Here is a 72,089-nt window from a genome sequence, read left to right on the forward strand (position 1 = left end):
GAGAGAGAAGGACGGGGCAATGCTAGTTGTTGTAATCAATACCAAATGTTTCATGCTAATTTCCCTCTACAAACATCCTTGGCTGCGTAGTTTTAGACTGTATAATATTTTTTGTCAAATAAATCAAACGTTTTGTTATTTATTGTTTTCCTGCAGGAGTTTGTGCTCTTTCTGCACTACATTTATTATGTTTGTGCGATTTATATTGTACGCGTAGTATCCTACATCATTGAAGGTTGATTTAAGTGGTCGCAGCGCCCTCTGTGATGCGCGCTGCCGCTCCGGGCCTGCAGAGGGAGGCGTTGAGTTATACCTGTGATCGGACCACACGGCGAGGAAAACACTTCATGCCGAACACATCAATGAAATATCCTGCTCATTCAGCAACATTTCAGTGATTTAAAACGAAGATGCCTATGTAAACATTAACACATGTGTTTTAATGCGTACGACAATTTGTACTAGTGTAGCACTGGAAAGATTTTTGTTTTTAAACTTTCGGGTGGCATTACGACACACAGTTTCTTGCTTTTCTATTAAATATGTGACATCGACGATGGCAAATCTGTGTAAAATAGTTGTGGACCTCGAAAAATACATTGTGAAAGAGGTAAACACTTAAGTTTATGTAAAGTAATGCTGTCACATTTCTATATATTGTATGTTTAAACACATTTTGTTATTTAATTGTACACACAGACACACACAGTATGACATGTTGTGGGTGAAATGTTTTCTTTGTAGGCTCCTCCGACTGTTTACTATATTCCTGATTTTATATCGGAGGCTGAAGAGGAGTTTTTGCTTCAGCAGGTAGGAGGCTCAAACTACCTGTAATCCTGGTATCTACACTTGCATAACATGCTATCTGTTTACTTTTATACTTCATGTCCAGTGTTTGTTTATTTGTTTGTTTAAGGTGTACAGAGCTCCAAAGCCCAAGTGGACACAGTTGTCAGGGAGAAGGCTACAGAACTGGGGTCAGTAAAATGCTGTGTTTTGACCACTGCAGTTCATGAATCTAACATTGTATTTATATGAAAAATCTATTTTTTTTAATGGAATTTGGAATGGAATGGAAAATGGAATGTTGTTTAAAAACCTAATGTTTTTAATCTGTAATATGTAAAAATGAGCAATTAATAAACTTTTGTACCATACTTGATGCATCAGGTGTTATGGGCCTGTATAGCATATTATTTAGTCATATTTTTCACATTTGTAAATGAATGAAAAAAGTGTGTCTAAATTTCATCTAGAGAATAAAAATAACATTGGCATATTTACTCTACCTGACAAAAGTCTTGTCATCAATAACAGTTGTAAGACCAACAAATTATAACTTGACTTCTAGGAGATCATTTGGAAAAGTGGCAGAAGGTAGATTTTAAACTGCATCCCAATCATCAGTATTACTGCAGGAGACCTATTGGAACCTGCATGAACCCAAAATTCTTGCTGAAATCGGTCAAGTTTGGTGAAGGAAAAATTAGGTTTGGGGTTACATTAAATATGGGGCTGTGTGAGTGATCTGTAGACTGAATGGCAATATCAACAGCCTGAGATATTAAGACATTTGTGCTGCCCATTACATTACAAACAACAAGAGACGGCAAAATATCAGCAGGATAGCGCTCCTTCTCATACTTTAGCCTCCACATCAAAGTTCCTGAAAGCAAAGAAAGTCGAGATGCTCCAGGATTGGCCTGCCCAGTCGCCAGGCATGAACATTATTGAGCATGTCTGGGGTAAGATGAAGGAGGAGAAGCCATTAAAGATTAATCCAAAAAGTCTAGATGAACTCTGGGTGTCCTGCAAGATTGCTTTCTTTGCCATTCCAGATGACTTTATTAATAAGTTATTTGAGTCATTGCAGAGATTTATGGATGCAGTCCTCCAAGCTCATGGAAGTCAGACACAATATGAATTATTTTTCTACTGCACCATGACTATATATTCTATACTGCAAATTATTTCTGTTAAGTAACAAGACTTTTGTCTAAGCAAAGTCAGACCTTACTCTCCTAATTAAATAATTAAAAATCAAGGCATGATCATATTTTGTAAAATAAGCGTAATCTACAGGCATTTCCCTTTCATTTGAGCCATGTCTGAGACCTAAAGATCAACTAGAAGTCAAGTTATTATTTGTTGTTTCTAAAAGTTGGATAGGCGTCAGGTAGTGCAAGTCCTCTGCATATTTAAAGGGAAAATAATTGGATGACTTAATTCACTTTAACTTGCACAGAAAAAAAGACCAATTACTTTGGTCAAGTAGCGTTCCTGACACCACTATTTGAGTTTTTGTGTCCAGATGATAATGTATGGACAAAAGAACAACCATTTATTTTTGATGCCTCTTAAAGGGTTAAGGGTCACAGTGCTGCCTCAAAATACTAATACTTTTTATTTAAAATCTTTATAATTTGTCACAATCAAATTTAGTTTGATCTTATTTTTTTATTAAATTTATCTGTGGCCATGTTTAAGAATATTGTATAAATATACGCATCTCATATGCTAAATGATGACAGAACATTATTTCTACATTATTTACACTACCGGTCAAAAGTTTGGGATCGATTTTTTTTTTTTGTGTGTGTTTTTTGTAAGAAAATTATTCTGTTCATCAAGGCAGCATTCAATAAATGTAAAACTGAGCAATATAAAAACCAACAACAACTATAAAGACAGAAAAGTATTTATTTTTTTAAAAAAACATTGATACATCAGTTCCTACAGTTTTATACATAGGTTTACAATGTTACACATATTTCTAGGCAAGTGGGCACAGGCAATATGGTGACCGGGTCATACCTCTAAACCAGTGGTCACCAAACTTGTTCCTCGAGGGCCGGTGTCATGCACATTTTAGCTCCAATCCTAATCAAACACACCTGAACAAGCTAATCAAGGTCTTACTAGGTATACTTGAAATATCCAGGCACGTGTGTTGAGGCAAGTTGGAGCTAAACCCTGCAGGGACACCGGCCCTCCAGGACCGAGATTAGTGACCCCTGCTCTAAACTGTTATCCTTGACTAGTGATTTCTGAAGGATCATGTGACTGAAGATTGGAGTAATAAATTATTAAATTAAATGACCGGAATAAATGATTAAATTAAATGATAAACTACTTTTGAACAGTTATTTTAAAGTAAACTAACATTTCACAATTGTACAATTTGTACTGTGTTTTTCATTAAATAAATGCAGCCTTGGTAAGCAGGAGAAGCTTATTTTAAAACATTTAAAAATCCTACTGACCCCAAATGTTTGACCGGTAGTGTATATTTACATTTAGTCATTTAGCAGACGCTTTTGTCCAAAGTGACTTTACAATTAAGGACACATTAAGCAGTTCAACAAGAGGTGGCTATACACACAAGAAGTGTTAATTATACAACTGAAATGTTTGTGCTCAGAGAATTTATTCTATATTTACCTTTTAAAAAAAATTCTATATTTAACTTTTTATTTAATAAATAACTGAATTAAGGCCTTGGAACTTCATGTATCAAACATGATAACAGAGGCTAAATTAAGCTCCTCTAAAAGTCTAATCTAGTCTGCTTCTTCATGTAATTGAGAAATATTATTTTAGAAATGTTGAAGGCCTGTGTAGTTGTAGCTCTTGATACAGATTGACATGTCACTACTTCACACCTTAAGAGCATTTCACTGTATGTTGCAGAGCTGGAGGGAATATATTAAAAATGATTGATGGATTTCTTTTTCCAGGTGGATTGCCAAATCCCAAAGGAATGCTTGCTGAGAAACTCCCTGATTGGCTGCTAAAGTACACAGAGAAGATATCAGCTCTTGGAGCTTTTGCAGGAAAGACGGCTAATCACGTGCTTGTAAATGAATACAAGCCAGGGGAAGGAATTATGGTAAGGAAAGTGTTTTCCATTTAATTTCCCCCAGTTATCGTATTTTAACCCATTTTCTCTTTCTCACTTTCCTAGCCTCATGAGGATGGACCATTGTATCACCCCACTGTAACCACTATCACTGTGGGTTCTCATACACTTCTGGATTTCTACAGGCCTGTTTGTCAAGCCGAGGTAGTGGCAGACAAACTCACACAATTAATCAGACAATCAAAGCTAACATTCTGCTCCTAACGTTCTCCCCCTCTGCCTGTAGCCTGACGCTCCGCAAACAGAAGAAAGCCGCTACATGCTTTCACTCTTGGTGCAACGAAAAAGTCTGCTGATTCTCCAGGACGATATGTACAAGTGTTATTTGCATGGTATTCGAGGAGTCTGTGAGGATGTGCTGTCTGAGCATGTGGTGAATATTTCGTCAACGGGGGCTCAGGTGGGCGACACGCTTCCCCGGAGCACCAGAGTGTCTCTTACCATTCGTCATGTTCCCAAAATCATCCGAGCTAATCTCTTTCTTGGGAAGAAGTGAGGCGTTCAAAGACCTGCCTGAACTTTGAACTAGACAAACAGGCGCTACATGTTCGCACCCGCAGACCAAACTGTGTAAATGCAGTACACAAACTCATCTACAATATATTATTGTATGTGCAATTCATTAGTGTCTCTAAGAAAATCTTACAGGGTGGTGTGGCAGCTGAAAACACTACATGCCTGGATAGAGGTAAAGTTGGTTTTATATTCGCACATTCAGACTTTCCCCTTAAATAATATAATTTTATTAAAGTATTATTTTTGAACTCTAAATAGTGAAATCGCATAGCTGCAAATAGTACAACATTGTTCACAGTCAAATAAACAGTGTTAATGTTGTTTTCAAGCCACACTTGCATGCTAATTCTGATCAAATATTCAAAGTAACATGTTAAACAATTTAGAGACTTCTAAATGAACGAATGTGTGAATATAAAACCAACTTTACCTCTATCATGCCTGGCTTATCCTGTACAAACACATTTACATTTTCTATATGAGTGAAAAGAAACAAATGTTGTTTTTGGAGCCTCAGAAATAAAGTGTGTAGCTGTATTTGTGAATTGTTGCAGTGCTTCTGTACTGATTTTGTATAATAATATGCAAGCTAGAACCGATCATTCAGGTGTTGCATCTTCCCCTCCTTAAATTCTTGGAAATGTGGGCTTGTCCTGCTCTGCGTTTTAGAATGTGGATTGGTGGTTTCTATCTAGCTTTACGCTGCTTGCGTAAAGTACTTTAGAATCTGCGTATCCTGTCAGATGCGCATTGTACGTCGGCTGACGACGGTTTACAGTATCCACTGCTCTTTACTGGTGAGTTTAATCTGTCTGCGTGTTAAACAACGAGTTGAAAAGATATTTACAAGTGTCGTAACAAATATATATTGTGTGGTAAATTGTATAACCTGCAGTTTTTACTTGATTTAATGCGGTCATCTTGGGTAGCTTGTTTAGCGTGTTAGCATGTTTTACTCGCATCCAATTTTAGTTGAGCTTCCAAAAACGCTCATATTTAGCTCACTAATTTCTTTGTTTTACTTACCAAGCATTTTAAATAAGGATGATCAAACACTATTATCGGAAAATGTCAGCTGACAGCAAAAGCAGCAAGATAGGTCGACTGTTTACTGTGATTGCGCTTGCAAAACATCCAAAACACGCCAGATTTCTAACATTCAATCAGTTGCTACAAGTAGCGTTAGTTCTGGAGTATTACACGCCGTTCAATGCAAGCTTCGCGTTGAAAAAGTATGCTGTTTTTCTTGTGGTTTAATCGTGGGTGGTGTTGTATAATGGATGGGAAACATAGTTACAGTGGGTGTGTCCACATTCTGTCAACGTTAAAGTGACACAACCCCCCTGTGTCTATATCCTTAGTTCTGTCTTAAATCCTTCAAGTTTCAACAAACCTGTTTGTCTCCCTCTAACTGCCGTGTGTGTATTCTATAGCAGTTTACAGACATTACTCTTTCTGTCTTTTTCCTCTTAGGAGTGAACCACTTGTGCCAAAAGATGTTCTTGCTCAAGAAAGCCATTGGGGGTGTTATTGATGTGATCGGGTAAGGCAATATTTCACCACAAGCTCAATTTGTTTCTTCTGTGCATAAGCAAAATTTTGTGTCAGGCATCTGTTTTATTGTTGTGCTTCAATTTACATTAAGCTGTACTTCAACCGAGACAAACGTATAAAACAGGGGTGTCAAACTCAATTCCTGGAGGGCCGAAGCACTGCACAGTTTAGTTCCAACCCTGCTCCAACACACCTGTAAGTTTCAAACAAGCCTGAAGGACTCCATTAGTTTGATCAGGTGTGTTTAATTAGGGTTGGAACTAAACTGTGCAGAGCCTTTTGGAATTGAGTTTGACACCTGTGGTATAAGAGATTTAAACAAGTCAATTTAACAAATAAATACTGAAACTGTGTATGGGGCAAATATGGTAAACAGAGTACAAAGCTATGGTAATTATAGGTATCCTGATAACACTAAATATTTCCCATGCCTTTTAAAAGCTACACAGTAAGCACAATTTTTGTACTAAATGAATGAAAATTAAAGGTTTGTTGTTGGATTGTAGTTAATTTCTTCATTAGTGGCACAGTCTTGTGCTGCAACTTTTTTTTTTTTTTGATATCTCCAGTGCTGATTTTGCTTTAATTGAATAACATTTTAGTTAGTAATTTTGCTTTAGTTATATGGGAATGTTGACAAAGAAATTGCCATAACTAAAATCTGAATTAAAATGAGAAAAAAATAGACATGAAAAGATAAACAGTACAAAAAATACACAAAAATGATAAATATTAAGATCATTTTAAGGATTAATCGAACTGATGATAACTACAATAATGACTAAATGTTACTAAAACAACACTGGTTTCAATCAAAGGTTGTGTTTAGATTAGTCTCAGAGCTTGTTGCATTGGTCCATTTTTTTCTGAATATGTTCATACTGTGATTCTTGGAAAATGCTATCCTAGGTTCTTTAAAATACAAAATGTTACTATTGTACAAAGCTGCATTTTGAGTTTAAATTTTCTGAAATGTTATCATGTATTATTAACTCTAAAAATCTTAACTTAGATATTAATTTGTTTGTTATTTTTAATTGTATATTTATTATTGAAATGGCCTTGCCAAGAAAATTGCCTTTGTTACTGACATGGCATTAAATTAAGTATCTATAACATTTTTTTATTTTTTTATTTTGAGCATTATAAACTCTAGATGAGGATAACAAAGCCTAAAGTGTATTCTTTCTAAAGATACATGAACTGTGAATGTCGACCAAATTATTCAGCAACTGTTACTGTTTTATGTTAAGGTCATTTTTGAGAAAATTCCATTTCATAATTCATCAAAATTTGAAATATAAACTCAAGAGGCACTTGGCTTTCACTTGGCATATTTGTTCTAGGTCATAACATTAATGTTTTCCTGCCATGGACCATAGTAAAGCTCAAAGTGTCTTCTTTCCAATGATACCAATTTTTTTTTGTTTGTGGCTCACCTGGATCAAGAACTGTTACTATTTAAAATTAGGTAGGGGTAAATCCCCAAAAGTGAGTGCTGGCTAAATACACTGCATTACATTTAGGTTAAGTCAAAGCAAACTTTCTAAAATAAGACCAGCAATGTTGTATTTAGTATTTTAAATAAATGAATTCAGATGCAATTCATAGAGTAACTATCACTTTCCTAATTCTATTTTATTGTTAAATTAAGGGGATAGTTCATCCAAAAATGACATTTTTTTCACTCTCAAATGTTTCCAAGACTTGTTTAGTTTCTTCTTTTTAGAAGATAGATTTTAACACAAGAAGATATTTTGAAGAATGTTAGAAAGTTGCAGCCATTGACTTCCAAAATGCTATGGAAGTAAATTGTTGTGAAATTTTTCAAAATATCTGTTTAAAATGCTTGGTTTTGTTCAAGACCAGTTGGTCATGGGTAAATACATGATTGTATCTGCATGTTTGGATGAGCTAAATGCATCAACACAAGGGCAAATGAAGCACAAAATCCAAATCTAAAGCAGCATACATTTTCAAAAATGTATATATACATAAACCATTTAATGTGGCATAGCATCTTTACGCTGAATTCTAAGCAGATAAGCCACTTTAGAGCCATCTTAATCAACTGTATAAAGATTATATAAGTAAACCGATTAAGTTTGAAACAGTACATGTGTAGTACTGCTGTGTTATACTGCTGTTGTTATATTTGTCTATTCATAAGATGCAAATACTGATCTAGAGTGTACTTATACATCTGTGACATCTTGTCTATGTGCTGTTGATTTGAAAGCATAATTATGGCCTCTCATCCTGTTTCCACAGCAACATCGACCCCAACCAGTTTGTGCCTTCAGAACCTGTGAGTAACAGGAGCTCTCTGTGTGATGTTATACATAAGTGTGTCTGATGCTTGATGTCAGTCATCTCTGACCTGTTTGGAAAAAAAACAAAAGGATGGAAATTTTTTTTTATAGTGCCCATATCTCCAGCTATTTTCTAACCTTTTCATTTTAAACAAATCGAATACTAACACTCTTTTATTGGCAGTGATGTGAAGTAACTAATAACAAATACTCAAATGACTGTAATTGAGTAGTTTTTCTCAAAAATTGTAATTTAAGGAGTAGTTCTAAATATGTGTACTTTTACTTTCCCTTGATTACATTTAAAGTGCTGTATCAGTACTTTTACTCCACTACTTTCCTTCAACCGGCACTAGTCACTACTTTATTCTTGTCTATGGGGATTAGAAAAGTCAGTCCTGTGTTTCCTGTCTAATCAAATCACGCATAGAAGATAAATCACATTATAATGCACAACCTCAAAATGTAAGTGATTTATAGTTCCAGCAAACTGTTTGGAAGCCTTAAAAGTGTCCAAGAAGATGTCCAAAATCAAAGTCATCCCCCAACGTTGTGGGGACGTTGCATTTTGTTTGGAAATGAAAATCTGATTGACATCAGAACCCAGTGTCAGGCCAACGTCAGTTTCTAATGTCCAACCTAAAATCAAACAAATATTAACGTCTAATGATTTTGCAGCTTGATGGTCTGTTACGTTACCACTAGGACGTCTATCAGATATTGGATTTTTGTTGCCGTACCTGATGAGTAAATGTCAGTATTTGACATCAGTATGACGTTGATGTTGGCTCAACGTTGGATTTTGGACACTTTCTAGCACAACCTAAAAAAAACCAAATATCAATCATTTGATGTCGTTATTGGATATTAAATTAACGTTGTCTTTAGACACTGGCTAGTCATTAGTTTTGGTCATCTGACATCACAACTTAAATATAGCCTAATATTAACGTCTTATGATGTTGTGTGCCTGCTGGGCAAAAACTAAATGCGCTACGGAATGTTACGTTTACACACATCCACAATTAGATTTTATATTTAAAAGGATAGTTTTAAAAATTGAGAAATCACTTTCCCAACTTTCAGTCCATTCAAGATGTAGGTGACCATTTTTAGCAATTCTGAATTGTTAGTCGATTCATAAAATGTACTTCATTGGCTGTAAGCATGTTAAGACTCAGCATGGTTTTGCCTGTGATTTTTTTTATTTTATCTATTTTTGTACTTTTAATGTGCTAGAAGCTATTGGTTTTGCAGTTGATGAATCTATTAGGGCCTAAATCAAGGGTGTCCAAACTTGGCCCTGGAGGGCTGGTGTCCGACATATTTTAGTTCCAACCCCAATTTAACACACCTGAACCAGCTAATCAAGCTCTTTCTAGGTCAGGGGTGCCCAAACTCTGTCCTGGAGGGCCAGTGTCCTACAAAGTTTAGTTCCAACCCCAATCAGACACACCTGGGCTAGCTAATCAAGCTCTTACTAGGCTTTCTAGAAACATTCCTGCAGGTGTGTTGAGGCAAGTTGGAGCTAAAATCGGCAGCATACCGGCTGTCCAGGACCAAGTTTGGACACCCCTGTTCTAGGTATACTTTAAACTTCCAGGCAGGTGTGTTTAAGGATGTTGGAGGTAAGCTTTGCAGGACACCGGCCCTCCAGGACCGAGTTTAGACACCCCTAGCCTAATTGCTAAAAAAACCCTGTTTAAATGATCTACTGAAGAAAAGTCACCTCTATACCTTGTGTTAGATCACACTCTTTATGACAGATAAATAAGATCTAGCCCCTGATGCCAGTTTCTGTCAGCAAATGTCTGCAATTTTAATCCAGCAAGTGTTATTGTACCACAACCAACAGCAATGGAAAATTGCTGCTTCACTATATTGTCACTGGGCTATGTAGACTTTAAAATGGAGACATTCTCTTATTCATGAAAACAAGTGTTGCTTGAACCACACAGTCATAAGATTATAACAATATAATGGAAACATTAAATAATAATAATAATAAAGCAATAATTATAGGAAAATAGTAATAATAAAATATGAAAACATAATAAAATAATAATAAAATCATTAACTGATGATCAATAAAATGATATAATGATAACTGTATAAATGACTAACAATCACAAGATTAAATAAAATAATTTAATTAAGAATAAATTTATTAATTCATTCATTTTTATTTCTGCTTGGTCCCTTTATTAATCTGAGGTCGCTACAACGGAATGAACCACCAACTTATCCAGTATAAATTTTACACAGCGGATGCCCTTCCAGCTGCAACCCAACACTGGGAAACACCCATACACTCTTGAATTCACACACATACACCACAGACAATTTAGCTTATTCAATTTACCGATACTATATGTTTGGACTGTGAGGGAAACCAGAGCACCTGGAGGAAACCCACGCCAACATGGGGAGAACATGCAAACTCCACACAGAAATGCCAACTGACCCAGCCAAGGCTCGAACCAGTGACCTTCTTGCTGTGAGGCAATTGTGCTACCCACAGTGATGCCCCTTAAGAATAAATTAACATAAACAAATGAAAATCAAACACATCACAAATTTATGGTTGCTTTCTTAAAACAACACACACAAAAGTTTCCAACAAGGATTTTTAGATCCTTGGTTATATTCTTCACTTGTATGTCCTGAGGTTGATGGGAAAATAATGAAGTTTTAGTGAACTGTCCCTTTAAATCAAACAAAATGATAAAGTATTGACTATATAATAAAGACAATGTACAGTAAAGCACAGTCTGTTCATTATATCAGCTAGAGTGACTGATAGCTTGGTTAAAACATGAATGATTGAGAGTTTTTACAGCACAAGGCATTTTTGAATTCGAGATGTGCTTAAAAAGCCAGTGGAATTTTTTATGTCTGCATTTATATGCTAATAATACTATTGACATGTCTCTCCAGCCTCCACCCCGCAGACCACTAGCTTATGCTGCGTCCAATGAGTCTGCAGAAGAGCAGCAGTTCCGCAAGGTCTTCAATCAGCTCGCTGGCGATGTTAGTATCACACTAACAAGTACTCAAAAACACATCTTTGCGTAAAATACACACTAGATATCATAAACATGCTCTATGGTTTCAGGATATGGAAGTAAGCCCCACTGAGCTGATGGACATCCTCAACAAAATCATCTCCAAACGTGAGTAGTGTTTGTGCAGCCCCACGTCTGCCCCTGTATATGCATACGCTTATCCTCTCTGCCTTGTTTCTTATTGCAGATGGTGATCTGAAGACAGATGGCTTTACCATCGAGTCATGTAGAAGTATGGTGGCTGTCATGGATGTATCCTGCCTCATTTGAACTGAACAGTTGCTCTCATATAAACCAACTAGATTTCAGTGGAAAATTTATTATAGTGAGTTTTGTCAATGCTAATGAGACAGTAACTAATTCTAGGTATTGTGAATTGCAATAGTTTCCATAAATAAAACATAAAATCAAGGGAATTTTCTAAATGTTAGCAATTGTAGTGTGTATATATACATTTTTATCTTCTCAAATAATTTTAAAAAGTATTTCTGATGGTTTGATGGTCATTTGTTGAATGGTGTTTGATCTTGACACTGGGCTCCAGAGTGACAGCACAGGTAAACTGGGCTTCCATGAGTTTAAACACCTCTGGAACAACATCAAGAAATGGCAGGTGAGTAACTGATGTTACATCGCAGCTCAAAGATTTATGGATAGTTAAACATTTAAACTGAAGTTTTGATTCAAGAAAAATGCATTTGTTTGTTTTTGATATATTTGTGTTTTATTAAGACATCAGAAACTCTGCAGTAAAAGTAAATGGATTTACAGCTGAATCTGCTTAAATATAGCATTAAAATAACCCAGTTAACAAAATGAACTTCTTGTTGTCTCATAGGGGATTTATAAGACTTATGACAGGGATCATTCAGGAACTATTGGAGCAGACGAGCTTCCAGCTGCCTTCAGAGCTGCAGGTAAATGCCCTCTGTTCATCAATTTACTATATTTTCATAAGAACTACAGGTTTGATGTGGTATTAACAACACCAAGCACCAAAGAAAGACCAAGCATAATCACAATGTACATCCTATTCTACTGTTAATTTATAACCATTTCTTCCAATGAAATTGTCATGACAAATTAAGAAAATAACTACAGTATATAAATTAATTGTATATAAAATCTAATATATATATATATGTATAACCTTTACATTTAGATTGTGTTATATTTGACACTGAGTAGGGGTGTGAGCCTACACTGGTCTCATGTTCGGTTTAGTTATGATTAAATTATATTTTACTTCACAGCACAAAAATTCCTGTATTAAACTGTAAAATGCATAAATATATTTAGATATTATTTGTAATAGAAGTTTGTCTTTTAATACAAGCAGTCAGATATATGAACTGTACCTTTAATTTTACCTGCTCAATTTTGTGCTTTATTCAAATCGCAATTTCAGTTTAAAAAAAAAAACAGTAATCCTGCAGACCTAAACACAACACACCCATATTTAATGATAACAGGGTTCCACTTTATATTAAGTGGCCTTAACTAATATGTACTTTCACAGGAATAGTTTGTTACAATGTACTTATTGTGTAAATACGTGTACTTACTGTATGATTGATTAAATACATATATGGTATTACATCTGTGATTAACTTTTGTAATTACATTTTAACTACACTGACCATCCCTTACACCTTAACCCACCCGTAAACCTACCCATGCCACCAAACCTGTCCATAACCCAACCTCTATCCTAACTCAAAAGCACCACAAGTGTTCTCAAATACATTATAAACACAGTAAGTACATTGTATTTATTTTTTGATGTAAGTACATAGTAGTTAAGGAAACTTAATATAAAGTGGGGCCGATAACGGTCATAAATTCCTTTTTATTGGGGTGTAAGTTATTGATGACAAGGCCATATTTAAGACTTCTTGGCAGTTGTATGTCTCATGATGATTTTTAACCATACTAGTCCTAATCTAGTTTGTCTAATGAAACTAGTCTAATTAGGATTTTAATCAAACTTGTCTATCTATGCAATAGAAACCATTTTCTAATAGGTCCAAAATGACTAGACAAAACTAAATTCATGCATTTCTTTTCAGCTTAGTCTCTTTATTAATCCGGGGTCGCCACAGCGGAATGAACCAAAAACTTATCTTTAAAAAAAAAGACAATTTTGCCACCTATAATCTATTGGAATCAATCTAATGATGGGCAGGCGGGTGGTGATACAAAAAATTGGAGATATGATCTATTGCTTTAACAAAGCCCAGGAACTAGCCAGAAGATTTGGGCACACTGTTCATTTACATACACCCCTACCATTGTAGCCATTCAAAGCCAGTTGAAGTTTAGCATACTTGTTATAGATGGACTTCCAATATACAGTTGAAATCAGAATTATTAGCTCCCTTGAATTATTAGCCCCGCTGTTTATTTCTGTTTAACAGAAATATTTTTTCAACAAGTGTCTAAACATAACAGTTTTAATAACTCATTTCTAATAACTCATTTATTTTATCTTTGCCATGATGACAGTAAATAATATTTGACTAGATATTTTTCAAGACATTTCTATACAGCTTAAAGTTAAATTTAAAGGCTTAATTTGGGTAATTAGGTTATCTTGGCAGGTTAGGGTAATTAGGCAAGTTATTGTATAACGATGGTTTGTTCTATACAAACAAATTAGCTTAAAGGGGCTTATAATTTTGACCTAAATGTTTCTCAAAAAAATTAAAACTGTTTTTATTCTAGCCAAAATAAAACCAACAGGACTTTCTCCAGAAGAAAAAATATTATTAGACATACTGTAAAAAATGTCCTTGCTCTGTTAAACATCATTTGGGAAACATTAAAAAATATATAATAAATCAGAGAGGGGCTAATAATTCTGACTTCAACTGTATATGCACACTGGTGATCATATTTTCAACTGCATGTTTTTCCTTAATTTTTTTCCTCGACAGGTTTCCCGCTAACAGATCAACTCTTTCAGATGATTATTCGAAGATATAGCGATGAAAGTGGAAACATGGACTTTGACAATTACATCGGGTGCCTTGTCAGACTTGACGCCATGTGCCGTGAGTAGAGTCCTGAAAATGTTAATGAAGAAAAAACAACAACTTTGTTTTAAGTAAATATCTGATTGGTTTAATAAAGTATGTTGATGTTTTCATACTAATGATTATAAAGCAAAGGTGTTTTGTTGAATTGTAGTTAATTTCTTCATAAAATGAGCGCAAAGTTAAAGAGCTCCATGAGCACAGAGTTGAGTAAATAAAGGAAATGACAAGGGAGGAACAGGATTTGGAAATGTAAACACTGATTTATCTTGTTCAATGGTCTGTTTAGTATCAGTTTTAATACAATGGAAGCCACAGTGGCTACTCCATATCGAGTCTATGTATATTCCTGTAATATATTTAGGTTTTGTGCCTTGAAGTTCACGTCTGCTGTCATGTGGAGGAACTGGATGATGAGTCAGATTCCACACACTATAAATGCTTGTCCAATAAAATGTATTGTAGTTTTGCACCTCCCCCAAATACCACATGCATCTGAATAGCAAGAGTGTGAATGGGGTGTACCCTAAAGACTGCTGGAACTGTCAGCAGCACAAGAAAGGAAGAGATTATTGCTTGTCCATTTTATCCAAACTTAATAAGCAACTGTAGTGAGATTAATGTGTTTAATTCTGATCTACTCAGTTTGGTTACTTGTTGCTCCCCCTGCAGGCTTTGAGAAAATTCAGTGATATTGATTTTGCACTGTATTAGGAGATGTTTAGACCGTTTTAGACTAAGTTGTGATTTATTTCAGCTTCAGCAAACGTTTTTTTGACTGGATCTGAAAGTTACTGTGTGTTTTTTTGTGTAGTATCACTGCAGCATTTTAAAATGGAGATAAATGAAGTAGTCTATTTACTAATACATTAAAGATATTGATTGATGCCATCCTGTGTTGACTCCAGATGCCTTCAAGACTCTTGACAAAGACAATGACGGTACAATCAAGGTCAATGTTCAGGAGGTAAGAGAATTTTGACATTTTAATAACTCAACTTGCATTCCCTTAAAAATAAAATCAGATTTACTGAGGATAAAATGTTGTCTTCTGTCTCTTCACAGTGGCTGCAGCTGACCATGTACTCCTGAGTGATGTGAAGGCCTGCATGATGTTGATAAAGCAACTTATGATATATGCAAGAATGACTCTGCTTTACACAGCACCCTTTTTTATTTTACACACTGTATCCAGCATATAGCAGCCATTTTAAAGAGACACCAGCATTGAACTGGTTATTCACTGGGACGGTTTCTCACTACGGTTTTACTCCAGTTTTAGTGCTTTTAGTTCATTGTTAGAACTGTCCAATAGAAAACTAACCAAAGAATGAGAAATTATGAGAGATGTCAAATTATTTTAACAAATTATGCACTTAGGAAGCATCTATCCGAAGTCACAATTAGGTAAAGAAACTGTATTACATGTCAATGTTGTCGGTTTTGGTGCCATACTTGCATTGAGCCAATGGGTGATGTTGGGGATACAGATATCGCCACAAATGTATCAGGATCTGGTGTCAAGTGCAATTTTATATTGAATAAAAATGCTGAAAGTAATAACCTCTTGTGTTTTATTGTTAGTTTGATTATGAATTAATTGGTTTGTTTGATTTGTCAAAGTCAGCTCTATTGTCAATTCAACCACATGTACAGGCAGGGGCAGATTCTGTTATTGGGGCGAAGCAATTCCAGCCGTTTTTTTTCTGATATCACTCAATCCCCTTTTCTATATTTTGTCTTGATGCAAAACAATAATAACAACATGTAAAGCATCTTGTAAAACATTTTAAATTATTTGTTTTCTTAAAATGAATTCACAACTAAAATGATGTCTAAGCTTTTTTAATAGTTTTAATTTTTTAATTTTGTTTTAATAACTAAATCTACCTAATTTGACAGCTGGACTGCTCTATGATGGAAGGTGGGGGACACATTTGCGCAGAAGTAATAAAAATTAAACATTTGTCTAGACCCTCGTCATACAAAATATGATGGAAAATTATGTTCTACTTAATTTATAGCTATAATTTATTCTTCTAGGTATTTATCTGGGGCCCTCCAGATTTGCTGGGGCCCTAAGCGGCTGCTTACCTTGCTTATTTGTTTAATTCCGCCCCTGTGTACAGGACATACAGAGAATTGTAGTTGTGTTACTCTCAGACCCTAGGTGCCTAACATATAATTTTAATACAAAAAGGAGAATTTTAAAAATAATTTTTACAATAAATACAATTACACATATAATCTAAAATAATATTAGTAATAATATTTTTAAACAATACAGTTGTACCTAAGTGCATGTGGTTCACCATGGATGTATAGTTTAAACAGTAATATTTTGTCTGTGTTTCAATATCAAATATATCTGCCATACATGCTAACTGTAATTGCTATAAATAAAATCAATAAACGTATTCGCAAAAACGCGAAGATTAGAGCTAATGAGCCCCTACCGTCATCTTTGGTAAAGCGTGTGTGTGCTGAAACTGTAGTGGTAAAGCGAGCACCAGCGCCACTCATACTGTAGCGGCAGCACATGATAACTACATCCACCATCTACGCCACGGAAAACAGAAGAACACGTGCGCATGCGCTGCGCATACGCTGCTTTCTACGAAGTTTCTGGGGCGCAACGCAAAATATTGATTACATTTTGAGCAATCTGAGGTATTTATTTCACGCTTTAACCTCTCAAAGTACCTAATTGTGCCTGCGGCGTTTTAAGAGTTTGTTAACTGTTCCGTAAAGTGACTATAATCACCCGTATCGTGTGAAATAGCAAGCTAGCTTAAATAGCTAGACAGTAGTGTAGGTTGTAGGAAAATGAGGGCGAAATGTCCTTCCGCATTCGAGCGGTTTGGTTTGTTGCGATTAAAAATAACGTTATATATTTTGTGTGGAGAAGCGTAGGTTATCTTAGCCGAACTACAATTGTGCTGTGCTTGGGGATGTTTGTTTGTGGTTTAATTCAGTTGTTTCATCGCGACGGCGTTTCCTCGCGGCACAAAGAGAGATCTCGTGACCGTGAATCCGCCGTATGCAGTTCAGCTCGGCGGAGACCAGTGAGAGAATGAATGAAGAGACGGTGGTGGTTTAGCTGATCATTCTTCCGGTACATCGAAGTTGGAAATCAATTGAGTTTTAATCTGAGCTGTTGATGTGGAATATTTCACACGCAATGAGACGCTGATGACTAACTTTAATGCGCGCTCATCTTTTAGAGATACAAGTCTAACGTTATTAACTTCAACTTGATTAAAGTTAGAGATTTTTAAACACTCGCTAATTTTTGAAACATGTCGCACCATTGCCTGGCATTTCCTTTAAAAATGACAATATTTCCAAATTGAGATTAAGAGATGATTACAAGAAGCATGAACATAAACAATTTATCAGAAAATAGGTATTATTCCTAAAACTATAACATCTGTCTTCAAAACGTAGGGCAGCACTTAATGTTAGATTAACAAATAAGTTATGAAATTAAGATAAAAGCATGCATCTTTTAAAGAAACATGTTTCCTTAAGGTGTCTGATATGTTCAATTTGTTCATGTATGCATCTATATTCGTATATATTTAAACATTTTAGGGTATATTTTTAGGTTTTGAAATAACCTATAATAAATTGTCACATAAGAATATCAACATTGTGTATAAGACAAAATGTGTATAAGTATAAGTAATCCTGTATTATTTTTTTTAACTTTGTGCAATATAAATATGAATGAATAAAATGATCAAAAATATAAATAAACAAATAATTCAATTAATAAAAATAAAATAAAACACTTAATTTTCTGAGAGTTATGACGGTAGCTTTTATTCATGTAAAGGATTGCTCCATTTTTGTTAATAATTTTTTTGTTTGTTTCTGATGGTGTTAACTCAGATTGAGTGTTACTAAAGTACACATTTAACGAGAAAATGTAAGATATTGCACACAAACCTCTGTTTAAACAGAATATTTAAGTTCTTAAACATTGATGCAGTTCAGTTTATTAAATTAAAACTAAGTGACAGGGTTTGAAATCTGCTAGTGATTCAGATCAACCAGTTGTTTAATAAGTTAATTGTCATTCCTGCACTGTCCACAGACTCCCCCTAGCTGCTGAGAGAGTGATCTTCTGCTGTGAAGATGTCTGTGTCCTCGCTCTACCTCAAACAAGACAACATGGTGCGCTTCAAGAGGAGAAAAGCACGTTTCTCCTTCAGTGAAGTGCACATCCTGCTGGACGAAGTGCGGAAGAACCGACACATTGTTGTGGGTGAGTTTTACCTGCGTTCAATAATATTCAGCTGCGACCCACACATTTTTCAGCACATAAAATCCAGAACAGCACACACAACCTATGCAGGGGCAAACAATATATGGTTACGACGGATGTCATTGTTATTAACGTCTTCTCAGACCTTGTCATATATATATATATATATATATATATATATATATATATATATATATATTTCACAAATATGACGATTGAGACAGGGAAACAGGGTTCGCTATTTAACTTAATATACTCAACGTTTTTCTATCAGTCATTATTTATCTGACAGAGTCAATATAGCAAATAACTAATTAGAACTAATTAGAACTTTTTTATTACGATTTTCCTATTCTAAATACTATAGTAATTTATAGTAAGTAATGTATTGTATTTGAACTATAAAGTACTGGTAATTTGTAGTAATTATAGTTGCAGCAAATATAGTATTACAAACAAATTATCGTTAATAATATTAATAATAATAAAAAGATATATAAAATCCTAAATAAATACAATACATTAAAATATATATTAATATATATATTACTAACAGTTGCTACAGTTTAGTAAAAGATAAAGTAGTTTATCTGTTTATAACTGTAATACAAGCATGCAAATCTCTTTGCTTGCGTGCCGATTTCCTCTGTTCGTGCACAAAATTTTTAGCAAGGTCCCTCAATTATATGCTGCTCAAGTGCAAATTTTTCTTGTGTGCTCGCAAACAAACACTGCTGAAGTGAGATTTAGTGCGTTTATGTAAAAAGTATGTCTCTAACATTTATTAAATTTGCTAGGAATATTTACAAATGTCTCCAATAGACCTACAGAGTGGCATTGATGCGTCCTGAAGTAAAGTGAAACGGCTATAAACTCCAGTAAGATTAAGTCATTGTATGCAGAACCATAGACTTTTATCTGTAGAGTTTAATTATGGAAACTGTGTTTATCATACCTCAAAGCAACGTCGTGTTTGCTTGCCTCATGCATCGCACAGGCCAGGCAGTCAGTCAGCCAGCATGTCACCTTAAAGGATTAAACAAATAACGCACAGCATTACTTTGGGTACAGAAAAGTCCATGCTGTTATAATTCACTGACTTTTTATTACGTTTTGGTGTGATTATAACCCGCTATAAAAAAAAACAACTACTAAATGTTTTACATGAAATGCGGTAATGTAGCCGTGGCGGGATGAATCATTGTGTGACGCCCCGCCATGGAAGAATAATGTAGCAGAAACCTTGAACTATAGTAATTAATTTTAATATGACACATTATTGTTTATTTGTTATATTTTACTACAAAACAGTTTTAACTAAGTCTGAAAACATTAAGAATTAGTTTATTACACTTAATCCTGCAATTGGTCTGTTGTTTTCATCAAATCGTTAATCTCATAAAAAATGTTTAATCTCAGTCCTGAAAAATGTCACCTAAAGCTTGCTTTAACACACCGTCTAGAAGTTTCTGTTTTGCTTAGCAAGACCTTGATTGACTGATTCAGTTAAAATCTCCTACTATTAACAAACACCAGAATAAAATCTTCAAATAACACTCTTCTGTGTTTTTGCGCAGGTAAGTTTAACGCCGGCATTCCCTCTGACGTGAAGCGCAGGAAATGGGCCGAGATCACAGCACGTGTGAATGAGATCGGAGAGTGCGACAGAGAAATAATGGAGGTCATCAAGAAATGGTCTGACCTTAAATGTGACACGAAGCGCAAACTTGCTGCCCAGCAGACAGGTACGATGGTGTCTCAGCGACTGGCACGGTCCAATATTGAACTGTCCCCCATGGAAGTCATTGTGGAGTCCATCCTGGAACTGGACAAGAAACCGTGGGAAGCGACACAGCGGTCCAGATCTCGCAGTCACGATGATCAGGAGCCTGTGTGTGAGGATGAGGAAGAGGAGGACGGAGGTTTCGTGGGAATGGGGTCCGTTAACAGTTCTCCAGGCAGAGGGATGGAGGTGGGAGGAATGCCTGCTACTACAAGCGGAGCCGGGGGTCCAAGCGAGATGCAGTTTGATGGCGCTAAACCTGGAGGTAAACACACTAAAAACTCTTAAGGGGTTAGTTTATCCATAAATGAAGATTTACTCACTATTTGCTCTCCCTCAAGTAGTTCCAAACCTTCATGAGTTTCTTTCATCTGTCGAACACCAAAGAAGACATTTTGAAGAATGCTGATCACCTGTAACCAAAGACATCCATAGTAGGAAAACAACAAGGCTATGGAAGTCAGTGGTTACAGGTTTTTAGCTTACTTTAATGTATTTTTCCTTGGGTTCAAAAGAAACATTTTGTTTTTGTTTGAAGCAAGTAAAGGGTAAGTAAAGCATGGCAGAATTTTAATTTTTGGATGAGCTATCCCTTTAATGATGACTACAGTACATCTAATGTGTATAATTCTGTTATTTACTCACACTTATTTATTGTCAAGAGCAGAGCTGTATGTGGTAGCTTTGTTGACAGTTATGACAATGTAAGTTTTTATTTTTATGTTTTTTTAATCATACAGGTTCAGTAATGTTAAAGTAACCCCCTAAGTGCCTATAAGACCTGTAAGATTTTCACTCATGGAAGTGAAACACATTGAAAGCATGGACACCCAAAACTCTTAACACTTCAAACATTTCAGTAAAGGATAATGCACATTATAATACATAGTGAATATATTCAGTTTTTCATTCACTCATTCATTTTTCTTTAACTTAGTCCCTTATTCATCAGGGGTCGCCACAGCGGAAAGAATCTAACTTATCCAGCATAAGGTTTACACAGCGGATGCCCTTCCAGTCGCAACCCACCACTAGGGAACACCACACACACTTGCATTCACCCTCATACACTACGGCCAGTTTCTTCATTTTCTTTTCGGCTTAGTCTCGTCTCATCGCAGCAGAATAAACTGCCAACTTGTACAGCATGTCCTTTATGCAGCGAATGCCCTTCCAGCCACAACCCAACACTGGGAAACACCCATACATACTCATTGACACACTCATACACTATTAATTTAGTTTATTCAACTCACCTTTACGCATGTCTCGGGACTGAACTACACTGTTCCAGTTACTATGACCATTTATGTGAAGCGATATACAAATAAAGCTGAATTGAATTGAATTGAATTGAACTGTGGGGGAAACCAGAGCATTCGGAGGAAACCTACGCCAACATAGGGAGAACATGTAAACTCCACACAGAAACGCCAACTGACCGGTCCGGGTCTCGAACCAGCTACCTTCTTGCTATGTTGCCTTATATTCAGTTATGATCAAGATGATTCAAAGTACCTGTATTAGCCAGTGTTATTAGTTTCAGTGCTTGTTATCTGGGATATAACATAAGACATAAAACATCACTTTGAATCCTATTAACTAATGCAGTAGAACTTTTTAAGTTATAACGTATTGCAATAAAAACGTAAACAATCACATTCATAACAGTGTAGTTTAATGCTGAATACACTAGTCGAACAGAATCTGCCTTTGCCTTGATTTGCTCACCAAAGTCTCCCCATTGTTCTCTATCTGTTGGGTGACAGTATGTACATAATTAACCAAATTACAGCATTTAAATTAAAACATTTATCTTCAGTTTGCTTTTTTTGGTGCTTAAAAATAAAACAAACAAATAAAGGGCTCTTTTAATGACCTAGTATGCGCAAAGGCTAAAGCACATGGCGCAAAAGCATTAAGGGTGTGTCCATGGCGCATGGTCAAACAGGGTTGTGCTTATTCTCTTAATGAGTTATGAGGTGTTTCCCTTTAAGAGTCAGTTGCGTCGCGCAACACTTTACTAACGAGAAAACAGTTAAACAGACCATCTGGAGCGTGAGGATAAAGGATGAGCCTCCTCCAATCAGTCTTTACTTTCACCTTCTCTTTCTCTCTTGAATAAGGAAACGGTGTTGCACGCTCCACTGAAGACGTATTTAATTTCCTTTGTTAAGCACAAAGATTTGTTTCAAAACTATTTATAAATTTCATTCTAATTTCCAGCAAACTAATAAATGAAGAATAATAATGAAGTGTGGTCAAAAAACTGACTTATAATCACGCACATGTCTTATGCCCCATATGGTTCAAAACCTGACAGGTTGACTTTATTGCGGCATGTGTACTTGAAATGACAATCTCTAAACCATCCCCATCATTCTCCCTCTCTTCTCAGATTGGTTGGGCCATGGTAATCTTTGATTTGGCCAAGGAGCCCTAGTTTGGGAATCTCTGTTCTAGATGAAGAGACTTTCAGCGGAGAGACAGAAAGTTAAATGAACTTCATTTGTGTTTCAAAGATGAATAAAAACCTTATGGGTTTGCAGCCATGGGAGTGACTTATTGATGACAGAAATTTAATTGCTTGATGAATTAACCCGTTATAAATGACCACTTCATTTGACTTTGTAGTGTGGAATTGTACACGTTACCAATAATTAATTTAGTTTCATACTTTGATCTAAAAAACAAATCAACAGCTTTTCAAAAGCCACTCTGCCAGTCCAATTGTGGGATCAGTATGTTTATTTTAAATGATGTCTATAAAAATTCTGCTCACTAAGGCCTTTTGTGATAAAATGAAAAAACCTTGTAATATAAAAAACATTTTAACAGATTTTAATTTTAACTGAATTTAAGTTTTAATTCCTTTATTAATCTTTAAATGCATCTCTCTAGGCATCTAATTATACAAATCACAAACCTAAACCTAGGTTCTACTGTTTTAAAATTAAGTTTTTGCTTCTTTGATTCCAGATCGCGAATCCCACATTGACTCAGACGAAGACAACCGTGACCTCTTCCCATCATCCTCTATGGCGTCTGTCAGTAACTCTTACTCCGAGGAGGATGGAGGAGCATCCCGAGGCAGTGCAGGTCATGTCTCCTCCACAGCCACCGCTTCTACTAAAAGACCCTCATCGTTCCCTGGCGTGGAGCCAGACAGTTCCCGTGAGCAGCTAGCGCACAACGCTAACCTTAGCGTGCAGGAGCAGCATGCCACTAATGCTCTTCTGTCCACAGTCTCGCGCTCCCTGGAGCTTCTTGCAGAGTCCATGCATCAGCTCACGGAGACCCAGCAGGAGTTTGCGCGTGAATCTCTACAGCTACAGAGGGATACTGTTCGGGTTTTGCAGGAGTTTGCCTCAGGAGCGATAACAATACTACAAGAGAAAGTCAACGGCAAACCTGCGTTGTGATGTAAGGTTTGTTTATGACAAACAAACGAAGACCAACAAGCTTCACAGATTGTGACCCGTTGTTGAAACTGCATATAGATGACCTATATTGTGTGATTTGTGTGAAAAGTCCAAATACTGAGATTCTGTGCGAGGACAAAAGCGCTTTTGTAAGTTTTCAAAACTATGAAGACACTCTTTTTACCTACTCCTGGTTTATTAATAGAACACGAAATAGTGTTTTTGTTTATAGTGGAGTGCACAAATATAGTGTGAGCACTCCAAAATTGTTAGTTGAATCTGTTCAAAGGGATTTTGGTGGTGATATGGTCTTCCTAAGCATAATACCTTTTTTCCCTCCTTTTACAAAATTTAGACTCAGAGGGCCTATTTAAAACAAATTGTATATTTAGAAGTGACATTGACATTGTAATTGTGGCTAATTTAATCATCTGAATGCTGCTTGAAGAAGTGTTTTTTTCCTCGATCACATATTCATGTTTATTACCAGCCTTTGATTGACACTTCAGTGAAATCATGTGATTTTAATAAAGGGGCAGTTCACCCTAAAATAAAAATTACCGCACCGTTTACTCACAATCAAGAGGTTTTAAACTTTTATACATTTTTCTTCTGCTGAACACAAAATAAGATACTCTGAAGAACGTTGGAGAAAAGCAACAGCGTGACTTGCATAGTAGGAACAAAAAAAAATGTAAAAGTTGATGGCTGGTTTTAGTAAATGATGAGACAACATGTTCAGATAGTTATAATATAGTCGCATGAAATGATGTCTAAGGTCATCTAAACTACACAGTGTAAAACGGTTTGAGGCATGCAAATTAAATCTATCATATTTTATCTAAAAGGACACTCTTTTCCTTACAAACTTTTCTGTTTTGCTTTGAACATGAAGTGGGGCAAATGGACATCTCCAGGAACTAAATCTGACTGTTCAAACGGTCAATGCCGTCTTTTAGTCGCTAGAGGGCAGTGTGTGTGTGTTTTCATTTACTCAATAACTGTAGTGCTCAAACGATTATTTTACTGCATGGGTTTCTTCAAAATCATCGTCGTTTTTCCCCCAGCACTATAAGATTCATGTGTGTGAGAGGATGTTGTCTTCTGAATTAAATTGGCTCCTTACCTGAGCTAGATAATTCAATAAATTATATTCAAACATTTAGCATGATGTTGTTTTTGCCTTTATTGTTTACACTTATACATTTTAGTGTCTGAACATCAAGTTTCCCACTTTTTTAGGTTTTGGGCTGGAGTGAAGGATGAGTGATCAGGGCTCAAGTATTGTTCTCCACTCTCCAGGGTTCAAGAGCTCTGCTTAAACAGCTGCCGGTGTGTGTGTGTGTGTGTGTGTTTATGTGTTGATGTAGAGCTGTGGTTGGGGAATGCTGTGTGTGTGCGTAAGACGGCAGCTGGTAGCCCTATTGTGTGATTTAGGGACCTCTGTTGAAAAGAAGTACTGTATTGTGTGTGTGTGTGTGTGTGTGTGTGTGTGTGTGTGTGTGTGTGTGTGTGTGTGTGTGTCTGTCTGTGAATATGTCTGTATATTGTATCAGTCATTTATCATAAAAGCCATCACTGACAGGACAACTCACCAGATGCACAATAATGGCTTTTTTATACTTTGGGTCAGGTTATACATGTTGGTTCTTTAAAAGCTGGTTTAGTTTTCGGTTATTTTAGACAATTAAATAACTAGTAGTAAAACGAATGCATTTTAAAGAGATAGTTCCCTCAAAAATTAAACTTCACTGTTTACTCGGCATCAATTAATCAGATTTTTTTCCTGTTGAACTTGAAGATATTTTAGAGAAAATAGGAAACCTTTAGTCACCAATTTAAATAATAAGAAAACAAAAATTAGACAAGTCAATGGTTACAGGTTTTCAGCATTCTTCAAAATATCTTCTTTTGTGTTCAACAGTGTAAAGAAACTCAAACAGCTTTGTGACGAACCCGATGTGGATAAGTAAATCAATATTCAGTTTTGAGGGAACTCTTCTTTTAGGAATGAAAAAACCCGGTCAATTGTTCTTTTGTTTATTTGTGTAGTTTTCTAAAACCAAACAAAAGTATTTTCCTTTTTGTAAAGTTCCAGAAGGACACACAGATTTGATATATTTATACAGCCTCAATAATAAAGGTTCCTTATTTATTAATATTTGTTTGATAAAAAAAACCCACACATAACATCCAAAGAATATTTGCATACCACAAAATAGTCTTTAAGGTGTCAAGGTGGCTCAGTGGTCAGCACTGTCGCCTCACAGCATGAAAGTTGCTGGTTCGAGTGCAGACTGGGTTAGTTGGCATTTCTGTGTGGAGTTTGCATGTTCTTCCTGAGTTGGTGTGGGTTTCCTCCAGGTGCTCGGGTTTCCCCCACAAATCCAAACACATGTGCTGTGTGAATTGAGTAAACTGTATTCGCTGTAGTGTATCAGAGTGCATGTGAGAGTGTATGGGTGTTTCCCAGTAATGGGTTGCAGCTGGTATTCCACTGTGATGACCCCTGAAGAATAAAGCGACTAAGCTGAAGGAAATTAATATATGAATGAAATAGTCTTTATGGGGAAAAACAGACTATCCGCAGCGACCTAAAAAGTCTTAAAATGTCCTAAATGTCCAAAATGATATTTTAGGCCTTAAAAAGTTTTAAATCTACTGAGATATTGTGCTGTAGGTCTTAAATATTTTTTAACAGGTTTTAATTTTACTTTGTTGATAGCTATCCCATACAATCACCAACAATCCATCTCTTTAACACTTTTTTTAAAATAGCATTTAATTACTGTCCTTACATTAACATTTGCTTAAAAGTTCTCCATTTATTTACTGTTGAGGATACTGGCCAGACCTACATTTTTTATTATTAAATTATTATTTTTGTAGACTTAAATAATTGACCACTATGTTTTGTTTGAGAATGGATGTATTTGAAAATTATATATATATAAATAGTGGTTTTGATAGGGCAAGTGAAAATCTTTTCTAACTGTGATATTCGAAAAAAATCCTTGGCATTTAGCCCTGTATAAGTCTGACGTTTCATTCATAATAGTCTGAAAAATTTATTTAAAACTTTTACATTTAACTTGGTTAAACTGGCAGAAAGTGAAAAAATTTTTGTTTGTTTTTATAAATTTTTTAATTATTATTTTTTTTATTAAACAAAATTGACTCACCCTCAAGAAACCATTAAGCTTTTTCATTCAGAAACCTCATGTGCATATTAAAGAAATAGTTCACCCAAAAATAAACTTTCTGTCATCATTTACTCATCCTTCACTTGTTCCAAACCTGACTTTCTGTCTTCTGTTGAACACGAAAGTAGATATTTTGAAGAAAGTTGAAAGCATGTAACCATTGACTTCCATATATTTGTTTTCCTTCAATGGAAGTCAGTGGTTACAGGTTTCAGAGTTCTTTCAAATGTCTACTTTTGTGTTCAGCAGAAGAAAGAAAGTCATGCTTGGAACAAGTGAAGGATGAGTAAATGATGACAGAATGTTTATTTTGGGGTGAACTAGCCCTTTAATGTGCACAAGAGGCTTGTGAATAAAAAAGCTTAATGACTTCAAACCCTGATTTCTGTGTGTCTGAAGGTGATTTTTCGGTGATGCTGCCACACATTAGCTGCCATCTGGAACAAAAGAGGCGGAGCGTGAAGCAGCAGCGGCGGATAGATTTATCGATCCTTTTTTTTTTCAAGTACAACTCTATCTCTCCTCCCCTTCTTCTGTTGGTCCGCTGACCTCTTCACCTTTTCTTCTCTCTCTTTCACCCCTGCTGATTCTCCTGCCCTCTCTCTTTTATCCCGCATCTGTCACTCTGCGTTCACTAATAACCCAGCGCTGCCTCTGCTGTGAGGCCGTTTTCCTCCTCAGAGGTGTAGAGAGGGGCCCGCAGCCTTATTCAGGCCCATTCAACTGCATGAGCTGAGGGGCCGCGGTGTGTTCACTGCACCTGTTTCCACATCTAACCACATGTTTATATTTTTGCTGTTCAACTGTACTTCCTATATTGTTGTATTTTTGTTTTATTTTTGTTTTCTGGCTTCAACTTTTTATATTCACTTCCAGTTTTTGTCTTGTAGCAGTAATCATCAGCTTGTTATGATTCTTGCTGTCTTACCATATTATTTTACTGTGTTAATATTAAAAAAAATTACACATTGGTTTGTAATTCAACAGTTTAGTTAGCTTACTGCTGATGAATCTTATAAATCCACCAAAAACTGCTGTTAACTTCCAGCTGAAAACAAGGTGGATGTTAGATTTATGTGTATTATTGTGTTGAAATTGTAATAAGATTTGCTATTTAATGTTTTAATTGTGGCGGCTCAGTGGTTAGCACTGTCGCTCACAGCAAGAAAGTCGCTGATTTGAGTTCCGGCTGGGCCAGTTGGCATTTCTGTTTGCATGTTTTCCCTGTGTTCATGTGGGTTTCCTCCGGGTGCTCCAGTTTCCCGCACAGTCCAAAGACAAGCAGTATTGGTGAATTGGGTAAACTAGTGATGAGTGTTCATGAGAGAGAGTGTATGGGTGTTTCCCTGTACTGGGTTGCAGCCGGAAAGGTATCCGTTGTGTAAAACATGTGCTGGAATAGTTGGAAGTCCACTGTGGCGATCTCTGCTAAATAAGGGACTGAAGCTGAAGGAAAATGAATGAATGACTGTTTTAATTATTTATTATTATATGTCAACGCCTGTAATCATTATTTCAAAGTCAGCAACTATGATATGAAAAAACACCATTATCAATTCATAATAAATATTTTTTTTGCTATTCTATAAATTAGTAAATAATGAGTTTTTTATTTTATTTCTTGTTTAGTTGGAATTGACATCTAATTTTAGTAGATGCTCTTATATACTGACAAAAAACAATTATAATAATGTAATAAAACCCACATAGCAAATGGACTTGGCCCAAATGTGGCACTTCTGGCGTGTTGCCGGCACTGGCATGCATAATGTCAGCCGAATGTGGGCCATGCATGACAATGATGGCACTGCATGCATGACAGCAAACCATGCGCCAGTTGTGGATGGGAAGTGTAGCGATTATTTACATTGTTTAGGTAACATTAGGCTAGGTTATGGCTCAGTTTTTGGGGTTTCTGGTTAAAGTATTGACTTATAGCTGAGAATCAGTACCCAATAAAATACCAGTTGTTGCCTAGTTCAGGGTGATAAATTGGCTGAGATTCAGGCCGATTATGGCTCATGTGTGGCCCTTGTTTTTAATCCAGTTATGGGCCACTTCAGGACCGTCGTTCTTTGCGGTACTTGGGCTAAGGGAAAAGTTTTTGTGTGGCCCGAGGCTGGGCCATAAAACATTTGCTATGTGCATGGTATATTTTTGTTTTACAAGTTATTTAATTCTCTATAGTCTTACATTTCTCATTTATTTCAGTCTGATCATTTGAATTCCTTTATAATAAAATTCTGAACTTTATAAATCTCTCAGTAAAAACTCTCTCGACTATACTTGTTTATAAAGATATTTCTCAGTAGAAAATAAACATTCACAAGAAATATTATTGTAAGGTCCTTTACTTAATTCTGTGTTAGTTTCAAGTGTAATTCAGTGTGTTGCTTGTTTCTTTGTAATTAAATTCATTTGCCATTTTCAGTGTAAACTATTTTATTTTTTTGATGTTGTGATTGTGATAGTTGCATTAGTTCACAAGAAAATACAATTTCACTCTTTAAAAATGTCATATTTGATTAGATGTGTTGACATTTTTTTGTAATACATTTTGGAAATCACTAGTAGTTCCTATATAAGTTTGTTTTAAAGTGACTTTTCAGTTTTTGTACATCGGCATGCTTAATTTTATAGCTGTGTCTTTAAAGGGGTGGTCCACTACGATATCATATTTTAAACTTTAGTTGATTTGTAATGTAGCTGTGTGAACAGAATCAACATCTCTGAATGTAATGCGCTCAAAGTGTAATGCAAAGTGAGACACTGACTTTTACAGAGTAAGCTTAGTAAAGCCTACAGCGAACAAAGTTTGGAGACTAAAAAAAAATAAATCGGGGTTAGTGAGATCACACAGACTTCTGGTTACACGCTTTTACCAAGTGCACACCCTGCGCATTGAAGACGCATAGCCAGAGGCACTGTATTGTAGCAGAGAAGGCTAAAATGCAGTTCAAACGCTGCTATTTGCACAGAGCTTGTTCTGTTTCTGTATTTGGGCTTCCAAATGACACAACACAAAGAAAGAAGAGCTTACAATTTAATTTAATTATGTTCCAAAGAATTGTAAAATATATATAGCTAGCATTTGACAAAGGACAGCTTCCAGAATCTCTCCCAGTTCAGTGCTGGATTTTGGAGCAAAGAAGGAGCAGCTCCAACCATAATAGCAGAACCTCTGGATTGTGAGCCACAAACTGTAAGTATTTTTAATTGTTACAAATTGATCAACTACATGCACAGTTTCTAGCGTTAACGGTATGTTGTAATGAGGATGTAAACAAGGATGCAAACACTGGGAAATGCTGTTAGGCACTGCTAAAAATTTAGCTACAAATTCATATTTATCTGTCAAACCCATGTGAACAGCCACAATCTTCAGCAGCGCTGCAGTGTCTCTCTTTACGGACGCTTTCCCTGCATTCTACATCTCAAATAACAAATTCGCAAGAGATATGTGAACATTTTATATTACTTACACATGCTTGTTTAAAATATATGTGAAAAGCACTTGTCAGATATTCTATTAAAGAGCAGGCGTGAGGTTCAGCTGTGTACTTTTCATTTTCAGTCATATTCAAGCACAAACTGATGCGGCTAACAGCTACTCTGACTTACAGTGTTTACACAACGCAAAAAGTGTGTGCTTGAAGGTATGTGACGCTTCCTGGGGATGTGGAGCCGATCCGCGATTCCGCGAATCACAACACATTATGTTAGCTGACCAATCAGAGCATCTTGAAGGCGGGCCTTTCTGAGAAAATAGGAACTATGACAGTTGTTTTCATATTAGCTGAGTAGCTGTATATAATCAAAGTAAGATAAATGAAAAAATAAGGTGATTTTTTACAAATGAAGCATAAGCACACATTGCTTTGTATGGTATAAACACAACCAAGCTTTTAAAATTGTTGTTTCAGTGCACTTTGTGGAATTTAGTACGTTTCAGTAAACAAAATGTAGAAAAAGTCGAAGGAATGTGATTTCTCGTAAATATAATCCACACATTTTTCCTTTATTTGCAATGTCATGAAATAAATGTGAACAAAAATGCAAGGACATAAACCGAGCCAGACTCAAATGTGAATGTCCCTTGAGCACTGACACAAGACCACAAGACCACGACTTTGACCAAATGTGTTTTCCGCTATGTGCTTCTCTGGAAATGGCAGATCTGTTTCTCTGAGATTATTCCTGTCATTCTTACTTGAACACAGCAGCTGCAGCACACACACACACACACACACACACACACACACACACACACACACACACACACATTTACATAGTTTGATCATAGGCCAAAGGTCAGCACTTCCCTCAAGGCAAGTAGATCCTGTACACATGTGCATGCAAGTGTGTGTATACTTAATCATTTTTTGGGGATAAATGAGAACCCAAATGTGAGCAAAGCCTGACAACTTCATCATAAACCTGTTCATGGAGACGTTCTTATTTTATTAACTTTAGTATTTAAATTTTATTGTAAAAACGCGGAAGTTTTTCTATAAGGGTAGGTAGAAAATGTATAACTATGTTTATAAGTAAGCAAAGTAAATGTGTGTGTGTGTGCGCATGTGTGTGTGTGTGTGTGTGTGTATGTGTGTATGTGAAAGACCAGTCTGTCGTCCCAAAGGGCTCAAGGCTCAACAGATGCAGATAGAGAGTGTGTGTCTTACAGATGCTGTTCCACTGTGGGTCACTAATATTGACTAATGTGTGCGTGTGTGTGTGAGTGTGTGTGTCCTATGGGAGCTGGTCTTCTGGGTGAGCAGATGTCATGACGTGTGTGGAAATCCTGGGTCGGGTGTCATCTATAGGCTCGAATGAGGATACGGTGAAGAGAGTGAATGAATCTGTGAGGCTGTGTGTGTGTGTGTGTGTGTGTGTAATCAGATATCTTAAGTCTGAGGATTGTGAATGGACATCAGTCTGTTTTGGGGCTTCATATTTTGGAGTCAATTCATGTTCACTTTTAATTAGTTAAAGTTAAAATAGTTAAAGTTAAAAATTAGTGCGATGATATAAAATCCAAACCCAAATTAGAGAACACTTTACCAAAATATAATTAGAGGTCACTGCTTTGTCATGGTTAGAGTGATTTCCTCATACAGGGTATGTTCCAGGATTATAACTGATGTTGATCCTGGAACAACATTCCAATCAGCCATTCAGATTTGAAGTATACATTTATAAAATAGGATATGTTTAGGCTTATAATTGGGGTTATGTGCTTACATCATTGTTATAAAATTATTACTGACTTGATATTTACAGTTATTTTTACGTAATAATTTACAGTTATGGATTTAGGGTGATTTGATATAGGTATGGATAATATTTTCAAACAGGAATGCAGTTCTAGGAACAGAAAAAAATTATAACTCAGGATTTCGTTGTACTTTCAAAACCCCACTCAACAATGTCACATTTAGTCCTATTAAATGATTAAAAATTCAAGTTTTAGTATATTTCATGAGTGTTCAGAAGCAAATAATACAAATTAGATAGATATTTGTAAACATCACAAATTGTACACACTTTCAGATTCCTCTCATCTGTGTTTATTTGGCACCTTGTGACAAAATCCTTAATTATTTTATATACAATAATTAACTGTCAGCCTAACTTTACAGTTTTCACTGACTTTGCAGGATGGTGAGTTGTTGGAAAAGCCACTTCAGCTATAAACACGGTAAGGATGTCTCGTGGAGTATCAGAAAATATGGACTGATGAGGAATGATGATGTTTAGTGATCAAACCTCTCATCAAAAGAATACAAAAAACCAAAGACAAGACTAATCTTTGCTCTGCTGTCAAATTTTAAAAAGACTGAACCCATTGTCACATCCCCAGCTTGTTTCTAGAGCTGCAATCACCGCTTTCCTCACCAGCCACCTCTCACCACACCTGTGCACAATCACCCGACTACTGATTACATACATCTGCACCATTAATCACCGCTCACTATATGAACTCACATATTCCAGTCACTCATCGGCTGGAATCGAAGTCGGTTCACCCCCCCCCCCCCCCCCCCAACCCCCCCCTTCACACAGAGGTCCCATTTACACTAGTGCGTTTTAGTTTTAAAACGATGTTTTAGAATGAAAACGATCCTCGTCCACACCAGCGTTTCACCCAGCGTTTTTGAACAGCTTTCCATCTACACCTCTGGCATGTGCTGCACAGTATCTACCCACGAGAGCTGTGCTCGGAGTGTTCATCAAGGATCTCCCGCTGGCTCTGATCTCACTATATTTGTTTAAAGTGATATTTAATTCATTTTGTTGTCTATATCTAACGACATATTCCCTGAGTTTGGTCTTTTGAATCTATTACTTGTTCTTGGGTAACGTGTTTTGGCTGAGCGCAAAGATAAGTTAATAAAAATGGAACCACGTACACTCCGTAAATTGACTGATTGCTTGCCTTTATTTCCTATAATATATAAGCTTATTGTACGTTATAGTGTTATAATGGCCATTATTTCATTCTAAAATGCTGTTTTAAAACTAAAACTATTATGATTATTAACACGGATATTCAGCAAAAGAGACGGTATGTTTCGTATTTTCTATGAAAATGAAGAGGCAGTTCTGTTTAAGGCTCCATTTTGTTATGAACACACATGCAGTGAAGATGATGCTCATATATGCTGCACAATGCCTCAACATTTCTGCTGTCTGTTAAGTTGTTAAGATCAAAATGAAAATAGCAGTTCTTTATATCATGTTTTCATTTTATTATTAAGATATAGTGAAACATCGTAGCCACGATGAAGTAAATGAGGTTATAAACTACACTGTTCCCTTTGAAGGTTTACCTGACATGTCCTCGGGAGTCTGTTTGCCATATCAAACTTGCGAAGTCTGAACTTACAAGGAGAGGATGCAGGACTGAACTCTTTGTTGGAAACTTATAATAGAGGAACAGCCCCAATCAAAGAGGGGAATGTCTGCAGCCCAGCCTCCTTTTCAGATGTCTCAGTTGTTCCTTCACTTGTGGATGCCTATTCAATGAATAAGGGAAGTGACTATTATATTCTGGTGGTTGATGAAAGACGTATTGGTTACCAAGATTGCTCTCACTCTGCAATACCACTCACCTGCTTCCCCTCTAAATTATCTACATTGTTTTGAATAAACTTTCTAAAAACATAACCATCCCTGTGTGACCGTGACAGACATGGCCAACCCAGTGTTCTGATCTAAACCTGATTAAAAATCTAATAGACATCTAAAAATACAGAAATCTTGGGTAAATCTGGGCCATCAGTGACAATCTAATAGATGTCAGAGCATAGCCCAAAACTAGACTAGTCATCAAACACACAGGAATGAATGACTACACATGTGAAGTCCGTCCAATCTGTCTAGTCTAGCTTTTGGACTATTTTTAAGCATCTTAGATTTAGTCTTGTTTTAGCCAAGCTGTCAGTTAAACACAAGATTTCTTGATGGGTTATAACTTAGACACCCACTACAATTACTTGTAAAAGAGTCTGGAAAAAGAGCTTACTAAAACCACAGCACATCTGAGGTTATTCATTTCAAGGTCCCTTTCTTTTTTGACTTCTGTAATCTTCCAAAATTTCTATTATAATCTCTCTTTGTCATTAAATAACGACATTTTTATGACTTTTTTTCTCCACATAATGAAGATTTTGTTGCTGTTGTTGAAGTGACTAGGTTAATTTTCTTTAAAAAAAAAAGAAGAAGAAGAAGGTTCTGCAAGCATGGTAACCACAACTAAAATTCCTTCACAAATCTGAAGATTACATTTTGTCTGAAAAAAAAAAACCCCAATCATTTTCATAAAGTTAAAGTCAGATTTATTAAACCCCCTTTGATTTTTTTTTCTTTTTTAAATATTTCCCAAATTATGTTTAACAGAGCAAGGAGATTTTCACAGTATGTCTGATAATATTTTTCTTCTGGAGAAAGTCTTGTTTGTTTTATTTTAGCTAGAATAAAAGCAGTTTTTAAGTTTTAAAAACCATTTTAAGGCCAAAATGTTTAGCCCCTTTAAGCTATAGATTTTCAATAGTCTACAGAACAAACCATCGTTATACAATAACTTGTCTAATTAGTCTAACCTGCCTAGTTAACCTAATTAACCTAGTTAAGCCTTTAAATGTCACTATGAGCTGTATAGAATTGTCTTGAAAAATATCTAGTAAAATATTATTTACTGTCATCATGTCAAAGATAAAATAAATCAGTTATTAGAAATGAGTTATTAAAACTATTATGTTTAAAAAAATGTGCTATAAAAAACTTCTCTCCGTTAAACAGAAATTGAGGAAAAACAAAAAAAACATGGCACTATAACCCAGGGGGGCTAATAACTTTCACTTCAAATGTATGTTGTCCTTTAATTTTGACCTCAATTGTTTATGTCTTGAGGTGTTATTATAACATTCTACTTGCCAAGATGACATAAAGTCATGACAAAGCTTTTGATTTACCGCCTTCTAAGTGACTGAAAATGACTAAGAGAAAAGTCTGTGTGCGTGTTTTTCTTTGCAGGCAATTTTGCATGCACACATGAGAGATCTGAGGTGTCTGGGTGCGGGGTCATAAATATGTATATATGCATGTGGAGTGAAGGGTGTTCTGGGGTTCCCATGCTCCTGCGCGCCTGTGTCCCACCTCAAGGGACCTCCATCCCCCAACATCCACGTTACAAGACACAAATCAGTCATTGCCCATCTGCACGACACAGACAATGAGTCAACACACACACATACATGGATGCAATAATTCAATGCAAACACTGATACAAACACCCGGTCATTCTATTACTCGGATAATTAACAGATGCCTCACTATTAGATTAGAAGTAGAGTAATTGCCCAATATTAATGAAATGCATCCACTGAGAATATTTAGTGCAGTCACTGCTTCTTCAGACCAGACCTTTTTCAAATTATTTTATTAAAACGATGACATTACCACTTTTCTAATCATATATTAACCTGTTAACAGAATCAAGAGGAAGGAAAATACGTAGGCTGTGCTGAATGCCTTTATTTAATACTTTAATTAAATCAAGAAATCAGAATTGTCTCTTGGCTATATTTCTTAGCTATAGTTTTGTTAGGACCATCTTTTGTAATGTTGATCAAGGAATGCCATCAAAGGTATCTTGATGGGATCAGCAAATGAAGCCAGTGTCCACTACAGTGAAAAAAAAACTGATAGAATACACTTTTATTAATAAAATAAATTCAGCAAAAAAGTAGAATAAAGACAATCACAATAACAAAACAAAACCCCTTACTTTCTTGTCCATTGAGAATAAAGGGCCTAAGACATTCAATAAAAAGAAGTCAGTTAAGTGCGCTGCTGGTCTGTCTTCTCCAGCCTTTTATACAGTATTCAAACCTTGAATACAGGTGTGCCTTTAATGCTTTAAGCTATCGATGTTTGATATAGTTAAAGATATCTGTTAATACATAAAAATCCTTTTTTGTTGTCTCTCGAGGGTGATACATTTGAATAAAAACATGGCAAAGCATTTCTTTTCTGTTACATTTGGGCAGTCTTTCAAGAGTCTTGTCCTCCAAGGTCAGAGCTCCTAGTTGGCAAAGAATATCTTTTTCTGAAGATAATGCTTCCAGGCCTCTTCCAGTTTCCGATTGTAATAGTTGGTCAGAAATGTCATCTGACCATTTATTCCTTTATGGTCAGCAGAAAATGAACCCACTTTAGTACATTGGCCTTGTCCTCTTCGAACTCTCTGTTGAAAGCGCCTCTGTCGTCTTTTATGTTTCTTCTCATTGCTAATAGCTGTTTTTGTAAACATAGAAATATTCGAATATGTAGGTAAGTTTTTGTCTTTTACTATTAATGTCCTTTAACCATCCAGACACTACAAGACCTGAATCAATTTCAAGAGAATGTAGTTTTTACAAAAATAATCTGTGTTTGTTGACCTTATTCTGGAATAGGGAAGTGTACTCGTTTTTGCGATTGTTTTAGAACTTCCGATTCTATGGGAGAAATGACTAAGAATAATAAACAGCAGAAAACCATCAGACTACTTGCTCTACAAACAAGTGTTCATGGCTATACATAAAAAAAGAAGAAGAATATAACAAGAAAATATCGGTTTGCAACATAAAGCTGCAAAACGAGCTGTTTTTAATGTATAAAAATCAATGGACCTGAATGAGACCGGGAAAAAGGGGAAAACATAGGACTAACTCATTTTAATTTAAATGAAATGATCAATTATAATAAATCAAAGTTGTCTGAAATATATTCTTAGCACTCCCAAGCATTCATGAAAAAAGAATGGTATGGATTTTCTGATGGATATCCACTCCAGGATGGAGTAATATCCTTTATTATGTCTTTATGATTACTAATAAAGTTAAATAGTTTAGGGTCTAGACTATATGGTGACCTTAAAGTCACCCCACTACAAAGTAAAATAAGAATGAATGTGTCATTGTTTTTTTGTATGTCAAATGATTTGTTTCCTCAGGTTCTACCCTGCCAGGAGGTCATGGAGACTTCTTGAGTAGACCTGGGCTCTTTAAGAATTGGAAACAACTGTTCGTAGTGTTATTTACTAATCTGTTTATTATGTCTAAACTGATATTTGCCATTGTAGTTGTAAAATTTTTGGATGTAAACTGCCAGTTTGGATGTAGATTATACCGATTTTTAACAAGTTTTGATAAGACTGCTGAGTGCACACTCAGCCTTGGGTAAGAAACAGATCATACTTTGAGAGTTTGAGTGTGTTTTATTCAATCGTGGATCCTTTCACAGGTCAGGGGTCAGCTCTAAACAGCCTAGTGGTTGTCTGACGTTTGTATGCTTGAGATATTGACATTCAGAATTGTATGCATGCACCCATGTGGAAATTTTCGTAGTCTATCTGTGTTTTAACTAATTCAGGGTAAAACATCTACAGTATATGTATGACGCAGTGAATGACGTTATGTAAGAAGAGTATAATTGTTGATGTTTTGAGATTGTAAGCAGAGCGGCCGACAAACTCATTTTCGAGTGTTGAAGCTGGCTTCTGCTGATCTATTTTCAGTAAACTTTTTTTTTATTTGAATCTCTGACAACGACTCTTCTTCCTCTTGGGTTCAAACTGTACAAATTTATACAGATCCCTGTTTAAATTTACTACAGGTTGTTTATATAATTATTTCATATTTTTAAAGTAAAGTCACAAAGACTCTATTAAAGTGATATATAAAAAAATTAAATATCTTTCATCATCTACTTGCCTGAAGTTAATCTAAACATGTATATGGATTATTTTTTCCCTGCAAACATGAAAGAACACACATAATGTAGATAACTGAACAGTTTCACATTGACTTTTATTGGACAAAAACAAAACTGTCAGACATTTCTCAAAATATCTTCTTTTGTGTTCATCACATAAGTCAAATGGTTTATATAATGGTACAAGTGTGTATTAAAGAATACAACTGGAATGTGTCAATAAACCAACAGTAAGAAAGTCTTTTCTAAAGAAAGGGCTTCCTGTTTTATTGACGTGTTTACCCTCTTCAGCTAAGCACCTCTGAATGCTATGTGGAGATTCTCTCTTTGGATAAGTGCTTCTCCTTCTCCAGTCTGTGCAGATGTCAAACCTCTCAAAAGCCTAAATCTGGCTACCAGTCTTTAGCCCAGATCATGTGTCAATTGCTTTTAACTGAACCTTAACTTGTTACCACTTGCAGAGCTTTCATTCGAGGATTAAACCATCTTGCATGTCAGACAGTGAGCTGTTTTTATGTCAGATCTCTTTGATTTATTTACTTTTATTATTATTATCATTATTTTTTGCATTTATGTTTAATCCAGTGTTATCATGCACAGACCTTTATCAAAACAAATCTCTTTGATTTCTTTTTGACTTAGTCTCTGTTTTTGTGTCATTTTTTGACCATCGTTAACTTATTCTTCTCAATGCTGAAACCTTTAACAGTATCAGGTGCACATACTTTTATTAATATTGATTTCAAGCATGCTGTACATACATCATGCTGCTTTCTCTCATCAGGTCATCAACCATATTACATGACAACAGCATGATAAAGCATGTGTAAGGTTTTCTGTATCAGAGGAACTTTTCACAGTTCCTAGAACTACTGGAGAGGTGCCCGATTGTTAACATGCTCACACCACAGGATCTAAGAATGAGATTAGCTGTAGGAACAGCATTTGGGGAACTAAGTTAGCTCTTTTGTGAGAGCAGGAACTACAGTGATACAAATGTATGCCAACTTGGCAAATGCACACCATAAAAACACTGGCACAGCATTTTAAAGCATTACAAGACAAATATATTCAGGAAGGTATTGTTAGAGGCATTTATCTGTTCTTTTTGTTTGCAACATAGTGTTTACTTCTCAGCCTTGATGACGTTTATTACTACAATATTGGTAAAAGTGATTTATTTTGCTTTTTTGTGGTTTCTTTTGCTTAACTTATGCAGTAATGAAAGACAACACACAATGAAATCACAGCTTTAACCACACCTGCCATCCTTCAGCTGCTTATAGTGCTTTATGTCAGCGTTAGTCGGTTTAGAGATATTAATGATGGAGCAAAGGCAACAAGAAAAACATTTCAGGGAAAATTAGATCTCAGAAAACAAGGCCTGGTGGCTAGAAAAGCCCCTAATCTCTGTGATCTGATCTGTGGTCTGGAAGGTAGCACACATTGTAGGTCCATTGCCCTCTATTAATGACATATGTTATCCAGCACAAAATCACTCAACCAACACTAACACACTAACAGGGAACATTCTCAGAATTTTGACTTATGTTCTGGCAAAGTTGTCTAATTTTTATTTGAAATGTTCATTTAAAGTTACCTGGCCTTTTAAAGTTCTCAAGATGTTAACAAAACAACATAGACTATATGTTCTTCGTGGATTTTTTTCACTGGATGTTTGTTAGATGCTTGTCAAGATTTACATTTACATTAAGTGCGTACTCTCACTAGGCATGGTTGCCTTGAATGGTGCCAAAGCACGGTTGTCCCCCTCCCCTTTCCCCTGACAGCCTGCACTCACATTGCATCTGAGCCGGAGTACGGTTACGTCATCAATGATGGACTGTTCAGTTTAACAGAAGAGAAGTGCTTTCGCTCAGCACAGTGGAGATTGCTTTAGTTATATTGTTCTTTATTATTTTTAGTCGTTTGGGATGCAGTGACAGTCAAATACTTTGCTGAACAGATCTTTTGACGATTATAAATCATCATAAAAGCCCTTGTACAGCAGGTATTAGGAGATTTTTTGAAGGTGCAGCTGTCGTGCAGTAAGGGGTTTGCGTCTTTAATAAACCACGACAGTTTGCGTTCATTGAACAGTTCGAATGATTAATAGATCAATTTGAAACAGTCCCTTAAAAGTCACGTCACATCTTTAGTTTCGGGCTCAGGCACACTTTTCACTTATACTACAAGCCTACTATGCCAAAGCCTAAGTTAAACCACGCTCTGGCACACCTCTTCCAACAGGGCCAACTCCGGCAAAGTGAACCCCATCTGAGCCCAATTCAGAGCAATCACACTTCTCAAACAATCCGGGAAACAGGCCTGGGTATGGTTCGGATATCGTAGTGTGAGTACGCCCTTAGTCATCTAGCAGACACTTTTGTTCAAAGCAAATTACAATTGGGGAGGCAATACACACAAGAAGTGCTAATTATACAAAGGAACTGTTTGTGCTTATCGGAGGATGAACTGCTAGAGTTAAAAGTGGGAGAGAGAGAGAGAGAGAAAAAAATGTTTCTACAGGTGGTTTGTCAAGCCCACTCACCTGTGTGAAGCACACTTCATAAATGAACAATTTAAAAAAATGAAAAAATGAAAAAAAAAAATTTTATTATATGGGATGACTGTAAGAACATGTCTGGTGTAAATGTGTGACACTGGTACATGTGTTGGTTAAAGTGTCAGAGAGATGAAAGAGTGTGTTTTCTACAGGTGGTTTGTCAAGCCCACTCACCTGTGCGAGACACACTCAGAATTGATCAGGTTTTGGAGAGTGACTTATAGCATCTCTGTGATGGCATCACAGGTGGTGCTCACTCATTGACCGGAGGCTTCTAAATGGAATGTAGACCTGTAAGAGCAGGTGGGAATAAGAGAGTGCAGATCCAGTTCACTGTCGTGTAAGAAAGCATCAATGCAGATAGATAAAGAGAAGTGTTACATGGGCTGCTCATTGAAGACAAAACGATCTGCAATTGTCTGGATCATCTGTAGAGGTTTAGAAAGTGCAAGATCGGAGTCCAGCTTGTAGAGCATTGGAACAGTCAAGCCTTGAAATGACAAGAGCTTGGACTAAAAGAAGTCTTAGAGAACATTCAAAGGTAATATTACCAATGTATGCAAAAGAATACAATTTAATGCCCACTTTACTTCTGTTCTTAGACATTAAAACATAACCACTAAACATTTTGAATGTTTAAAGAACTTTTAGGGGAAATTTTTAATATCTAAATGAAAGCGTCTTTTGATGGCACTGATCAAGAATATCACGTAATGTTCAGCATTCAAAACTACTGTATATAGGCTAGTTTTGTCATTTTAACCTTTTTATTTATTTATACAGTTTTTTTTTTTTATTTCAATAATCATTCATGCATCCCCCACAGCCTCGTTTTCATTGCTGAAAAAAATAAATAAATCAAGAGTGCCTATCTGTACTTGGATTGCCTTTTGTCTTCATGATAGCTTTATTTATTTACACATATCAGTGGTCTTTGAGAAATTATTTATGAGGCCCATTAAAAGACTTTATAAGTGATGCATTGTGGATATGGCTTAATGGAGGGGTTCTGAGGCACGCGTCACTCATTACCATAACAACAGCACAGCCTCGCCAGCGTGACCGACCTCAACACACACACACACACACACACACACACACACACACACACACACACACACACAAGAACACGACAACACGTCATTGCTTAATCCACTCTTGAAGAAATAGATAAGAAATTTAATTACATTCAGTTAGCATGAACGATGAGATAAGCAGATAAAGACAGTTTTACTATTCGATATTCTGTAATTTCTTATCAAACACTCAGGCCCAGTGCTGTGGAAAACAACAAAAAGGCATATATGTAGACAAATATTAGGCTACACGGTATAAAAATAGGCGCAATCATGACTGCAAGGGATTTACCGACCGCAACAGATGCCAGTTGGGTGAGTTCGGGCGGGCTGTGGCGGACAATAAGTGACCATGTGCCGCCTGTTAACATACAGCTGTTGGAGCTGACCCACACAAAAGCGTCATCATGATATTTCCCCACCCATCCTCCAGAGCGTCTCTGAATACTGCTCAACAAAAGACACACACACACACACACACACACACACACACACACACACACACACACACACACACACACACACACACTTGTGCCTTCACCACAGACACAAAGAACATTGCAAAGACAAACCTTTGGCCTCCCCCTGCCCGCACGCGCCATAAAGACCACACAGTCTAAGATTGATTGTGTGTGTGTGTGTGTCTGTGTATTTGTTGAACAGGAAATAATTAAAAACCGAAACCTGCGCTTGTAGCCTAGATAGGGTGTACTACTCAAGAAAATAGATGCTATTTCGATTAATTAAAACATAAAGATAACCAGTTGCTGTTTTATATCTGTATAAAATTGCCTATATGAAACAATGATCTACTTTTTTCAGTATCAAAAATTATTTTTAATTTTTGCAGATATTTGGACATTGCCCTATGTTCAAACAAACGTCACAAACTCCCTTAAATGGTCAGGGACAACTGTACAATTGCTTTAGGTTATGGTAAAGAATCCAATGTTTCCCCTGTGCCATTACACTCCTTGGAAAATTCAGTGGGAAAAATATGTATTTTTGTCACAAACTTTCTCACGTAATTACAAAATCAGGTCTCTCATTCAAAAGGAAATTGTAACTACACCATATGTGAAGTTTTATTAGATAGAAAATGGATTCAATGGAAAAAAAGTTTGGTCTTTGTCTGTAAAATATATAATAAACAAATTACAAAATTAGAGCAGTTTCATTTAAACTGCTATACAAAGTTTACCCAGCTGAGACATTTCTGAAAAAAATTAGGTCGGATGTAGATACATGCTGCTCTTTCTGGAATATACCCAGTGAAACTTCTGATCATCTTTTGTGGAATTGACCTCACACACAATGCTATTGAATTGAACTTTCTTTTCAAAATACTACTAGGATCCTTGTTATCTTTTAAAGATGTCTGGTTGGGTTTTTTAATTTGCCCTGATGATAAAAACAAGGAATTATTAACCTTCTTTTAATTCTGGCAAAATTCCATACACCGCTGTAATTTGTCTCAACGTATACTTTCTTTTATTGTTTTTTGAAAAGGAACTTCAACAGTACATTAGAGCTATTGTCTCCTCTAAAAATGTAAAGCTATTAGAACTGTTGACTTATTTTCATTTTTTTTTTAAATTTGTTTAACACTTGATTTTATATCATCTGTTTGTTTTTTCTTGTATGTGCTTATTTGATGCTTACCTCTCCATAAAACTTATATACAATCTATGTAATTTTTTTATGATGCCTGTTTTTTTACCTTGACATCAATAAAAAATAAAAAAGACAACTGTGCAAATATAAAATACATTTTGAGAGTGAGATTTAACAAATAACAGCTCAGGATTTGAGGATGCATCTTGTGAGGAGACAGCATATCTATTATCATTATTCTACTTTATGCTCAACTTGAATTGTTTTGCAAAAGTTGCATTTTACTTCAACTTGCCAAACTGATTGTGTTCAAATGTGTTATGCAGTAAAATAAATGTACGGCTCAAGAATAAATAAGAGACAACTTCAGTTTTATGACGAGTTTTCTGAATTTACTATTAGACATCTGGTTTTGAGTAAAATAACATAATGTAACATATATAGTTCATTTATTTGTACAATATCTATACATATTATTTATTTATTGATCTTTCTTTCTTTTAGTACTTTTTAAAAGCAAAATCAGGGAAGATTCACCATATCATATTGGAGAACCCATCTGCTCTGCCTCACTGCAATTAAAACTTTCTGTTTTGATACAGATAGCATTATGGCCACCTTCAGCATTAACTCCATCAACACCACTGCCACATGCAGCAGCAGATCAATTTAATCAGGCCAATATTATGCCATATGTCCCCTCTGACGTCACGTGGAGGGGGGCAAGACGTATATAACGGCGTCCATTCATCAAGTCCATTCATCAAGACAAACCGCACGCGCAGAAGAACGACGAGGACAAGTGCGCTTTTCCTATGAAGACTCACTGGACTTTCATGGACGTGCCGAGGATTTCTTACAAGGACATCTAACTTTTTTCCTTTCTTTCTTCATCTCCAAGCACTTTAAAACTTGGGAAGTAACGAATGAAGATACTTGCGCCTTTTTGTAGTAAAGTTTAGGATAAAGTGAGCGAGATGGCGCATCTGTCTTTGTACTGCCTGCTGTCTGTGTCGCTGTTGCAGTTGGTAAGGAACTTACACTTCATAATGTTTTAAATGAGAGTTTAGAGTATGTATTTGTTTTATTCACTGTATTTAGCTATTATTCGTCGTTTTATTAAAAGATGCTGCATCAATACGCCTCCTCTGCCTTTGAACAGGTGGCTTCGTCGGGTGTGTTTGAGTTGAAAGTTCACTCTTTCAGCACCACACGGCGCTTCTGCAGGAGGACGCGAGACTGCAACATCTTTTTTCGGATTTGTCTCAAGCATTCTGAGGACGTGATCTCCGCAGAGCCTCCGTGCACCTTCGGAACCGGTCAGACCAGCGTCCTGCGAGCGGACCAGAGCTCCATAGCCAGCAGCGCTGCCATCCGGGTGCCTTTTCACTTCAAGTGGCCGGTAAAGTTCATCGACATTTTGGACGTTACACTAGCCTAGATTATGCTCATTTGAGGGATAGTTCACCTAAATATGAATATAATAATGTTATGTTGAACACAATATAAGAAATTTATTGAAGAATTAGAAACCCTGTAACTATTAACCTCCATAGGAAAGACAAATACATGGAAGTCAATGGTTACAGTTTTCCAGCATTTTTCAAAATATATTCTTTTGTATTCAACAGAAGAAAAAACTAATATGGAACAAGTAGGGTGTGTAAATGATGACAGAATTTCCTTTTTTTTTTGGGTGGAATGAACTAAACTTTTAACCAAATGTAGGCCTGAATTAGTGCAGTAAACAATTGAAATGTCAGTTCATTATACTTTTCACCTATAGGTGAAAGCAAATGAACAATGCAAAATGCCAGCTCTTCTATTTTAACCAAAAAATAAATAATATTTAGAGATCTGGAATAATGTTTTGTTCTCTCTGTAGGGGACGTTTTCTCTCATTATTGAGGCATGGAATGCAGAATCGCCCAAAGAGCATCATGATTACACAGGTAAGTCTATCAGGGACTCAATTAAGATACAGACCTGAGTCACTTTTCATTATTCAGTGCTTCAAACTAAAATGTTTCTTCAATTTCCCTCAACAGAGAATCAAAACAACCTGATCAGCCGCTTAGCAACACGAAGGCGCTTGGCAGTTGGGGAAGACTGGTCTCAGGATGTTCACTTTGGCGATCAGAGCGAGCTTCGTTACTCGTATCATGTGTTCTGTGATGAGTTTTACTTCGGCGAGGCTTGTTCAGATTACTGCCGTCCTCGTGACGACACGCTTGGCCACTATACCTGCGATGAGAATGGGAACAAGGAATGTTTGGTGGGATGGCAGGGAGACTACTGCTCTGACCGTGAGTACCACCTGTGTGTGTGTGTGTATATATATATGTGTGTGTGTGTGTGTGCTTGAACTCTGTTGGGACAGTATGTCTGGGTCTCCAAAAAGAGACCGTTCCAGCTCTTTTCGGATTGTTGTGTGTTTGTGTGTGGTGGAACCTGAGCAGCAGCGATACGTCCTCTTTATCTCTCATATCTTTGTGTGTCTGATGGAAGCTAAGCTGCTCCTCCTAGGCTTCTGGATTTCTTTTGTTCAGCTAAACAAAGAAACCCAACAGATACACGCTAGCGGGCCGTTCAATGTGTGTGTGTGTGTGTGTGCACGCTTGCTGCAGCTCAAAATACAAAAGAGTGCATTACCTCTGTCAGCTCACCAGCTGCTGGCCCCAACACTTAACACACCCATTCATCTGCCCTCTCCAGGGGGGCGTGGTGTGTGTGTGTGTGGTGTGTGTAACCCCCCCTCTCTCTGTGTCTCCTCCCTCAGCCATCTGCTCTTCAGACTGCAGTGAACGACACGGTTACTGCGAGTCTCCCGGAGAGTGCAAGTGTCGTCTGGGGTGGCAGGGGCCTTCCTGCAGTGAGTGCGTTCATTATCCAGGATGCCTGCATGGGACCTGTTCACAGCCATGGCAATGTGTGTGTAAGGAGGGTTGGGGAGGCCTCTTCTGTAACCAGGACCTCAACTACTGTACCAATCACAAACCCTGCGCTAATGGCGCCACCTGCACCAACACTGGACAGGGCAGCTACACTTGCACTTGCCGGCCGGGATTTGGAGGCACAAACTGTGAGCTGGAGATTAATGAGTGTGACTGCAACCCCTGCAAGAATGGCGGCAGTTGTAATGTAAGTCAACTCACATGATAAAAACACTGTATTTTTTTCTTAGTGAAAACATAGCAAACAGGATGACAACATACTTAAAAATGTATATACAGTTGAAGTCAGAATTATTATCGCCCCTGGTTATTTTTCCCCCAATTTTTGTTCAACAGAGAGAAGATTTCACATTTCTAGACATAATAGTTTTAATAACTCATTTCTAATAACTGATTTATTTTATCTTTGGCATGATGAAAGTAAATAATATTTGACTAGATATTTTTTTAGACACTTCTATACAGCTTAAATTGACATTTAAAGGCTTAACTTAATTAATTAATTAGGCTAACTAGACAGTTAGGGTAATTAAGAAAGTTATTGTATAATGATGGTAGTAGACTGTGGTCTGTAGACTATCGAAAAAAAAAATAGCTTAAAGGGGCTAATAATATTGACCCTAAAATGTTTTTAAAAAAAATTAAAAACTGCTTTTATTCTTGCTGAAATTAAACAAATAAGACTTTCTCCAGAAGAAAAAATATTATCAGACATACTGTGAAAATTTCCTTGCTCTGTTTAACATCATTTGGGAAATATTTAAAATAGAATAAAAAAAAAAAGGGGGGGGGGGGGCAATAATTATGGCTTCAACTGTATTATATATATTACAAAATTTTATTATATATATATGTATAAACTGTAATAAAGCTTTAAAAGCTGTTTTTATATACATTAGAGATTAATTTCATACATTTTTTTTGATCTGACATATAGAAGACACCCACTGAAATGTAAATAGGTGTAGCAATAGTGTTTAATAATAATAATAATAAATTTGATTTGTATTGCGCTTTTCAAATCGCTAACAAGAGCATCAAAACACAGAAGAACATGAAATACACAAAAGGTAAGAATGAAAATAATGATAAAAATACATATGAAAAGAAAGCCTCATAACTTATAAGCAATAATAAAAAGACGAGGTTTAGGAAAGTTTCTTAAAACAGTCCAGGGAACTTGCGTTCCTGATGGTTGTGGGGAGAGCATTCCACAATTAAGGTGCACGACAAGAGAATGCCCTACCTCCCATGGTGCTGAGTTTAGGTTTGTCACATACATGATCAGGAGCAGAAACACGAACAGCTTGATAAGTTAAAATCAAAGTTTTAAAATCGTTGCGTGACAACAGGCAACCTGTGTAACTGTTGGAATACAGGGGTAATGTGGGAACGAGATGATGTGTGGGTTAATACACGTGCAGCTTTTTGAACATATTGTAAAATCTTAAGTGAACTGGCTGGCAGACCCCTAAATAAAGAGCTACAAAAATCTAAAGAAGACGTAATAAAAGCATGGACAAACCTTTCAGCAACTTGTGTAGAGAGAAAAGGACCGATGCGGGCAATGTTGCGTAGGTGAAAATATAAATGAAAAAGTCTTGTAAAGGATATTTAAAAAAAAAAGACAAGCTGTTTATGTATTTATGAGTGGCCCCAAAATTGTAATATTTTGTAATTTTAAACTTTATACTTAACCACACATGGTTTTACTCATTCATTAGCAAGAGGTTTTAATAATTTAAAATACAACACAATCATGTATTACATTGTAATACTTTAATAACTAACTCATTTTCATTTTTATAAATAAAGGGTCAGAAAGAGTGAGTCAGGAATGGGTCAGAAATGTTTTATTTTTAACCTAACTATGTCTCTTAATGACTTAATTAGTTATTGCGATGGGCTTCACGTGCATAATGAATTGTCAAAGTCAGTTGCTGGTGTTTGAGATCTAATTTTGTGTTTATGCTTTGCTAATATATTTCTAAATATATCTGTATTTCTCTTTTTTCCTTGCAGGATTTGGAGAACGATTACTCTTGCACGTGTCCTCAGGGATTCTACGGGAAGAACTGTGAAATCATTGCCATGACCTGTGCAGATGATCCCTGCTTTAATGGAGGCACATGTGAGGAGAAATTCACCGGTGGCTACGTCTGCCGATGCCCACCGACTTTTACCGGATCCAACTGTGAGAAGAGGCTGGACCGCTGTAGCCACAAACCATGTGCCAACGGTAAGTGGACAGTGCAACTTAACAAGTTCTGTCATGTATTAAAGCAATAGTTCACTAAAGAAAATGAAAACCATCATTTACTCACTATTGACTTGTTCCAGTACAGTTTTAGTTTTGTTGAAGATTTATTGAAGAACTGCAACCGCTGACTTCCATAGTAGGCTATTTGTAATTCTAACTATGTGTGTCAATGGTTAAAGGTTCTCAACATTTTTCAGAATATACAGTTGAAGTCAGAAATATTAGCCCCCTTTTGATTTTTTTCTCTTTTTTAAAATATTTCCCAAATGATGTTTAACAGAGCAATGAAATTTTCACAGTATGTTTAATAATATTTTTTCTTCTGAAGAAAGTCTTATTTGTTTTATTTCAGCAAGAATAAAAGCAGTTTTTAGTTTTTTAAGAACCATTTTAAGGTCAAAATTCTTAGCCCCTTTAAGCTATTTTTTTTGATAGTCTACAGAAAAAAAAACTATTATGTTTAGAAATGTGTTGAACAAATCTTCTCTCCGCTAAACAGAAATTGGGGGAAAAATAAGCAAGGGGATTAATAATTCTGACTTCAACTGTATGTATGTATATATATATATATATATATATATATATATATATATATATATATATATATATATATATATATATATATATATTGTGTCCAACAGAACACAACAATATCAAGGGAGAGTTAATGATGGGTGAACTATACCTTAAAAAAAGCCACAAGTTGAGTTGCTGTCTCTTTTTGCCGCAAAGAAGATATGCTAAAGCTGCTCAAACAAGAACACTTGATGGAAAGCAAATTCTAGTAGCTCCAGAAAGAAACATAAACCATTAAAGGATTAGGTCACCCACAAATGAAAATCCTGTTATTAATTTCTCATGCTCATGTGGCTCTAATCCCCTGAGACCTGAGATTCATCTTCAGAACACTAATTAAGATATTTTAGATGAAATCTGAGAGCTCTCTCATCCTCCACAGACAACAACGATAAAGAAATGTCCAGAAAATGAACTAGAAATTTGTCAAAACATTCCGTGTGGCTTCAGCTGTAATAACATGAAGCTCTAAGAACAATATTTTGCCCCCCCAAAAAAAGAAAAAAAAATGGGGACGACATTTGGTTCCTATTCTGATTGTTTTGGGAACATTGCTGTTTGTGAATGATGATGAGAGAGCTTTCAGCTCTCTTTTCATCTAAAATATTCAATGTTATGTTTTGAAGATGAATGAAAAACCCAGGGGGATTGGAACCACATGAGGATGAGTAATTAATAACAGAGTTTTCATTTTTTGGTGAACTAATCCTTTACTGCAATGCATTTAAATCTATTGAGCCCCCAAATAGAAAATAATAAACCATAAAATCGATACATATCAGTCATTCCAGTTGCAGAGTATCTGCTGGGTCTTAAAGTCTGAAAACGTCTTACTTTATTAAAAACTAAATTTAGGCCTTAAAAAGTCTTAAATCCACTGAAATAAGGGTTTTAGGTCTTAAATCATTTTAAATGGCTCTTCATTTTCTTATGTCAATGTAAAGCTCCAACTGGGCCAACACCCATCCAATCACCAACAACATATTTCAGTAAAAGTTTTAGGAAACATTTATTTAATTTCTCAGTTTACTTATTAATATGGCTTAACTATCTTCCTTACAATAACATTTGTTTTTAATGTTTTTAAGGTTTAAACTTGGCCATTTAAACATCTTTAGGCCTTGTGTAATTCATAAATTTCATTCATTATGGTCTTAAAATGGTCTCAAAAAGGTCTTCAAAACCCTGAAGTTAAGAGTTAGAAACCCTGAGTTAAATTTTAATTTGATTAAAATGTGGTCGATGATCATGATTATCATGAAGCTTCATGGAAAAGATCAGCTTAAAGCTTTCTGCTAAATGGTGCTAGTGTTACAGTATCTGTTACAGTTCTCCTCCACTACACCTGCTCATATGTATCCTCCTCTCTGTGTAATTGTAGGTGGTGAATGTGTGGATCTGGGTGCCAGTGCTCTTTGCCGCTGTCGCCCTGGTTTCAGCGGCTCTCGCTGTGAGACAAACATCGACGACTGTGCCCGCTATCCCTGTCAAAATGCTGGAACCTGCCAAGATGGCATTAACGACTACACCTGCACTTGCACGCTGGGTTTCACTGGTAAAAACTGCAGCCTGCGAGCAGATGCTTGTCTTACGAACCCATGCCTCCACGGAGGAACATGTTTCACTCATTTCTCCGGGCCAGTGTGTCAGTGTGTGCCCGGCTTCATGGGTTCCACCTGCGAGTTTCCAGTGCAGGCCAGTCTGGAGAAGATGGCACCAAGAGTTGGGCAGACTTCGCCCTCGGCTGTGGCGGTGTCATGTGTGTTAGGAGTGCTGGCTGTGTTTCTGGGAGTGTGTGTGGGACTGGTGGTGCTCAGAAGGAGAAGGCATAGACTGCGCAGACAGCAGCTGTGCGATTCCGTGTTTAATGATTTGGAGACGGTGAATAATTTAGACAGGCAGCACTATCCCTATGACAGAGACTTCAGTCAGGTGAAACCCTGCAACACCGAGGGCAGGATCTCTTTGGCTGCGTCTCACACGCTCCCTGCTGGGCAAGAGTTTCTGTGGAGTGCTGGAGGAGGGCTTAGATGAGATGTTTTAATGCCTAAACAACACACAAACACACTCATGCATACTCCAATATCATGAATACAAAAACTCGCATGCAGGGATGAGAATTTGGATGTAGCACTTGCTTTTGTCTTAATTTTTTATGAATGAATGAGTGAATGAATGAGGGATGTGTTAACCGAATAAGGGATTGGACCTTTGCCATCTGTATAGGTGGAAGACTGTAAACCAAAAACCAAAAGAGACCAACACGCACACCTCTGTGTGGATCTGTTTCCATATGAAGACAGACACGAGCACCAAATGCTGAAACACAGGTTGCAGTACTCTATATGAAGAGGACTGATGTCTTTATATAAAGATGAAGAAGTGTGAAAGTGACTCTATACAAAGAGAACTAAGTAAGGAAATACCTCTATTGACAGAGAAAAACGTCAGGTAAACTGAAGCGCATAAAGGTTTCTAGTTAAGCTCTGGGATCTGTATAAGACTGACAAAAGCAACCCTTTTCTCTTTTTTTAAAGGATGAGAATATTGTTAATAGTTTGTCAGGATGTTACAAGCAACAAGTGTTTTGATAAAAAATAATAAATAAATAAATATAAAATATGATTTAAATATGTGGAGAAGGGGAAGCTGGCAGAACACAGTCAGCAATATGTTCTTAAGACCAAATGGTAAGATTTTACTCCAGTTTTGTATTGCGTATTAAGCAGTGTGATTCTTCCTCAACTGATATGGGGAAATATGTGTCAGTGGTTCTTATAGGTTAAATACATTAAAATCTGATTTTCTTCAGTGAATGTTTTTTTTTTTGCCAGATGTTTCCTATTAATTTAATCCTAAGTTGATGCCTAAGTTTCTATTTTGCATTTTTGTACTTTTGCTTTCAATCATCGTCTTGTCTGTGTAAAGATTTTATGTTAATTTATTTTGTACATGCGTTTATTACTTTAAATGAAATAAATTATATGAGAAATACCTCTGCTCTTTCTGTTTAATTGATATCACACCATTTCATTTTTATTCTTAACCCTCTACCGCATGGTGTTGCCATATGGCAACATGATATTTATGTTCATTTTCCTGCTGCTGTTTTTTTAAGCCCAACGTTCTAATTATTTTGCTGGAAAGAGAAGACTTTAGTGTAGCCAATGATGTGCTTTGGTTAAGTCACATGACATGCAGTTTTTTGTTTTGTAGCGCGATTTCTGACAGACTGGCGTTTATTGTAAGTAGTTGCTGAATGCAAATGTAAATGTCAATAAAAACAAAGGATCAAATTATGTCAGATCCACCAAAAAACAAATTCCCTCCAGTAAGTTATATAATGTTAAATAATGACATATTCACAACTTTAATCAAATTAGTTTTGTGTAAATAGGCCAAATGGCAACACTGCAATAGTGGAACATGCAATATTGCAATGGGTTAGCTAGATAGCAAGGTCATCTGTGAACTTTTAACTATAATAACATGAAAGCTAGTAGTATAATGTGGATTAGTCATATGTTAAGGGTATTTGCATTAAGGATAAAATCTAGTTTGAATGGCAATGCTACTTTTGAATAGACATGAATACAGGGAGCTGTGTATTAGCAAACACCACCATGTTCTATGGTAAGTGAAAGAAGAAAAGGACAGGTTCTTCCTGCAGATGAAAGAGATGATGAGATGGGTTTTAGTAACCATGAGAATGATGCAGATTAGACATTTGATAAGAGCAGTGATAGAGATAGTGTAGGTAAGTTAGCTTAGATGGAGGTAGGGCAGGTGGAGTAGTATAGTATAATATATAAGCATTGTTAGCTAGTAGCTACATTATTCTGATGCATCTAGATATATTGGACTTGTTTTTTATTTGTTAAAATGTTTACTGGAGAAAATATTTATATTTATTGTTTGTTATACAATGTTATATGTTAAAGCTTATAATACTGAAAGCAACACAATTATTGATTTTAAGGAGAGTTATACATTTGAAATTTCAAAGTTTGATACACTGTTGGAAACACTCCATACATAAACCCACACGATACACTGTATATATGTTCACATGATACACTCCATACATATACACACATGATACACTCCATAAATATACACACACAAAACAATCGCATACATATACAAATATCCTGTACATATTCTCACATTGTACACGCATACATATAGACACTTGATACACTCTGTACATATACACTCCTATCAGGGTCTGGGATAGAAACCGGGTCTCTGGCATGAGAGGGGAGTTACGAAACTACTGAGCTACATACATGTACAAATATTTTATACTTAGACACACATGATACACACCATACATATACCTATGATACACTCCTGTCAGGGTCTGCGCTAGAATAAAAGACACACCCATCCCTATAGCCTAAACACCCCATACAGTACATATACAAATATTCTATACATAGACGCACATGATTCATATACACACATGATTTACTCGATGCATATACACATGCACCAATTCTATACTCCATACATATATAAATAGTCTATACATATACACTCCATACATATACACACATGATTCACTCCATACATATGCACCCTTAACATATAATCACACAAATATTCTATACATATACACACTAAACATGTAAACGCATGATACACTACATACATCTACAAATATTCTATACATAGACACACATCATACATATAAACACACATGATTGACTCCATGCATATACACCCTATACATATACACCAATGCTACACTCTATACATATACACACATGATACATATACACACATGATACACTACTATCATGGTCTCGGATAGAACCCAGCTCCTTTTATAAAGCCTGAAGATTAGCCGCACATGCTGCATCCTAACAAGTCACCTGTTTAGAAACAGAAAGCAAAAACCAGGAAACAGAACGAACCAAACACAAACCCATAACACCTCCCCCTTAAAAGAAAGAGATTATAACAATCTCTATCCTTAACTTTTTATAAATCCCCAAATAAATTTAAACAAAAACAAATGAAAATGAAACTTCCCTTTATTTTAGAAAAAAGTTGAGCAATCACACATTTGGGCCTTGTGGCATGAACGGCCTAGGTGGAGATACGTTTGTTTTCAAGGACAGAGTAGCATAACAGTATGTTGGCTTTCTCAAGCCAACAAAACTAAAACAACAAAAACCAACACCAAGCATTGCTTTGCCGAACATAGGGATATCAGCCCTGTGTTAGAAACATCAAAGGATTGTGATCAAATACGCTATCACCTCAAACTACACTCCCAAATATCATCGGGCTAAATAGAGACACATTCGTGATCGCATAGATATCAGAAATAAACTTACCCACTTCAAATGCTTTTTTCATATTTCTCAAAGCAATGCAAGAGAAAGCGAGAGACTGTCTCAAAGTCAACAAATTAAATGTCAAACATAACATAACATTTAAAACAACAATTTACATAGGAGCAAAGTTCAAATAAATAAAATAATAAAAGCAGTGGGTGAGCCAAAGAAAGTCAAACGAAAAACCGATCCTCCAAAGCAGTGTGTCAGACACAATTTGGAAGCTCCTTTTATAAGTGAAGTTTATTCATAAACAAATTTCGAGAGGATCACGTGCTTATGATTGTTCGCAGCTGTTCCAACTTTAGCTAATGACCGATTATCCTATCAGACGACCCTTAACTCACTATAAATAACCAGACTTTTTCTCATCTCAATATCTTCATCTCGAAGAAACCCCCCCACCCAACCCTACTTTCCCTCCTTTCAAACGGGCGTCACGGTGGCCAGCGATTAGCGCTGTTGCCTCACAGCAAGAATGCCCCTGGTTTAGTTCCTTTCCAAACCAGACGGCATTTCTGTGCGGAGTTTGCTCGTTCTCCCCGTGGTTGCGTGGGTTTCCCCCGGGTCCTCCGGTTTCCTCCCACAGTTCAAAAACAAGCACTCTAAATAATTAATCAAAATACATTAGCTAACCTCTGAGTACACCTTTCAGTATACATATCTAACACTTAGCTACAACAAGCAAGAAGGGGAGTTATCGAGATCTACCTGAGCTCAAACTCCCCTCTCACCTTGCAACGGGAGGGAGCCCAGGGCTCGAGGATCTTATAAGCTCAGGGCTCTCTCCCGGGACAGCACGCCAAACTAGCTTTACTATCAATCATCAGCTAAGTGTCAACTCTTGAAAGCATAAAAATTAGCCGCACCTGAGGCATCATAATGAGTCACCTGTTTAGAAACAGAAAGCAAAAACCAGGAAAGAGAACGAACCAATCTCAAACCCATAACACTACACACACATGATTCACTACATACATATACACCCTATACATATAAAGTCCATACATATACAAATATTCTAGACATATAAACATATTACATTTTATACATATACAAATATTATTTACATATACACACAAGATACACTCCATGCATACATACATACATACATACATATGCTCCTGTCAGGGTGTGAGATAGAACCCGGGTCTCTGGCATGAAAGGTGAGTCACAATACCACTGCGCTACTGGGAGCTGATGAAAGAAAGCAGCAAAAGGCACACCCAATGCATGAATGATTCACGCCATACATATAAACCCTGTACATATACAAATATTCTATACATATACACACAAGATACACTACATGCATATACACCCTATACATACACAAAAATTCTATACATATACACACACAAACAAGACACACTCCAGTCATGATCTGGGATAGAACCCAGGTCCTTAGCATGAGAGTTGAGTCACAATACCACTGCTCTATTGGAAGTTACTGAAAGATACAACACACATGATATATTCTTTACATACACACACAGGATACACTCACACACGATTTACTCCATGCATGCATATACACCCTATACATATCCAATCCATAGATATACACACAATACATTCTACACATATACAAATATTCTATACATATACAGTCCATACATATACACACATAATACACTCCATACATATACAAGTATTCTATACATATACACTCCATATATATATATATATATACACCCTATAGATATACACACGATACATTCTATACATATACAAATATTCTATACATATACACACAAGATATACTCCATGCACATGCACTCTATACATATACACTCTAGAACCCGGGTCTCTGGTGTGAAAGGTCAGTCACGATGCCCCTTCGCTACTGGAAGTTGATGAGAGACAACAACAAAAGGCATACCTTATACATACCCGATTCACTCCATAGTCCATACATAATCACATGATTCACTTCATGCATATACACCCTATACATATACATATACACTATACATATACACTCCATATATATACACCAATGCTACATTCCATACATATACATTTATGATACATTGTAGTTGAAGTTGATTAAAAACAACAACAAAAGGCATGTCCTATACATACATGATTCACTCCATACGTATACACATGATTCACTCCATACATGAACACACATGACACATTCTATACATATATTTGAATAGTCTATACATATTCACGCAAATACACACATGATTCACTCCATACATATACACCCTATGATACAAATGCTACACTCCATACATATACACACATGATCCATTCTATACATAATCACCCAATACACACACACACACACACACACACACACACACACACACACACACACACACACACACACAAATATAATACACTCTATCCATATACAAATAGTATTTACATATACACACATAATTTACTCCATGCATATACACCCTATATATATACACTAGGGATGTAACGGTTTCAGAATTTCACGGTACGATAATTATTGAATAATTTACAGGAATAAGACAACACAAGGCACCCCATATACATACACTTCACTTCATGCATATACACCCTATGCATATACACACATGATTCACTCCATACACATGATTCACTTCATGCATATCCACCCTATACATATACACACAATAGTCACTCCATACATATACACACGATACATTCTATAAAGTTATACAAATATTCTATACATATACAGTCCATACATATAAACACGATACATCCTATACATATACACACATGATTCACTCCATACATACACAAACATGATGGATTCTATACAAATAATATGCATACATATACACACTCGATACATATACTCACATTCACATTTATTCTACACAAATACACTCCATACATATACACACTTTTATTCCTGTCAGGCTGGGGATAGAACCTGGGTCCTAGGGATGATAGATCACTCACAATATCACTGCGCCACTGACAGTTGATGCGACAAGTCAACACAAGGCACTCCATATACATACACTTCACTTCATGCATATACATCCTATACATATACTCACATGTTCACTCCACACATACACACCCTATACATATACACCAATGCTACACTCCATGCATGTACACACATGATACATTCTATACATATAAAAAAATATTTTATACATATACAGTCCATACATATAAACACATGATACATTCTCCACATATATTTTATACATAGACACACATGATTCACCTTGCATATACACCCTAGACATATAGATATATGATTTACTCCATACATATACAAACATGATGGATTCTATACATATATTTAGAAAGTCTAAACATATTCACACCATGTATATACACATATTATACACTCCATCCACATACAAGTATTCTTTACAAAGACACACATGATTTACTTCATGGATATACACCCTATGATACAAATGCTAAACTCCATACATACACACACTATACATATACACCAATGCTACACTCCATACATATTCACACGATACATTCTATACATATACAATCCATACATATAAACACATGACACATTTTATACATATATACAAATATTCTATACATATACAGTCCATACATAGACACACCTAATTCACTCCATGCATATACTCCAATGCACCTCTCCAAACATATACACTTATGATACATTGTATACATATACAAATATCCACCCTATACACCAAGATTCATTCCATACATATGCACCAATGTAACTCTCCATAGATATACATTTATGACACATTGTATACATATACAAACATACACACTATACACATAGGATACATTTTATACACAATCACAGTTATTCAATACAAAAACACTCCATACATATACACACATATATTCCTGTCAGGCTGGGGGATAGAACCCAGGTCTCTGGGATGATTGGTTAGTCACAATACCACTGCACCACTGACAGTTGATGAGAAAACACTCAATCATACATCTAATACATATACTCACATGTACACGCCATACATACACACCCTATACATATACACACGATACATTCATTTCAAAGTTTGATACACTGTTGGAAACACTCTATACATAAACCCACACGATACACTGTATATATGTTCACATGATACACTCCATACATATACACACATGATACACTCCATAAATATACACACACAAAACAATCGCATACATATACAAATATCCTGTACATATTCTCACATTGTACACGCATACATATAGACACTTGATACACTCTGTACATATACACTCCTATCAGGGTCTGGGATAGAAACCGGGTCTCTGGCATGAGAGGGGAGTTACGAAACGACTGAGCTACATACATATACAAATATTTTATACTTAGACACACATGATACACACCATACATATACCTATGATACACTCCTGTCAGGGTCTGCGCTAGAATAAAAGACACACCCATCCCTATAGCCTAAACACCCCATACAGTACATATACAAATATTCTATACATAGACGCACATGATTCATATACACACATGATTTACTCGATGCATATACACATGCACCAATTCTACACTCCATACATATATAAATAGTCTATACATATACACTCCATACATATACACACATGATTCACTCCATACATATGCACCCTTAACATATAATCACACAAATATTCTATACATATACACACTAAACATGTAAACGCATGATACACTACATACATCTACAAATATTCTATACATAGACACACATCATACATATAAACACACATGATTGACTCCATGCATATACACCCTATACATATACACCAATGCTACACTCTATACATATACACACATGATGCATATACACACATGATACACTACTATCATGGTCTGGGATAGAACCCAGCTCCTTTTATAAAGCCTGAAGATTAGCCGCACATGCTGCATCCTAACAAGTCACCTGTTTAGAAACAGAAAGCAAAAACCAGGAAACAGAACGAACCAATCACAAACTCATAACACCTCCCCCTTAAAAGAAAGAGATTATAACAATCTCTATCCTTCACTTTTTATAAATCCCCAAATAAATTTAAACAAAAACAAATGAAAATGAAACTTCCCTTTATTTTAGAAAAAAGTTGAGCAATCACACATTTGGGCCTTGTGGCATGAACGGCCTAGGTGGAGATACGTTTGTTTTCAAGGACAGAGTAGCATAACAGTATGTTGGCTTTCTCAAGCCAACAAAACTAAAACAACAAAAACCAACACAAAGCATTGCTTTGCCGAACATAGGGATATCAGCCCTGTGTTAGAAACATCAAAGGATTGTGATCAAATACGCTATCACCTCAAACTACACTCCCAAATATCATCGGGCTAAATAGAGACACATTCGTGATCGCATAGATATCAAAAATAAACTTACCCACTTCAAATGCTTTTTTCATATTTCTCAAAGCAATGCAAGAGAAAGCGAGAGACTGTCTCAAAGTCAACAAATTAAATGTCAAACATAACATAACATTTAAAACAACAATTTACATAGGAGCAAAGTTCAAATAAATAAAATAATAAAAGCAGTGGGTGAGCCAAAGAAAGTCAAACGAAAAACCGATCCTCCAAAGCAGTGTGTCAGACACAATTTGGAAGCTCCTTTTATAAGTGAAGTTTATTCATAAACAAATTTCGAGAGGATCACGTGCTTATGATTGTTCGCAGCTGTTCCAACTTTAGCTAATGACCGATTATCCTATCAGACGATCCTTAACTCACTATAAATAACTAGACTTTTTCTTATCTCAATATCTTCGTCTCGAAGAAACCCCCCCACCCAACCCTACTTTCCCTCCTTTCAAACGGGCGTCACGGTGGCCAGCGATTAGCGCTGTTGCCTCACAGCAAGAATGCGCCTGGTTTAATTCCTTTCCAAACCAGAGGGCATTTCTGTGCGGAGTTTGCTCGTTCTCCCCGTGGTCCCGTGGGTTTTCCCCGGGTCCTCCGGTTTCCTCCCACAGTTCAAAAACAAGCACTCTAAATAATTAATCAAAATACATTAGCTAACCTCTGAGTACACCTTTCAGTATACATATCTAACACTTAGCTACAACAAGCAAGAAGGGGAGTTATCGAGATCTACCTGAGCTCAAACTCCCCTCTCACCTTGCAACGGGAGGGAGCCCAGGGCTCGAGGATCTTATAAGCTCAGGGCTCTCTCCCGGGACAGCACGCCAAACTAGATTTACTATCAATCATCAGCTAAGTGTGAACTCTTGAAAGCATAAAAATTAGCCGCACCTGCTGCATCATAATGAGTCACCTGTTTAGAAACAGAAAGCAAAAACCAGGAAAGAGAACAAACCAATCTCAAACCCACAACACTACACACACATGATTCACTACATACATATACACCCTATACATATAAAGTCCATACATATACAAATATTCTAGACATATAAACATGTTACATTTTATACATATACAAATACTATTTACATATACACACAAAATACACTCCATACATACATACATACATACATAGGTATGCTCCTGTCAGGGTGTGAGATAGAACCCAGGTCTCTGGCATGAAAGGTGAGTCACAATACCACTGCGCTACTGGGAGCTGATGAAAGAAAACAGCAAAAGGCACACCCTATGCATGAATGATTCACTCCATACATATACACCCTATACATATACAAATATTCTATACATATACACACAAGATACACTACATGCATATACACCCTATACATACACAAAAATTCTATTTAAAATTCTATACACACACAAACAAGACACACTCCTGTCATGATCTGGGATAGAACCCAGGTCCTTAGCATGAGAGTTGAGTCACAATACCACTGCTCTACTGGAAGTTACTGAAAGATACAACACACATGATATATTCTTTACATATACACACAGGATACACTCACACACGATTCACTCCATGCATGCATATACACTCTATACATATCCAATCCATAGATATACACACAATACATTCTACAAAAGGCATGCCCTATACATACCCGATTCACTCCATAGTCCATACATAATCACATGATTCACTTCATGCATATACACCCTATACATATACATATACACTATAGATATACACTCCATATATATACACCAATGCTACATTCCATACATATACATTTATGATACATTGTAGTTGAAGTTGATTAAAAACAACAACAAAAGGCATGTCCTATACATACATGATTCACTCCATACGTATACACATGATTCACTCCATACATGAACACACATGACACATTCTATACATATATTTGAATAGTCTATACATATTCACGCAAATACACACATGATTCACTCCATACATATACACCCTATGATACAAATGCTACACTCCATACATATACACACATGATCCATTCTATACATAATCACCCAATACACACACACACACACACACACACACACACACACACAAACATAATACACTCTATCCATATACAAATAGTATTTACATATACACACATGATTCACTTCATGCATATACACCCTATACATATACACTAGGGATGTAACGGTTTCAGAATTTCACGGTACGATAATTATTGAATAATTTATAGGAATAAGACAACACAAGGCACTCCATATACATACACTTCACTTCATGCATATACACCCTATGCATATACACACATGATTCACTCCATACACATGATTCACTTCATGCATATCCACCCTATACATATACACACAATAGTCACTCCATACATATACACCAATGCTACACTCCATACATATACACACGATACATTCTATAAATTTATACAAATATTCTATACATATACAGTCCATACATATAAACACGATACATCCTATACATATACACACATGATTCACTCCATACATACACACCCTATACATATACACCAATGCTACACTCATGATACATTCTATACATATATACAAATATATCCATCCTACACTCCATACATATTCACACGATACATTCTATACATATAAACACATGATACATTTTATACATACAGTTGAAGTCAGAATTATTAGCCCCCCTGAATTATTAGCGCCCCTGTTTATTTTTTCCCCCAATTTTTGTTTAATGAAGGGACGATTATTTCAGCACATTTCTAAGCATAATAGTTTTAATAACACATCTCTAATAACTGATTTATTTTATCTTTGCCGTGATGACAGTAAATAATATTTTACTTGATATTTTTCAAGACACTTCTATACAGCTTAAAGTGACATTTAAAAGTTTAACTAGCTTAATTAGGTTAACTAGGCAGGATTGGGGTAATTAGGCAAGTTATTGTATAACGATGGTTTGTTCTGTAGATTATCTAAAAAAAAATTTGCTTAAAGGAGCTAATAATTTTGTCCCAAAAATGGGTTTTAAAAAATTAAAAACTACTTTCATTCTAGCCAAAATAAAACAAAAAAGACTTTCTCCAGAAGAAAAAATATTATCAGACATACTGTGAAAATTTCCTTGCTCTGTTGAAAATCATTTGGAAAATATTTAAAAGAGAAAAAGAAAATCAAAAGGGGGCTAATAATTCTGACTTCAACTGTATATACAAATATTCTATACATATACAGTACATACATAGACACACCTAATTCACTCCATGCATATACTCCAATGTACCTCTCCAAACATATACACTTATGATACATTGTATACATATACAAATATCCACCCTATACACAGATTCATTCCATACATATGCACCAATGTAACTCTCCATAGATATACATTTATGATACATTGTATACATATACAAACATACACACTATACACATAGGATACATTTTATACACAATCACAGTTATTCAATACAAATACACTCCATATGTATACACACATATATTCCTGTCAGGCTGTGGGATAGAACCCCGGTCTCTGGGATGATAGGTCAGTCACAATACCACTGCGCCACTGACAGTTGATGAGAAAACACTCAATCATACATCCAATACATATACTCACATGTACACGCCATACATACACACCCTATACATATACACACGATACATTCTATACATATACAATCCATACATATAAACACAATACATATATACAAATATTCTATACATATACAGTCCATACATAGACACACCTAAATCACTCCATGCATATACTCCAATGTACCTCTCCAAACATATACACTTATGATACATTGTATACATATACAAATATACACACTATACACATAGGATACATTTTATACACAATCACAATTATTCAATACAAAAACACTCCATACATATATGCACACATATATTCCTGTCAGGCTGGGGGATAGAACCCAGGTCTCTGGGATAATAGGTCAGTCACAATACCACTGCACCACTGACAGTTGATGAAATAAGACAACACAAAGCACTCCATATACATACACTTCACTTCATGCATATACACCCTATACATATACAATCATTATTCAATCCATACACATGATTCACTTCATGCATATCCACCCTATACATATACACACAATATTCACTCCATACATATACAACCTACACACCAATGCTACACTCCATACATACACACACACAATACATTCTATACATTTATTCAAATATTCTATACATATACAATATTCTATACAATATTCTATACAATATTCTATACAAATACATATAAACACATGAAACATCCTATATATATACACACACATGATTCACTCCATACATACATACCCTATACATATACATCAATGCTACACTCATAATACATTCTATACATATATATCCACTGACAGTTGATGAGATAAGACAACACAAGGCACTCCACATACATACACTTATCTTCATGCATATACACATATGATTCACTCCATACACAAGACTTACTTCATGCACCCAATACATAATACAAACAAGTTGTATTCACAAGGCACTCTATATACATACACTTCACTCCATACATATACAACGTATACATATACACCAATGCTACACTCCATACATATAAACACATGATACATTCTATAAATATACACGCATGATTCACTCAATACATACACAGACATGATGGATTCTATACAAATAGTATGCATACATATACCCACACGATACATATACTCATATTCACATTTATTCTACACAAATACACTACATACATATACACACATATATTACTGTCAGGCTGGGGATAGAATCTGGGTCCCAGGGATGATAGGTCACTCACAATACCACTGTACCACTGACAGTTGATGAGACAAGTCAACACAAGGCACTCCATATACATACACTTCACTCCATGCATATACATCCTATACATATACTCACATGTTCACTCCATACATACACACCCTATACATATACACCAATGCTACACTCCATGCATATACACACATTATACATTCTATACATATATACAAATATTTTATACATATACAGTCCATACATATAAACACATGATACATTCTCCACATATATTTTATACATAGACACACATGATTCACTCCTTGCATATACACCCTAGACATATAGACATATTATTTACTCCATACATATACAAACATGATGGATTCTATACATATATTTAGAAAGTCTAAACATATTCACGTCATGTATATACACTTATTATACACTCCATCCACATACAAGTATTCTTTACAAAGACACACATGATTTACTTCATGCATATACACCCTATGATACAAATGCTAAACTCCATACATACACACCCTATACATATACACCAATGCTACACTCCATACATATACACACGATACATTCTATACATATACAATCCAAACATGATACATGTTATACATATACAGTCCATACATAGACACACCTAATTCACTCCATGCAAATGTATACTCCAATGTACCTCTCCAAACATATACACGTATGATACATTGTATACATATACAAATATCCAGTCTATACACACAAGATTCATTGCATACATATGCACCAATGTAACTCTCCATAGATATACATTTATGACACAATGTATACATATACAAACATACACATAGGATACATATTATACACAATCACAGTTATTCAATACAAATACACTCCATATATATACACACACATATATTCCTGTCAGGCTGTGGGATAGAACCCCGGTCTCTGGGATGATAGGTCAGTCACAATACCACTGCGCCACTGACAGTTGATGAGAAAACACTCAATCATACATCCAATACATATACTCACATGTACACGCCATACATACACACGATACATTCTATACATATACAATCCATACATATAAACACGATACATATATACAAATATTCTATACATATACAGTCCATACATAGACACACCTAAATCACTCCATGCATATACTCCAATGTACCTCTCCAAACATATACACTTATGATACATTGTATACATATACAAATATACAAATATCTACCATATACACACAAGATTCATTGCATACATATGCACCAATGTAACTCTCCATAGATATACATTTATGACACATTGTATACATATACAAACATACACACTATACACATAGGATACATTTTATACACAATCACAGTTATTCAATACAAATACACTCCATATATATACACACACATATATTCCTGTCAGGCTGTGGGATAGAACCCCTGTCTCTGGGATGATAGGTCAGTCACAATACCACTGCGCCGCTGACAGTTGATGAGAAAACACTCAATCATACATCCAATACATATACTCACATGTACACTCCATACATACACACCCTATACATATACACACGATAAATTCTATACATATAAACACGATACATATATACAAATATTCTATACATATACAGTCCATACATAGACACACCTAATTCACTGCATGCATATACTCCAATGTACCTCTCCAAACATATACACTTATGATACATTGTATACATATACAAATATCTACCATATACACACAAGATTCATTCCATACATATGTACCAATGTAACTCTCCATAGATATACATTTATGACATATTGTATACATATACAAACATACAAACAGGATACATTTTATACACAATCACAGTTATTCAATACAAATACACTCCATACATATACACACACATATATTCCTGTCAGGCTGGGGGATAGAACCCAGGTCTCTGGGATGATAGATCAGTCACAATACCACTGCACCACTGACAGTTGATGAGATAAGACAACACAAAGCACTCCATATACATACACTTCACTTCATGCATATACACCCTATACATATACAATCATTATTCACTCCATACACATGATTCACTTCATACATATCCACCCTATACATATACACACAATATTCACTCCATACACCAATGCTATACTCCATACATACACACACACACAATACATTCTATACATTTATACAAATATTCTATACATATACAGTCCATACATATAAACACATGATACATCCTATACATATACACACATGATTCACTCCATACATACACACCAATGCTACACTCCATGCATATACACACATGATACATTCTATACATATATTTTATACATAGACACACATGAATCACTCCTTGCATATACACCCTAGACATATACACACATGATTCACTCCATACATATACAAATATGATGGATTCTATACAAATAGTATGCATACATATATTCCTGTCAGGCTGTGGGATAGAACCCTGGACTCTGGGATGATAAGTCAGTCATACATACATACATACATACACACACACACACCAATGCTGCACTCCATGCATATACACACATGATACATTCTATACATATATTCTAGACATATACACACGATTCACTCCATACATATACAAACATGATGGATTCTATACAAATACACTCCATACATATACACATATATTCCTGTCAGGCTGTGGGATACAACCCAGGACTCTGGGATGATAGGTCAGTCACAATACCACTGCGCCACTGACAGTTGATGAGATAAAACTACACAAGGCACTCCATATACATACACTTCACGTCATGCATATACAACCTATACATATACTCACAATATTCACTCCATACATATACACCCTATACATATACACCAATGCTACACTCCATGCATATACACACATGATACGTTCTGTATAAATACACATATTTTATACATATACATTCCATACATATAAACACATAATACATGTTATACATGTAGTGATAATTGGATTTATCAAATATTAAAATCAATATTTAGGTATCGATATTAATATTGATATATTAGCCTCACATGGGGCACCAAATAATGTAGTGATAATTGGATTTATCAAATATCAAAATCAATATTTTGGTATTGATATTAATATTGATATTTTAATCTCCTGTAGGGGACCAAATGATGTAGAAATAACAGATAACTAACTCCTTTTAAACGGGGCACCAGACAGCTTTGACTGTCAAAATAATTAACAATAAAACATTGTTAATGGAATTATACAAATGTAAAGGAGTTTTTTATCTGGCCAAATCTGAATGATAATGAGATTGTTTGACTTGTAGAGCCTTTTTCTGTATTATCAACACAAGGAAGAACCAATTGTAATAAATGTGTATTTATTAACAAAATAGTAATCAAGGGTAACTAAAATTACTATAGGCGAATGATGAATGTGATTAAGTTAAGGTAAGGTAAACCTTATTCCACAATAACAAAGAACTGAGGAAGGCTTTGTTATTAATGACGATCAGTGATAAACATTTAATTCATTAGAATATTTTATACTGAAACATACCATGCCAAGGTCTAATTTAAAGGGTTGAAAAGTGGAATATTTACGTTTCTGTCTTTGATGCAGTGGATGGAAAAAGTTGGATCTTCCTGCAGATCTTGAAGCATGAAACGAGCAGACTTGGCTCTCTTGAGCTTTGAGTGGAAGAAATCTGTAGTTTCTAGAACACGCAGACTGGAGATTTCTAGAAGTGGTGATTCGATGTCGGGAACTCGCCGACGTCTTTATCCTTGAGCGTAGAAATCTGTTTCTTCTGGAACACGCAGAAATTGGAGATTTCTGGAGGTGGTGGTTCGATGTCGGGAACACGCCAATGCCTTTTCTTTGAAGGTAGAGTTCCTGGAAATCTGGGACACACAGATTTTTGGAGGTGGTGGTCTTGATGCGATGGTTTCAGACGCCTTGGAAAAAGCACTGTGAATCCAATTACCAAGTCCTTGCTGGAACACGCAGCAAAAGTTCTGATGTCTAGGACAGAACCCCACAAACCACCATGAACCACACTTTGACCACTCTTCGACCACCTTTTAGGACACACACACACACTCTTCTTAACAGACGCACTCTTTTGCAAAGACGTTTTCTTCTGCACACTCTTTAGGACCCACACTTAACAGCCTCTTTTGTTTAAGAGAATGTCTTTAATACTTTCTCTGGAAGGTGGGATTGAAGGATGTCACCTTTCAAATCCAGCATTGTGATTAGATGATCCTGTGAGTTGGTCACTGGGAGGTGTCATCCATAATGTGGCCTGCATTTGCATAGTCTTAGTCCACCGGTTAACTACTATAATATTTAAGAGTCTTAAATATTTTCCTATGCATAATTCACTTTCCAAACCACATCTAATTAACCCAAGGCATTATTTGCAATATATAGAGAGGTAAACATCACTATGTAATGTTGATCTTTACCCAAGCATTCATATATAAACCTTAATAAGCAAAGTTTCATACAGTGAAGTATTTCAAGCAGTGCATATTAAATATATACATGATCATTTGAATATACAGGTATATGAAGTGAAATTTTCCATTTGTGTCTCTTTTGTGACATGCAAGTTTACTGATCCATGTGTATCTCTGAGTTTGAGACGATGTCAAAAGTTGATTGGATCAAGAAGCAAGTTCTGGGCTCTTAACACCCTTGTCTTTCAGATAAACAAAAGACAGATGGTCACTGTCTCAATTGCCACTTTCTGATGAGCTTAAGAAAAGGGTCAGAGTTTAGTAATAACTCTGCAACATTTGTTTATATTGGAAATTAATTTCCACAAGTTCCTGGCTTTACCGCTGATCACTACATACATATATTTAATACAAAGACACACATGATTCACTCCTTGCATATACACCCTAGAAATATAGACATGATTTACTCCATACATATACAAACATGATGGATTCTATACATATATTGAGAAAGTCTAAACATATTCACACCATGTATATACACTTATTACACGCATGATTCACTCAATACATACACAGATATGATGGATTCTATACAAATAGTACGCATACATATACCCACACGATACATATACTCATATTCACATTTATTCTACACAAATACACTACATACATATACACACATATATTCCTGTCAGGCTGGGGATAGAACCTGGGTCCCAGGGATGATAGATCACTCACAATACCACTGCGCCACTGACAGTTGATGCGAAAAGTCAACACAAGGCACTCCATATACATACACTTCACTCCATGCATATACATCCTATACATATACTCACATGTTCACTCCATACATACACACCCTATACATATACACCAATGCTACACTCCATGCATATACACACATGATACATTCTATACATATATACAAATATTTTATACATATACAGTCCATACATATAAACACATGATACATTCTCCACATATATTTTATACATAGACACACATGATTCACTCCTTGCATATACACCCTAGACATATAGACATATGATTTACTCCATACATATACAAACATGATGGATTCTATACATATATTTAGAAAGTCTAAACATATTCACACCATGTATATACACTTATTATACACTCCATCCACATACAAGTATTCTTTACAAAGACACACATGATTTACTTCATGCATATACACCCTATGATACAAATGCTACACTCCATACATACACACCAATGCTACACTCCATACATATACACATGATACATTCTATACAAATATTCTATACATTTACAATCCATACATATAAACACATGATACATTCTATACATATATACAAATATTCTATACATATACAGTCCATACATAGACACACCTTATTCACTCCATGCATATACTCCAATGTACCTCTCCAAACATATACACTTATGATACATTGTATACATATACAAATATACACACACATGTTTCACCTTATGCATATCCACCCTATACATATACACACAAGATTCATTCCATACATATACACCAATGTAACTCTCCATAGATATACACTTATGATACATTGTATACATATACAAATATACACACCATGATGCACTCTATACATATACACACAGAATACTTTTTATACACAATTACAGTTATTCAATACAACTAGAACCTAAAGTTCATTGATAAACTTTGATGTTGGCTTGAGAAAGTCAAGCATTTATGGCATTGTTAGGTGGTTGCTAAGCAGTTGCTAAATGGCAATGCTCGTGTACATGTTTGATCAAATGCTAATACTTAGTAGGCATTTCGAGCATATGTTATTGCATTTAGATAATCATTCATAGCATGTAGCTAATCGTTATTAGCACTTGGCTTCCATTATCATTGTTACCATGCATAGTACACAGGAAGTCCCATTTGCTAGCATGAGTCAAACAAGCCAATGCCCAGGTCCCTACGATGTTCTGATGTAGAGATATTGCTATTTTTTAATGGTTGCTAGGTTATACTGTTTTATTGCTATGGGGACATTTGACAGGTTAGTGATGATACATCAAAGCTTCTTGGCAATATGATTGATCTTAATCAACTCCGTTGTTTCTATGACAGTCTTTATGAGTGTCAAAAACTGGACTTGAGCATTATGTATTCCTGGTGTTGGGTTGCGGCTAGAAGGGCCTTCGCTGTGTAAAACAAATGCTGGATAAGTTGGCAGTTCATTCCGTTGTGGCGACCCCTGATTAATAAAGGGACTAAGGGAATGAACATTATGTAAAAATGGCTTGCTGTATTTTTTTGAAAATACAATGCTTAATAAGTGTGAAGGTGATACATGCAAAAATGGCTTGCGATATCAGTAAAAAATATGGAGTTTATATCAAAAATGGCTTGCCATATTTTGAGAAAAATAATGCTTAAAAATTATTTATTGGAAAGCTATAAGTCTGATAAACCTTAAAGATATAGCAACAAAATCTAACGCATCTTAATACAGCTTTTGGCCAAATTTGGGGCTTGTATAATTTTTTATACGCCCGGATTATAAAAATTTAATATTTAACATTTTTTATAAAAAAAATGATACGTCTTACAGGCATGAGGAGATATAGCAACAATCTTGAATGCAGAAGGCACATTTTGACCACATTTGGGCCTTGTGGCATGAACGGCCTAGGAGGAGATATGTTTGTTTTCAATGACAGAGTAGTATAACAGTATGTTGGCTTTCTCAAGCCAACACAATTACACTCCATATATCCACACATATATTCCTGTCAGGCTGTGGGATAGAACCCAGGACTCTAGGATAAAAGATCAGTCACAATACCACTGTACCACTGACAG

The 72,089-nt window shown here is 35.9% G+C and overlaps 4 protein-coding genes and 1 long non-coding RNA gene across 5 annotated transcripts; 4 read left to right on the plus strand and 1 right to left on the minus strand.

Moving 5' to 3' along the window:
- The first annotated feature begins 374 nt into the window (after positions 1-374).
- Positions 375-4,975, plus strand: alkbh6 (alkB homolog 6, nucleotide demethylase). The gene is given in 6 exon segments (NM_001005390.1): positions 375-610; positions 745-813; positions 920-980; positions 3,741-3,892; positions 3,968-4,066; positions 4,149-4,975. Coding segments are annotated over 6 exon segments (705 nt in total). The 5' UTR covers positions 375-556; the 3' UTR covers positions 4,419-4,975.
- Positions 4,976-5,095: 120 nt separating this feature from the next.
- Positions 5,096-15,964, plus strand: capns1a (calpain, small subunit 1 a). Its single transcript, NM_001017899.2, is given in 11 exon segments — positions 5,096-5,235; positions 5,912-5,981; positions 8,264-8,300; positions 11,242-11,334; positions 11,420-11,477; positions 11,557-11,621; positions 11,914-11,982; positions 12,208-12,286; positions 14,306-14,422; positions 15,313-15,371; positions 15,470-15,964. Coding segments are annotated over 10 exon segments (651 nt in total). The 5' UTR covers positions 5,096-5,235; positions 5,912-5,934; the 3' UTR covers positions 15,497-15,964.
- A 1,026-nt stretch (positions 15,965-16,990) lies between these two features.
- On the plus strand, positions 16,991-25,042 carry zgc:153990 (the record flags this gene model as incomplete). Its single annotated transcript, NM_001077271.1, is given in 5 exon segments — positions 16,991-17,074; positions 18,504-18,674; positions 20,252-20,722; positions 23,437-24,495; positions 24,659-25,042. Coding segments are annotated over 3 exon segments (1,044 nt in total).
- Positions 25,043-44,389: 19,347 nt separating this feature from the next.
- dlb (deltaB) lies at positions 44,390-52,381 on the plus strand. The gene is given in 7 exon segments (NM_130958.1): positions 44,390-44,625; positions 44,760-44,999; positions 45,483-45,549; positions 45,646-45,903; positions 46,377-46,738; positions 48,574-48,790; positions 50,769-52,381. Coding segments are annotated over 7 exon segments (1,848 nt in total). The 5' UTR covers positions 44,390-44,574; the 3' UTR covers positions 51,422-52,381.
- Positions 45,831-47,313, minus strand: LOC147844055 (uncharacterized). The gene is made up of 2 exons (XR_015491434.1): positions 47,171-47,313; positions 45,831-47,127 (listed from the first exon to the last, which is right to left on the minus strand). It is a non-coding gene; the product is annotated as an uncharacterized LOC147844055 (long non-coding RNA).
- Positions 52,382-72,089: the final 19,708 nt, after the last annotated feature.

The sequence above is a fragment of the Danio rerio genome, chromosome 5 (assembly GCF_052040795.2).
Source record: "Danio rerio strain M-AB ecotype USA chromosome 5, GRCz13ab, whole genome shotgun sequence".
NCBI lineage: Eukaryota > Metazoa > Chordata > Actinopteri > Cypriniformes > Danionidae > Danio > Danio rerio.